Source organism: Erythrolamprus reginae, chromosome 12 (assembly GCF_031021105.1).
Source record: "Erythrolamprus reginae isolate rEryReg1 chromosome 12, rEryReg1.hap1, whole genome shotgun sequence".
NCBI classification, from domain to species: Eukaryota; Metazoa; Chordata; class Lepidosauria; order Squamata; family Dipsadidae; genus Erythrolamprus; species Erythrolamprus reginae.
The window spans coordinates 12,594,533-12,660,164 of NC_091961.1; the positions used below are offsets into that span (position 1 = coordinate 12,594,533).

At 41.7% G+C, this 65,632-nt stretch overlaps 1 protein-coding gene across 1 annotated transcript; it reads right to left on the reverse strand.

The window, feature by feature from the left end:
• Positions 1-9,678: 9,678 nt before the first annotated feature.
• On the reverse strand, positions 9,679-35,140 carry LOC139174743 (uncharacterized). Its single transcript, XM_070765278.1, has 3 exons — positions 34,937-35,140; positions 13,340-15,003; positions 9,679-11,432 (listed from the first exon to the last, which is right to left on the reverse strand). Exons 2-3 carry the CDS (start codon positions 14,991-14,993, stop codon positions 11,389-11,391), a joined length of 1,698 nt encoding a protein of 565 aa, XP_070621379.1. The 5' UTR covers positions 14,994-15,003; positions 34,937-35,140; the 3' UTR covers positions 9,679-11,388.
• Positions 35,141-65,632: the final 30,492 nt, after the last annotated feature.

The following is a 65,632-nucleotide window of genomic DNA, read 5'->3' on the forward strand; positions in this document are numbered from 1 at the left end:
AATATCAACTGTATATAGAAGACAAAAGAAAGAGAAGAAAAAAAAAGTTTTTTGGAAGAAAAGACTTTAGGAGGAGGGAAGAAAAAAAGAAAAGGGGAAAAAGTGAAGTAAAAAGAATTGTTCAAAAAGAAAAAGAAGGAGGGTGGTATTTTAGTTCAACTATTTAGAATAGAGCAGGAACCCAAGGTTTTAACAATGCATATAGTTCAAACCAAACTTCTTCTAGTAATAAAAATGTAAGGAAGAAAGTCAAAGAAAAATCAGGGAAAAAACCAGATAATTATTCAAAGACACAATAACAGTATTGTATACTTTAGTTCTTCTTATAAATCCTGTAATTTTGCTAGGAAGTAGAAATGAAGATCCAAATCTCAAAGGGTAAAGTTATATTTGATTTCAATTCAAAATTCAAGGAGTAAAGCAATTCCAAAGCTTGCTTGTGTTCAAGATGGAGTCAGTTTATTTTCCAAATTCAAGACAGGAGCAAAGAACAAAGAAAGAGATCCCAAGATGGAGTCAAGTTAATTTTCGTGCAGCAGGCAGATGTTAAACCAAAGAGTTCTCAGCAAATAATCCAAAAGGTGTCAGCAATAATCCAAAAGGTGTCAGCAAATAGTCCAAAAGGCTCAGCAAGTATTCCAAATAGGTTAATCCAACAATAAGTAATCCAAGAAAAAAGTGATTTCAATCTCTTCTAGGTTCCATTTAATTCATGATTATTAAGTTATTCATGTTGTGAAAATAGGCAGCAAGAAAGAAAAAAAAAGGCAGCAAGACTGTGTTCCTCCGCTTCAGAAATTAAGTCCAGAAGATTATGATTTTAAAAGTCTATCAAGAACAGATTCTGTTCATCACTAGAAATTTTCTTTAGCAGTTAAAATTTTCTAAATAGTCATATCAAATTTAAACTATTTTGTTAAAGCATAAAGTCAGAAAATTATTTTGTAGATTCCCAAGCTCACGTTCAAAATGGAAAAGTAAAAGTGAAGAAAAAAAAAATTAGGTCCGGCTGTTATTTGCGGATGGGTTTAAACAAGAAAAAACTTTCACTTTCGCCCTGGAAAAAAAAACTTTTACTTAAAAGTTTTACGATCTTCTGACTTAAAAACGAAACAGAATGGAGATTTTTACGTTAAGTCCTTTCTCTGCTATATTCTTTTTCTATGTAGATGTAGATATTTTTACTTTCGCTTCTTTGCTTTTATTCTTCCCGCTGAGTGAGGGGAGAAAGCGCTGGCCGGTCCTCTTAAGCAAAGAGGAGCGGTTCTCCCGTCTCCGAAGCTGCGGGGCGAACCGCTGCCTCTGGAGTCCTGGCGATGGGTCCTCGGGCAGAGGAGAGCCCCCTGTTCATGGATCGGGCCATCCGGGCCCGATCCGATCGCAATTGCGACCTTCGGAGGGGGTAGAAGAGATTCGCCTGGCAGAGCCCTGCCAGACACGTCTCGCCGCGATCTCCACCAAACCGGGTTGAAATTAAGTGGATGTGTTAAGTGACATCCATTTGCCATAAATCATAAAATTGTAAAAAATTCTACTTGAAGGTTTAACACTTAGAATGAAAAATATTGGAATAAAGTCGAAAATATTTTTTTTAAAATTGACAAAACTCTAAAATTTTTCTTATTAGGAATAGCATATAAAAATATGAAAATATGAAACATATGAAAATAATGAAAATATAAAAATTATGAAAATATGAAAAATGTGGAAATATGGAAACTATGAAAATATACAAAATATGAAAATATGAAAAATGTCAAACATATTTAATCTTACATGTAATATCAGCAGAGAGATTTACTTCTGTAAAACAATGGAGAAGTAAAAATATGCCAACTTGATAGAAAAATAATGCTAGGTTTTTCTCATGTGAGATTTGCTTTTTGCTGTTTCTCTTGAAATCCTGTGGAAACTGCATTCATTTCTGAATTAAAATTAGTTTGGGAGCTAAATCCTACCGGCAAGTTAGTAGCAGGCAAAGTTGGCTGAAAGTGTGGGGAAGGAAAAAGAGATACATTTTCCTCGGGAAGCAAAGAGATGAGTTGAGAGGATGCCTTGAATTTTTTTCTCTCCATGCTTTCTATAGCTTTCTTGCATTTTTGCAATAGCAATAAAAGATGCATAGATATGCTTCCATGTGTGTAAAGGTCTATTCATATTCTGACCCAAACTTTTAGATCCAAAGTACCAGACTTTGGAAACCAAACACATTGATAGGTAATTTCTGCCACCAACTCTTCTAATTCACATAAACTTACTTCTGCCTCATTTCCCTTTGTGATGAGAAAAGCATTTTCCAATATTTTGTACAGCTATTTTGCAAGATCCTTCTGCTCAGCTGACAACCCCAACCCCATAGCCATGTGGGAGCAATATTTTGTTGAGGGTACACCTGAAGACTATTCCAGCCGAATGAGGGGGGGGGGCAGGGATCACGTTGGGGTCACCAGATGTTGTCATTAAGTGAGGAAGGAGGCAAGAATCATCTTCTGGGGAAGGCAATCCTGTCCTGGACAAGGCCTTGCATCCCCTTTTATTGTCCTCAGTCATCAGGTTACATCTCATTGGATATTAGAGAATACAGGATCTTATTGGATAGTTTAAAGCATGGTTTGCCTCATCTTTGCCTCGTGGACAGTGAACGATCAATTGGTGTTGTAGCTTAAAGCATTGCCTACATGCTTTATGGAGGTCTCCTCCAGAGCGGTTTGCAACTGAGAAGGAAGCAGGGGGGATGTATGGAATGTCACGTAGACAAGAATTATACAGGCCAGAGAGCTTAATAAAGAATGTCACAAATATCTTGCAGGATTATTTCATTGCTACTCTGAAGAAGTTTTTTTTCTAGCTCTAAAATTTTATAGGCTTGTTTTTATTGAATTAAATGTATAAAAAGATGTAATCATATAAAGAGGCAATGAGGTAAAGATGATAATTAATTTAATTTTTAATTGGTTTTGACTACAAAAAATTGTAATGTCAAAGGGAATGAATTTTGGGTTGGAGTTAAAATGCTTTAATGAAAGGCGAATTACTTTGCATATAATACATATATGACATTGCATATAATGTTCAATTGAGACATTTTTGGATTTATAAAATTATTTTTGGGTAAAATTTTAAATATAAATTTTGAAAAAGGGAAAGAATGGAAAAATGAAATTGAAAATGGCTTATGATTTTTAAGGGATGATTAATATTAATGAAGTGTATAATTTTACTGTTTTAATTATTAGGACAGGGGCGGTCTAGAGGTAGCGCTGGGGGGAAATTAAAGAGGATATTAACTGGAATGAAAGGCACTGTTAATAAGATCTTATTATGAATATTAAATAGGGAAGAACTAAGGATTATGAATTAATAATGGAATTAATCGAGGATGAGTAATGAACTGAATTATGATACATAAATATACAGAAACTGGAGTATGATACTGAATGTATTGAATTAGAACTACAAGAATTATGAAAACTGAAGTTAAGGAAGATTTTCTTTGATTATGCTTCTTTTAAAAAAAGAGAAACTATCTCAGTGGTAACCATTGAAAATAGAACTTATGGAATAATAGAAGATACAAACTTTAATTTAAAAAGATGTACTATGAGGATATTATTATTTTATGTAAGATTATAACTTAACTTGGACTAAGGAAGAATAATGTCTTTTTTATCCATTGGGTTCAATATATTTAGAGTAGGGCATGATGATTCTGCTGGGTATGCAGCGGTAAAATTAGAGTAGGGCATGAAGATTCAGCTGGGTATGCAACAACTTTCCTAGAAGTTGATTCCAATGGTTTAACAGCCTTTTTTTCTTTTTTCTTTTTTTGTTGTTCTCTTTTTTCTAAGGAATAGGGCATGTGGATTACACTGGGTTTACAGTGATATATTTAGAATAGGGCATGATGATTCCACTGGGTATGCAGCAATATATTTAGAAATAGGGCATGAGGATTCTGCTGGATACCAAAGCAATAAAATTAGAGTAGGGTAAGATGATGTCACAGATTATAGACAATGCAGAAGGTTAGGAAGAATCTATTTGTTGCAAGATCTAGGTCTTTTGGCTTAGAGTGGGTTGGAGGATTTTAGTGCTGCATGGCTGAACCTTAAGGTTTTGTATGTTTTGATCATGTTATGTTGATTTATTTGTGTTGTTGTTAAGAAGAAGAGGAAAGATCCCTTTTCTTTTTCTTTCTTCCCTTTTGTGTTTGGTCATCTTTTTTCTTCTTTTTCTCACTATTTGGGTTTTCTCTATTTTTTCACAGTTTCCCTTTTTAAAATTCTTTTTTGTTTAGGGTGTGCTATTCTGTCTGCACAATACTCCCCAACCCCTGTGCATGCGTATAGGACTTCCCCTGCTCCCCATTTTGGGCTTAGCACACTTCCCAAAACCAAAAACGGGCCATGAGGGGGGAGGCTGTCTCATCCCCCACCGTGACACCAATCTTACATCATTCGTGGGTCACTTACAGTTGTGTTATCTTTAACAGAGATCTGGTCCAAACTGGGAGGAACCCACCCCTGTTAAAAGGGAGAAAAGAAGTTTGGGGAAAAAGAAGTTGTTGGTACAAAAGTAAAAGAAAGAGAAAGAAGCTAAGAAAATGGGAGTGGAAGAGAAACATTTACAAGATTGAAATAGTAGAAAGATTAAAAGAGAATGGATGATTGATAGTGGAATATCACAGAACTTTTTCTTCAAGAATACTAATTGTGTATAGGTTAGAGAAAGATGAAGGGAAAAGATGGAGTGGAGGGAAGTAGGAAGGGGAGAGAAGGAGTAAAAAGGCAGAAGGAGCAGATGGAGATAGAGGGAGGGGAGTGTAAAGAAATGATGAAAAACAGACTGATGAACAGGAGTAAAAAATAGGATATTCATTTTGACTGATTGGATAAAAATGCATAATTGTATATACCATATATACTTGAGTATAAGTCGAGATTTTCTGCACAAAAATGTGCCAAAAAATCCAACCTCGACTTATACTAGAGTCACTGACTTTCACTGACCTGAAAACTGCCCTGCAGCATTTTCCAAAGCTCCACAGTTCCGATGTGAAAGGCAGGAAGGAAAGAAACCTCATGGCTGGCAACACGAGGTTTTTTTTTCTTTCTGCTCTTGGCAATACCCCTCAGCTGCCTGATTAGCAGCAGGCTGAACCAATCACAGATCCTCCTCTATACAGAAAGGAGGCACTGAGAGAGCTATCTGATTGGCAGCAGGCTGTAACAATCACAGCTCCTCCTCTACAGGAAGCACTGGGGGAAGGGGCGGGAGGGTTGAAGAGACTTTCAGAACGAAGGAACCATGGCTTTCTCTTCTGATCAAGCCAGCAATAATATTTTAAAAGTAAATAAAATGTACAAGTAAAATGTAAGTTACCCATTTAAATTTGATTAACAGGATAGGTTATTTTGTGAGAAATTGTTGCTTCAAGTGGGGATAATTCTGTGTAATTAAACTTTTTCTTCCAACTATACTTATACCCAAGAGGATTGTTAATGCTGACTTGTTTAAAACAATACAAAGGTTAGGATAATATTATCAATAGTATGAATTTTGTCATTAATCATTTGTTCTACATAATTAATATGAATAGATTTACCTTTTTTAAGAGTATGGCTTCTCCTTATGCAAGATAAATATCATGTAGAAGAAAGATTTTACAATTAATGATTGAGTAACCCCAAATTGTTATTTACTGATCTATTGAGATAGTAATGATTTTAACTTATGAAAGATGTTTTAAATGGGAAATCTGAATATTTATTATATGGAAGTCTGATTTAAGCAATTGTTTTGAAAGAATATATGAAATCCCAATTATTAAGAAAATTATAATGATATTGTAATGAAGATTAAGATAACAGGTTTTAAGATTAAGATAACATTACTAAAGATATTTTAAGAGGGTTTTGGAATTTAGAAAAAGAAAGATTTTGGAAGGGGAGGAAGAAAGATGCAAGAAATAAAAAACATTTTGGAAGGAAAAAAGTTACATAATAATAATAATAACAACAGGGTAGGAAGGGACCTTGGAGGTCTTCTAGTCCCACCCCTTGCCTAGGCAGGAAACCCTACACTACTTCAGACAAATGGGTATCCAACATCTTCTTAGAAACTTCCAGTGTTGGAGCATTCACAACTTCTGGTGGCAGGCTGTTCCACAGATTCATTGTTCCAACTGTCAGGAATTCTCTCCTTAGTTCTAAGTTGCTTCTCTCCTTGTTTAGTTTCCACACATTGCTTCTTGTTCTGCCCTGTTCTGTTTTAGAAAAAGAAAGCAAATAGATTTTTAAACTGCATTTTGGGGGGTAGCTAATTATTTTGATAGGATTTACAATAATTAGTATAACATTTGACCAATAGTACTTTTATTTCTGTAGAAAATTGATTGTGGGTCTTTCACCTTCTCAAATAATTTAGAATGGTCTTGGATAATGTGCTATTTTTACTACGCATGCACTTGATCTGGACATCACACTAAACCAGAAGAGTCTTTAAAATGAATAAACATGATTCATGGCTTAGTTTAGCTTACTCGCTTATTTACTGATTTGTTTATTTATTTTTTAAATAAATATACATTGCTGATCTCCATCCAGCCTCCAACTTTTATTTATTTCATTTATTCAATTTTTTGCTAATCAATATGTCTATGGTGTATATCAGCCTTTCCCAACCGGTGTGCCGCAGCACACTAGTGTGCCGCGAGACATGGCCAGGTGTGCCGCGAGAAGCTCCACCTGGGCGGGGCGCTACCGGCGCCCCTGCCTGAGTGTCGTCCTGTGGATGGTCTTGGGCTTCACAGTCGCTTCCTGGTTCCCTTTCCTCCCACCGCCTGTGTCTCCCGCCATCGCCTCCCACCAAGCCGGCGGCCGTTGCCGTGGGTTCCTCGAGTGGGAGCTGCCGCTTCCCTCCGTCCAGCCCAGCCACGCTGCCGTAGAAAGCACAGAGGTTATTGCCACCGCTTCTGCCTCCACTCAGGGAGCCACCGTGGTCACCGCGCCTTTTCCTCTCGCTCAGCTGAACCACGATGGCTCCCTGAGTGGAGGCAGAGGCGGCGGCAATAACTTCTGCACTTTCTACGGCAGCGTGGCTGGGCTGCCTGGAAGGAAGCGGCAGCTCCGGCCCGAGGAATGAGGCGCTGGCGGTAGACACAGGCGGTGGGAGGAGAGGGAACCAGGAAGCAACCGTAAAGCCCAAGACCAGCCACAGGATGACCTTCAGCCAGGGGCGCCGGGACTGCGCGCAGCCATGGTGGGAGTACGTGAGGATTCCATCCCACGAGGAGACACCCACCGAGCTGCAGGTCCCGCTGCCGTTGCCTTCTTTCCCTCCGCCTCTTTCTCTTCATGCAGCCTGAGCCCGCCTTTGCGAGTCCGCCCTGGCTTTCGCTTCGCCCCATGATTTCCCCGCAATTTCATCCAGGCCACCTCTTGCCTCCTTTTGAACTGTGGGAAAATCTGCGGGCGAAGCAAAAGCCAGGACGGGAGAGAAGCGCGGGGGTGGGGAAGGAGGAGAGCCCATCAACGCTTCCCCTCCGCCAAGCTGCCTGCTTGTCCTCGCGCCTCGTTGCTACCTCCTGCCTTTTTCCAGGGGCCTTTGGATGGTACCCAGGGAAGGGGGGGGGATTGGGGGTGGGTGCAGCGGCTTCTCGTCCTCCTCATCCGGCTGCTAATGCCCGGCTGGCCCCTCTTGCAGTCCATTCACCGAGCGCTTTTGTCCCAGGCTACAGGACAGGCGGGGCAGGCGTTCTTCTCACAGCTGAGGCAGGATTTGGAATGTCGGGTGTGTGTGCGTGCGGGCTCCGCATCCCCCTGCCACCCGGAACATTTAAAATAAGAAAAACCTTTGCCGGCCTCCGCAGAGAAGAAAGGAAGAGAGAGAAAGAGAGACAGAGAAAGAGAGGCAGAGAGAGAGAGAGAAAGAAAAAGAGGCATAGCAAGAGAGACAGAGAGAGAGAAAGAGAGAGAGACAGAGAAAGAGAGAGAGAGAAAGAAAGAGCTAGCAAGAGAGAGAGAAAGAGAGACAGAGAAAGAGAGACAGAGAGAGAAAGATAGCAAGAGAGATAGAGAAAGAGAGAGAGAGAGACAGAGAAAGAGAAAGAAAGAGCTAGCAAGAGAGAGAGAAAGAGAGACAGAGAAAGAGAGACAGAGAGAGAGAAAGAGATAGCGAGAGAGACAGAGACAGAGAAAGAGATAGCAAGAGAGACAGAGAAAGAGAGAGAAAGAAAGAGAGAGAGACAGAGAAAGAGAAAGAAAGAGCTAGCAAGAGAGAGAGAAAGAGAAACAGAGAAAGAGAGACAGAGAGAGAGAAAGAGATAGCAAGAGAGGCAGAGAGAGCAAGGGAGAGAGAAAGACATATAGGTAGGGAAGGAAGGAGAGAGAAAGAGAGCAAAAAAGAGAGGAAGAAAGAAAGAGGGATGGAGAGAGAGAGAGAAGGAAAGGAAGAGAGAGAAAGAGTGAGGGAGAAATAGAGCGAAATGGAGGAAGATTTTTTTTGTCAAAACTTTTCTTTAGCCGCCCCTCCCCCCTCCTCCCCCCCCCTTCAGTGTTCCCCAGAATTTTGAAAATATGAATAATGTGCCACGGCTCAAAAAAGGTTGGGAAACACTGGTGTATATAACAAATGTTCTCTCTCACACACACACAGAAACACACACACACACACACCATAGAAGACCAGGCATTCTAATAATTTTAAGATACTACCGTGTTTCCCCGATAGTAAGGCAGTGTCTTACTATCTTTTTACCCCCAAAAACCACACTGTGTCTTACTTTGGGGGTATGTCTTATATTGTCCCGGGCACCGGGGCCGGCTTGTCTTCGGGCTTCGGCCCGGGCGAGGCCTCTTCGGGCACCGGAGCCGGCGGCGACTTCCTGACGCGCTACCGGCTGGTGTCGGAGGCGTCGGAGCAGTTCGCGGCGCTGGCGAGGGAGCTTCGCGCCCAGGAGAGTCTCCCAAACCCGGCGCGGATAAGAAGGACTCCTCGGCCGGCGGAGGAAGCACGGCGGCGGCAGGCTCCGGAGGGAGCTCGGGCGGTGGCGAGAAGACGGGATTCTGGGTGCCGAGCGCCACCTGTCCGCCGTTCACGCCAAGGACAGGCAGCCCCAGTTCCAGCGCCTCGGCCTGCTCGCCCGACCGCCTTTGCCTCTTGCCCGGGAGTAGCGGGGGCGAGGCGGAGAAGAAAGAAGCGGAGGATAGCTGGCGAGGCGCCGGCTAGAGGGCTGGACCCCGCCGCTTTGCCGCCGCTCTCGCCGCTGGCTTTGCTGGGGTGGAGCGCCACGCCCGGCGGCAGGAACTGCGGGGGGTAGCCGGCGTACTTTTGGGGTATGGCATACATTAGCCGACCCCCCTGGAACCCCCCATATGTCTTACAATCGGGGTGGTGGTATTACTATCGGGGAAACTCGGTATGAAGCTTGCAGATGGGATGCTAGTCATGGTAATCCAAAATTAAACTAATGCAAGTTATTTAGCATGATGTGAAAAGCCAATTCAGTCTCAGCAACTTATTTAATCATATTTACATAGTCAGAATATGTAAGAGTTTGAAAGGATGTTTTTAGATCAATTAATCCAACTTGCTCCTTACAGTGGATTTGCAAACTTTGCAAACTTTATATAGCAGTGGATTTGGAAACAAGGACCAAATACAATACCAACACACGTATTTTGGAGTTATACATAACAGAGTTTTATTTGGCAATTTAGCTAAAAGGATGTGAAGAGTGCATGGAGATTACAGGTCAAACAGCAGTTAACAAATAAATAAATTTTGTGTTGGAACATTAGATAATCAACATACTACAAGGAAATAAATCTGAGCACTATATATATGAACAATCAAAATAGCTTAAACTCCTATCTTCTTGTTTGCAATACTCATGGTCAGATAGACTTCCCAGCTGTTCTTGTATAGTTCTTTCCACCGCACAAAGAAGGAAAATTATTTGGGTCCCGTCTCCAGTGGCTCTTCTAATATAAACATGTGCAAATTCTTGCAATTTTGCCTTCCTCTTTTTAAAGTTCATTCCTTTTATATCTTTATTTTGTCTTATATTTCTAGTTAAAACTTCCGAAGTCAAAACAAATAATAATAGTGATAATGGGATACAAATTAATGCAACATATTAAACTATATAGTGAGGTTGCGGAATTAAAAATTAATAAAGACGTAACAAAAGTTTTAGTAAAAAATATGACAGAAAAACAAAAAAGGGAATTAGCTGGAAGACTGGACATACACATTACCAACTGATTAAAAATATATAACTATGTTAATGATATATTTTAAGGTATATGCAATGATATTTATATATGTGTGTGGAAATTGTGGAGAAAAAATAAAAAAACCTTTACAAAAAAAGAAGGAAAATTAAACAGAAACACAAATGCTGTATTATATCCAAATTACAGTATTTTTCGGAGTATAAGAAGAATCTATTTCTCCCCTAAATGAAGCTAAACATTTGAGTGCATCTTACACTGTAAATGTAGCTTTTTGAAAGCATTTTCCGAAGGTTTTTTCCCCCTCAGCCCTAACAAGGTGCTAACAATCTTCACAGCTTGCAGGATTTTTTCATTGCTGCTCCCTCCAAAGAAGATTTTTTTCCCAACCCAAAGCAAGGGATAAAATAATGTGCTGAAGCTGACAAGAGTAAGGATGCTAGCCAGAGGAATACCTGGTAGGTAGATTTTTTTCACCCTATTTTCCTTTCCCAAATCTAAGGTGCATCTTATACTCCGAAAAATATGGTAGCTTCAGGATTTCTCAGTTCTTAACTAAGATGCTAAAGCTCTCTTGAAATTATCTTTCTGACCTTTTACAGGTGAATTAAGGGAAGATCCAAATTAGAAATAACAGAAGGATTTTGTTGACTCATTAGTCTTTCTAGCTTAACCACAGCTACTGAAAGAAGAAGTAAAGCAAGGATGTTGAAGAAGGGCTTATCAACACATTACTATGAAGCAGAGGTGGGTTCCTGCCAATACGGATTAGTTCTATAGAACTGGTTGTGAGAATTTCCCACCACTCGCCAAACCAGCGATAGATGGCTAGGTACCCCGCCCCCTGAATCCGCTCCCTCACAGGTGGTGCCATCTTGTTTTTCAGTTCTGCGCAAAGCAGAAGCTCTTTTGGGGGGTTTCTGGCACTCTGGATGCATGTGGAGAAAGCGTGCACATCACACATGGTGGGTACACATGGTGCGCAACATACGTGTACCATATGGTGCATGAGGAAGTGAACTGGCAGCGAGGTAAGCCAGAACTCACCTCTGCTATGAAGGATTGATTTTAAAAAATCTTCAACTTCACATTTTATTTAAAGAAGGCAGTTTTTCATGCTGGGAATCCATCTTCAGAAGTTCAGCCAAGATAATTATACAGCTTTTTCTTTTCTCGAAGAAACTTCTTTTGAGAATCCTAGGGCAGGAAGGAAAATGGAATAAACCCAACTGCCTCCTTTGTTTCAGGAGAAGAAGCACATTAATCCTGATCTCAACTGCCTATTCTAGCATTGAGGAGCCCAAATTTATTTATTTACATATTTATGCATTTCTTGGATTGACAATGCATTTTAATTAAATGGCTCTTGAATTTGGAATAATTGCATTCTGAGCCAAGTCTCTGTCCATTTCTGATTGCATGGCGGAAAAGAATACTAAAGATAGAATTAGAACTTAAACTCAGAGGTGCTTTTTTTCTAAAAGGCAACTGAACATTCTTGGTTTCTTTCTTTGAAAACATTTTGCTTTTCATCCAAGAAGCTTCTTGGGTTAGAATTAAATATTTTCAAAGGAAAGAAAAACAGTTGCCCAGTTGCCTTTTGAGGGAAGAAAAGCAACTTGGGACAACCATAAGGACAACCTTTGGTTGTCCCAAGGTGCTTTCTTCCCCCAAAAGGAGTGTTTGATTGGAACCTTATCTTCAGATCTTGATGTATTCATTTTAAATAATCTCAAAAGTCTCCTTCCTTCCTTACTTCCCTTCCTCCTTCTCAAAAACAACTTCTACTATCATGTGAACTGCCAAAATATTTCCTGAAATCTGAGCAGAGTCCACTAAAGGATTGAGGCTACAGGAATAGGGGGATTTTTTATTTTTTTTAATTTTTTTTTATTAATAGAGTTGAAAGGGACCGTTAGGTCATCGAGTCCAACCCCCTGCCTGAGCAGGAAACCCTACAGCACCCCAGCCAAATGGCCAAATCCTTCTTATACTTGACAAATTCAAATCCTTCTTATACTTGACAAATTCAAAAAAGGAATCACTTTAGACTGATTCATGATGGCAAGTGGAATTCATTCAGAAATAGAAACATAGAAGTCTGACGGCAGAAAAAGACCCCATGGTCCATCTAGTCTGCCCTTATACTATTTTCTGTATTTTATCTTAGGATGGATATATGTTTATCCCAGGCATGTTTAAATTCAGTTACTGTGGATTTATCTACCACGTCTGCTGGAAGTTTGTTCCAAGGATCCACTACTCTTTCAGTAAAATAATATTTTCTCATGTTGCTTTTGATCTTTCCCCCAACTAACCTCAGATTGTGTCCCCTTGTTCTTGTGTTCACTTTCCTATTAAAAACACTTTCCTCCTGGACCTTATTTAACCCTTTAATATATTTAAATGTTTCGATCATGTCCCCCCTTTTCCTTCTGTCCTCCAGACTATACAGATTGAGTTCATTAAGTCTTTCCTGATACGTTTTATACTTAAGACCTTCCACCATTCTTGTAGCCCGTCTTTGGACCCGTTCAATTTTGTCAATATCTTTTTGTAGGTGAGGTCTCCAGAACTGAACACAGTATTCCAAATGTGGTCTCACCAGCATTCTATATAGCAGGATCATAATCTCCCTCTTCCTGCTTGTTATACCTCTAGCTATGCAGCCAAGCATCCTACTTGCTTTCCCTACTGCCTGACTGCACTGTTCACCCGTTTTGAGACTGTCAGAAATCACTACGCCTAAATCCTTTTCTTTTGAAGTATTTGCTAACACAGAATAGCCTATGTATTGCATTTCTTTGCATCTGATGCAGTCTCCAGACAACATAAACCATGACTAAATTCTTGCTGTATAGAGAATTATTCCAGACTTGAGATAAGTTAATAGCAACCATGGAAGAGACTTAGGAATCATAGCCCTTAAAAGATCAGGAAAGGAGTGATTAAGGTAATGACTGAAATGGCAAAAGGATGAATGAGAAACAAAGCATTCTCAAAAGAGAAATGAAAATCAGACACAGCATTGTTTTGGGGATTGTGCCCCCTGGCTCTTCCAAGACTATTAGCCAAAGCTACTCCTTCTCCATATTTGAACTCACTTTTAATCTCCAGTATTGTAGCTCCCTCTGGTTTATTATTATAGTAGCTGCCTGCAGTTGTGAGAACGGTCAAGCGGGGGTACATCTCCATGCATTTTTCATTTGCCACCTGTGTCACCACTTTTGCTTCCAATTCATCTTCAGTTTGGTTTCCAGTGGGCTTGACATATTCCCCTACGGTGACATTTACACACTCATTCAGGAAAACATCTCTTGAAATTGGCTGGCTAGAATTTGGGTGGTAAACATGGGTGGCAAAACGGTGACGGTTTTCATTCCACCAACGTTCTTCCTCACTGTCATTAAAACGAAAAAACATCTTGACTATGGGGCTGCCTAAGATGTAGCTCTCGGAGTCTTCCACTGGAGCATTTGTAACAGTTTCCCCCACATATTTCACTTCATCACCCTTTGGCTTTGAGTCCGCTGGGTTGCCGTCATGAGGTCTGGAATTGCCTCCTTGTGAAGAACTGAACAAAGTATGAAAGCCTTGATTAGCTTCTGCAAACTCATTTGCAGCTTCAATCATATCCTTCAACTTGAGCAGTGGAGGAGGTGCTGCGTTTTGGAGGTTGTCCCAAAATGATGGAAGATTTCCTGGTTTTGCAAGGATGAATGGATATCCTTGACGGTTGTCCCCTGGAGTAGGTGGAGGAGGTACTGCGTTTCGGACGTTGTCCAAAAATGATGTAAAATTTTCTAGATTTCCGAAGAGGAATGGATATGATGGGTTTTGAGGGCTGTCCCGTGGAGGAGGTGCTGCGTTTCGGAGGTTGTCCCAAAATGATGAACGATCTCCTGGTTTTCCGAAGATGAATGGATATTCTCGACGGTTGTCCCCTGGAGTAGGTGGAGGAGGTACTGCGTTTCGGACGTTGTCCAAAAATGATGTAAAATTTTCTAGATTTCCGAAGAGGAATGGATATGATGGGTTTTGAGGGCTGTCCCATGGAGGAGGTGCTGCGTTTCGGAGGTTGTCCCAAAATGTTGAACGATCTCCTGGTTTTCCGAAGATGAATGGATATCCTTGACGGTTGTCCCCTGGAGTAGGTGGAGGAGGTACTGCGTTTCGGACGTTGTCCAAAAATGATGTAAAATTTTCTAGATTTCCGAAGAGGAATGGATATGATGGGTTTTGAGGGCTGTCCCGTGGAGGAGGTGCTGCGTTTCGGAGGTTGTCCCAAAATGATGAACGATCTCCTGGTTTTCCGAAGATGAATGGATATCCTTGACGGTTGTCCCCTGGAGTAGGTGGAGGAGGTACTGCGTTTCGGACGTTGTCCAAAAATGATGTAAAATTTTCTAGATTTCCGAAGAGGAATGGATATGATGGGTTTTGAGGGCTGTCCCGTGGAGGAGGTGCTGCGTTTCGGAGTTTGTCCCAAAATGATGAAAGATCTCCTGGTTTTCCAAAGATGAATGGATATCCTTGACGGTTGTCCCGTGGAGAAGGTGGAGGAGGTACTGCGTTTCGGGGCTTGAATGAATATGAGTAAGCAGGCTTATTCACACGAAGATTCCCTGTCTTAAAAGCTCTATTTCGGAATAAGCGTCCTAGATTTCGAAAGGGGAAGCGTACTCTGGAGGCAATTTTCTCAGTCTGGAGCAAAATGAGGAGAATCACAATTGAACCGGTCAACAGGAATTTTCCCATGATGACAATTCTGCAAGATAAAATGGGGAAGACATCACGTTTGAGAGAAGTATGACACAAATGACACAAACTTATCAAGGAGAGCAGTCCCAATGGTGCTTTGTTCCTGGTTCTAAAAAAATTTAAATTAGTTCACCCTCATTTGGTGGCGGGACTGAATGAATGTTGTTGGGTGGCAGGAGCACATTTCACTGTGCAATGTTTTGTGTTCTGTGTATTCTTTTATATCATAAAAAAAAAATCAATTACAGGTAAATATTTTTTTTTTTAATAGTTTGAGAGACATGCAAGTATGACACAAATGAGACAAATTTATCAAAGAGAGCAGTCCCAACGGTGCTTTTTCAAGAGGCGACTGAACTTTCTGGGTTTTCTTTGAAGACATTTCACTTCTCATCCAAGACGTTTCTTCAACTATGACTGGATGGTGGGGTATGGAGGGATTTATACTTGTTGCAGACAGCTGGTCACTTCTTTTAGCAAGTCATTAAGGCCAGCTGGAGGCTTATCTGTGTCATCAGGATCTCTTGAGGTGTACAAATTGGTGTGGAGCCTTGTTAAAATTTGTTGTTGTACAAGTTCTAAGAAGGTTGTGTAGATTGGAGATAAAATCTGGTAGATTGGAGACAGATGATGTCATATCTCCCCCCCTCCCGCGCTGTTGAGAAAGGGCTGTTCAAGTTTGACATAAATGGATTCTTTTTCAAACCAGTAATCCTCTCTGTCCAAAATATGGACTTTGTTGTTTTCAAGAGAATGTATTTTAAATACAGATGGACATGAAAAAGCACCTTTGGGACAACCATGACCTGGATGACTGAGAATCTGTATAGACATCAAGGAGAGCAGTGTTTTCCCCAAAGTTATTCCTTATTCATGTATAATGAGCAGTCAAGAGAAACTGTAAATCCTCTTGTCTCCTTAATCAATTAGAAGGAATTTACTAAAATCCCATGACAATTACATACTTCTGGAATCACATGAAATTTGCAAAAAAAGATTAAATAGTTACACAACTGGGGCAAAAAATAAAAGTTCAGGTAAACCTAATTCTTAAATATTTTATCCTTGTAGGAGGGGGGCTCGCACCCTACCGCACAATCCTTACATTTACTTCAATGTAACACATATGCTTTTCCCCATAGCCCAAGATTCAATGGAAACGTAAGAGTTCAAACTGCAAACCCAGCTTGACAAGGATAAATCACTTCTGAAAATCTTGCCAAGGAAAATAGGGAGATTTACTCTAAGCTGTCACCAGGTTCCTTTTCAAACTAAGACTTCCCATTATCCTTCATAACACTTTAAACTAGTCTGCAAATTTAATACAGAACATTTGACCATAATGGAGAAGGCTATATCAGATGGTGGACAAACATGGTCTTTATTTCCCATCATGACTGGGTGGGTGTGGCCAACTCAATGTCACTCCCATGGAGGGGCACCTCACCTGGCCTCTCTTCACCTCTACCCCTCCTAGCCACTCCTTGCCTCATCTTGCACCTTATGGTGAGTGAGGAAGTCACCTTTCCCTTGATTTTAGCCAAAAAGATGAGTGTATATTTGTGTATATTTTTATGTAAGTAAGCTTATATTATTCATTTGTAAATTTCTCTCTGAACTCCTGGAAGGCCCAACCAACGATACAGAAGGAAAGGGGAAAGGAAAAGTGGAGGAAAGCGTTAATGTTATGGTTAGAACATCTCATTCGAAGATCAGAATGATAAATCAAGTGCAACAGATTTGGAAAAAAATATTATTTTGCTTAATCTTTAATGTGTTGTGATAAACAGTTTTAGATGTTTTTTTCTTTGTTTGTTTTCTTTTAAACCTCTCATCTCTGTGTTTCACTCCCATGATTACTTCATTAGAAATATAAACTGATGGAAGAAGGAATGTTACACTTTACGTTGCACAACTGGATGAATAATTTCTTCTTTTAAAGTGCACAGTCATTTTTTTAAAAAAGTAACACATTTATTTTGCATCTTTTGGCCAGGATGCCTTTACCCGGAAAACATGTGGTCAAGTGTGTCGCAAGCAATAAATAATTAAGATCATTCTGATGACATGGCACAACATACAGACAGAAGGAATATCAGTCCAGAAAGTCAGACCTGCTCTAGAAAAAACCCAGCTATTTAGCTATACATTTTTATAAATGGAATTGTAACAAAGTTCTGGCATCGTGTTCTGAAATTTTATACTGTTTGACTGTTAACCTGATTTTTGAAATCATATCTTCTAATATTAAACTTCAATAACTGAACTGGAAAATGAAAAGTGTCACCCAAAAAATGAAGAGTGTAAGACTATATAATTGTCTCTCAAAAGACAATTTTAGAGAATCCTTAAATAGTCTGACATGTGACTTTCTAGAATCTATAGAATATTTTGCTTAAAATATATCTCCCACTCCTCAAATAAATATGGATTCCAATGACAATTAAAGATTTTTTTTCATAACCTGTTCATAGCCTCTACTATACCAACATTTGCCTATACCAATACTTGAGGGGTTGCCACAGAGAGGAGGGGAGTCAAGCTAATTTCAAAGCACCTGAAGGCCAGACAAGGAATAATGGATGGAAATTGATCAATGAGAGATTCAACCTAGAAACAAGGATAAATTTTCTCTGACAGTGAGAATAATCAACCAATGGAACTGAAGTTGCCATTGGAAGTTGAGGGAGCTTGATCACTTGAAAATTTCAAGAATAGAATAGAATAGGATAGGATAGGATAGAATTTTATTGGTCAAGTGTGATTGGACACACAAGGAATTTGTCTTGGTGCATATGCTCTCAGCGGACATAAAAGAAAAAGATACATTTGTCAAGAATCATGTGGTACAACACTCAATGATTGTCATAGGTGTCAAATAAGCAATGAAGAAACAATCAATATTAATAAAAAAGAAGAGATTAGACTGCCATTGGTCAGAAATGTTGTAGGGTCTTCTGCTAGAACGGGGGGGGGGATTGGACTAAGCTACAACGTCCCTTCCAACTCTGTTAATCTGTTAAAAAGTAATTGTTTGTTTTGTCAAGTACACATTGGAGGTATGTAAAGATATAATAATATTCATATACATGGTACTAGTAAAAAATAAAACAAACATTAGGACAGGGGACGAAAGGCATTTGTTTATTTAATACAATTTATGCTGCTTTCAAGGAAGTTGTTATGTATAGTCTAACAAGAGAAGAAGAGAAGTCATAACAGGCTTCCATTATTTGAGAGACTATTACAGGGTGGGTCAACCTATTCTCCAAAGCACTTGAGGACAGTACAAGAAATGATGGGTGGGAAATTATTAAAGTGAAATCCAAACTATCACTGGAGGTCTTCAAGGAGAGACTAGACAGAAATTTGTTTGGAATGCTATAGGATCTCCTGCCACAAGCAGAGGTTAGATTAGAAGGCTTCTAAGACCCTTTCCAACCATGTTTGTTTGTTTGTTTGTTTGTTGTTTGTTGATTGATTGATTGTTAGAGTTGAAGGGGACCATGAAGGCCATCGAGTTCAACCCCCTGCCCAAGCAGGAACCCTATAGCACACCAGTCAAGTGGCAGTTCAATCTTCTCTTTAAAATGTCCACAGTGTTGGAGTTCACAACGTCCGCTGGTAGGTTGTTCCATTGGTTGATCGCTCTGACCATCAGGAAGTTCCTCCTTATCTCCATGTTGAATCTGTCCTTGGTCAGCTTCCAGCCATTCTTCCTCGTCCGGCCCTCTGGTGCCCTGGAGAATAAAGTGATCCCCTCCTCTCTGTGACATCCCCTCGTATACTTGTAGACTGTTATCTTGTCCGCTCTGGCCCTCCTTTATTATATGTTCCTGTTATTATATGTTCTATGAGTTCTTTGTTATCGAATCCAAATTTGGGTGAGCACTAAGAGCACTCTCTTCCCCTCATCCTTCTTAGCATCCAGAGATTTCTTTAAATCTTCAGTGGAATAAATGGAATAGAAACACATAGTGAGGTTTGTTGCTGACTAAGAGTTCCAAATTTGATTTCCTAAAAATTATTTCCCAGCACACAGCAAGGAGGACAAAAAAAGTATGTGCTTTCTCATGAATTTTTTTCATGAGTGTCAGACCATGGCATGGATGAATGAATCAATTAATTGACCATGAAGCATAGTCACCCATAGGTGTGGCTAGTACATGGGAGAGAAGATATCTCAAAATGGTCAAGGCTTTACCATCTTGTATCATACATGGTTGTCAGAAACAGAATAATTTGGTAATATAGAACAATTAGCAAATAATGCAAGAAGGTGCTACCAACTTGCTCCAATTTCATCATCTGAGAATTAATGTTAGGTAGAGAAAAAAACCTTCAGTGGATGTGGTCCAAGCTATAGATCTATTGATAAAGGCAGGCATCCCTTTCATGCCTAATACCGTTGCTGATCATATCTCTGTGCCAAATCATGCAAACTACCGTAAGTGCCAACTTTTATTTCAGAACATTGTAGGGTTAAATTAGAAGATCTCCAAGATTCTTCCCAAGCCTGTTATTCTATGTTCCATAAACCAAAAAAACCCCCAAAACATTTTCTCCCCTTTGAAACATATATGAATGGGGAGAGGTTGCTCAATCCTTCCCCAACATCTTGGCAAGACGTTTTCTAAACACACATACACACAATTTTTTAAACAATATATACACACAAATCATGTCTGCATCCCATCCAGAACTACTTTTCATGTTGTGATTTTTTTTTCTTTGCTTTTTTGCTCTATCAAAAAAAACAAAGTGCAGGCAACCGTGCTGGGCCATCAGGAACATCCTCCTTCCCATCTATCAATCAAAACAGTCTCTGCTTCTCTGGACACGGGAATTCCCAAATATAGCAGCTGCTAGTGAAGAAAATATACCAGATCAAAGACACCCAGAAAGCCTTTTTAACAGAAGTGCCTGTTTTGACTGCGTTTAATTGCAGAGCACCTTGGGTAGAAGTTTCAGAAGCTTTCAGTGCCTCTTGTTTTTCCTCTATTGCTGTATTGCGTTATGTAAGGAGAACACAATGTCCTCCAAGTGGAAAAATACCCTCCAGAATTCATCTCTATCCCAAGCAGTTTATCACCTTAAGAGAGATGTATAACATGAATGGAAACGTGCTCCTTCCCAGCAAAGACTGCAGAGGTGTTTTACCTAAATAAGAAACCCGTGGCTTCTCTAATGGGGCTGGCATGTGTGCATTTATGCACTGAATTGTCATGAATTAATGAAAAGTTACCCTCGTGTCAACAAATTGAGGAGAGGCTGTTTGAAGACTCTTTCTTCTCAAATAGGCTGGTTGTGTTCTTTTTTTATCTCTACAACTCTCCGGATGCTGTGAGTAACAGTAATTTGGGAATCTATACAATTTGAGAACCAATCCTGTGTTCTAGTAAATAGATTTTTTTAAATGACACATTCCATGGGACTGTTCCTAGAAAGGAAGGAAACTTTTAGCAATCTTGGGCACATAGCCAAGACTTGCAGCCTTGCTTCTGAGCTTGACACAGTAAGTAGAAATGACTGAGAGTTTTCCATTCACCACAAGACCTTTGACTGTATTTCTAAGCTCTGGCTTTAAGTTTCAAGAAAAGGAGGATTGGTCCTATCTGATACACTTCTCATTGGTAGGTAGAGTTATCATCCAGCATGGGTTGACTTCATCTGAGGACTGGGTCTGATAATTTGAATTGAGGGCCTCTAGCTTGCCTGGATCTCAAGTTATGACCAAGTTGAAGACACTGACATGACGCGACCATCATCAAGTGGAAACCAACAGACTCCATGTGGCCGACATCCTCTCATCAAGTCAAAAAGAAATGTTAAACACAAACTATGTACAAAGAGACCACTTCACTGAATTGGCATGGGGTGGAGATATATAACTGGGTATCATCAGCATACTGATAATCCCTCACCCATGTTGTCATATGATCTCACCCAATGGTTTCATGTAAATGTTAAATAGTAGGGGGGGAGAAGACAAACCCCTGTGGCACCCCACAAAGGAGAGGCCGAGGGGTGGATGAGTGCCCTCTGGTTATTCAATTAACCTATTTGCTCTGTATAGATAGCCCTTGACTTACAACTCTTTGTTTAATGGCTGAATTTGCAATGGCTTACAAATGGTCATTACATTTAAAACCATTGCAGCATAGTCACATGATCAAAATCTGGATACTTGGCAACCAGCATGTACCCTCCCAATTAGTTTCCAACAAGCAAAATTAATGAGGAAAGCCAGATTTGTTTAAGGACTGTTTGATTCACTTCAGAAGTCCAGTGATTCACTTTACAAGAAAGAGATGAGAAGCGGTGGGAGAATTTTGGGGGCATTTGTACTATGTGATCCTATCTTTGCCACCATCTAGGGGCACTTCTAATTTGTGTTGGTTGTGTTTGGGTTGCTGAGGAACCTGTTGGCAAAATGCCATTTTACAAATTATCATATTGTTTTTGACGTTGGAAGCATTCCCAGAAAACATTATGTTTCATATCCAAATCTAAATTCTCTCAGCAATGGAAAATAAAAACAAGTTGCCCAAGCCCTTCTGGAAAATGTGTGATGAATTAGGCTTAAAAGATGTTTGGAGGGAGAAACATAAAACAGCGCAACAATACACATGCTATTCTAACTCACACCATAGTTGGTCAAGAATAGATATGGCCCAGGACACAGCATCAGTAAACAATGAAGTAGAAGAAATTGAGATTGAACCTAATAATCCATAATCCCATAACACTAACATGAAGAAAAAAGAAAAAAGAAATTAAATGGATTATAGACAGAAAATTTTTAAAAGAAAAACAATATAAACAAATGCTAGAAAAAGAATATATTTTTCCAAATAAACAAAACAGAAGAGGCAACACCACAAATAATTTGGGATACAAGCAAAGCATACATTCGAGGTTTGACCATCTCATATGTAGCAAAAAGAAATAATAAAAAAAGAGCCCCGCAGGAACAATTAAAACATTAAAACAAATAGAAACCAATCGCCAAATTGACCCAGAAAGCAAATATCTTAAAGAAAAGAGACAACATATTAGACATAAGATTACTTTAATTGAGCAAGAGTAAATTGCAGATCAAATAAAATTAGCTAAGCAAAAAAAAATTGAGCAAGCAAATAAACCCAGTCGCTGATTGGCAGACAAATTGAGGAAACAACGAGAAAGGAAAATTATAGAAAAGTAGAAGATAAATAGGGTATCATACAACACAGTAAAGAACAGGGGGGGGGAAAATAGAATGGGAATTCTTTAAGAAATTATACATGCATGAAGAGGTAAAAGAGGGTAAAATAAGAGATTTTATAAAATCTGTAAATATGAAGCCACTCACAGAAGAACAACAAATAAAGAGACTGATAATCACTGAATTACAAGCAACAATAAAAGAAGGTCCGGTATACCGGTTGAATTCTATAAGCAAGAAATAAATATAATGGAAACAAATGTACTAGAAATATTTAATGGAATAGTTCATGAGGCAAAATTGCCACCGTCATGGTCTAAGGCTCTAATAACATTGATCCCCAAGACAGATAAAGATAAGGAAAAAATCCAAAACTATAGACCAATATCTCTTTTGAATACTGACTACAAAATATTTATCACAATATTTGCAACAAGGATAAAAAAAAATTAGATCAAATAATACCCCAAAGACAGTCAGAAATAACTTGAGAACAATACACTCGAATACTATGAAAACAACCTGGGAAAGCAGATGGCATTGGTTTTTCTTGATGCAGAAAAAGTGTTTGACAATGTGAACTGGAGATTTATTAAGATACAATTAGAAGAAATGAAATTCAGCCCCAAATTTGTAAAATTAATTAATTCTATATATTACAAACAAAATGCAAGAATATTAATCAAACAGACTTAGAACAAACAGACAGATTTTAAATTGAAAAAGGGGTAAGGCAGGGATGCCCCTTATAGGCCCTCCTATTCATTTTAACATTAGAGACACTATTTATAAAAGTTCGAGAAGATAAAGAAATTAAAGGAATGCAAATTAGGAAAGAAAGTTACAAATTACAGGCTTTTGCTGATGATGTGGTTTTTATAACAAGAACCCACGAAAACCATCCCAAAATTAATACGTCAAATAGAAGAATATGGAAAAGATCCGGGGTGACGCAACAGGTAGAGTGCTGTACTGCAGGCCACTGAAGCTGACTGTAGATGTGAAGGTCAGCGGTTCAAATCTCATCACCGGCTCAAGGTTGACTCAGCCTTCCATCCTTATGAGGTGGGTAAAATGAGGACCCAGATTGTGGGGGCAATATGCTGGCTCTGTTAAAAAGTGCTATTGCTAACATGTTGTAAGCCGCGCTGTGTCTAAGGAGAAGGGCGGCATAAAAATTGAATAAAATAAATAAATAAATAAATAAATGGAAAGGTGGCAGGATCAAAAATCAATAAAAACAAAACAAAGATTATAACTAAAAACTGCACTAGAAATTTAATAGATGAATTGGAACAAATATCTGATATGAAAACAGTAAGGAAAGTAAAACATTGGATATCCATATTGGAAATATGGATATCAGCAAAATGCACTACATTAAAAGAAGATAATTATAATAAGTTAATAGATCAAATAAGAAAAGAGCTACAGAGTTGGAAGAAACTACAACTATCGTATTTTTTGGTGTATAAGATGAACCTTTTTACCTCACAAAATTGCTTTAAAATTGGGTGCGTCTTATAGATCGAATGTTGCCAAGGTCGCCGGGCAGCCCTTGGCGGGAGGCTGGCACCTCACCTCCATGGACGGGCAGAGTGCCGGGTGTAGCACCAGCAGCAAAGCCTCTCTTTCCAGATGGCTGCCGGGGGCCTCTGGCTGGCAGGGATAAGGTAGATGCGCCACCCAAGTTAGCCAGTCCTGGCGGAGGCAGCAGTGACCGCAGTAGCAGCCACTGTTGAGGCAGCTACAGCGGGTTTCATTTGAGGAGCAGCAGCACCACGAATGTCACATCCATGCCCCAGGCCCCTGCCACCAAATCGCAAGGCTGAGGAGGTCGGCGAAAAGGCCCTGAACGGGCAGAACCGTCATCCGCACCGGCACCTTGTTCTTGGGTGGCGGGCTCGGCTTGGGCGAGTGGCTGTGGCAGGGGTGGGGCAGGGGCCGGCTCTCCCCGGTTGAGACAGCTTCACTTTGGAAACTAATAAAATAAAACTAATAAAACAAAGTACATAAATAAAATATTGAGAAATCTCAATATTCCCAAGCTATGGTGATAAGCCCCAGGGATTTATAAACAATGTAGAGAGATAATTGCTAAAATATTTTGAAAGTTTGAGAACCTCTGCAATGTATAGATTGGATTGTAAACAAAATACTGTAAATGGTAAATTGATTTCCTGCCTAACCCTAATCTAATGAAATCATTACATTTATCCTATGAAAATTTGCTCAAATTCATTTCTCATTTTAGGGGGCATCAGTAGCTCAAAACATGAGAACTCCTGTAATAAATACTGTGCTTCCCTGAAAATAAGACCCTGTCTCATATTTTTCTGAAACCTGAAATAAGAGCTTAACCTTATTGCCATGCACTCAAAAGCCCAATCGGTCTTATTATCAGAGGACGTCTTATTTTGAGAAAAACAGGGTAATTGAAACTGGTTCCTATTCTGAGGTCCCTATAAAATGGGACTTTAAAGAGTTGCAGAAATGCCACACTATGAAGCCTTCAAAACATCTTAGTTGTCTTCTGTTTTTTTGTATTTGAAAGTACAAAAGGTGACACTGCCTCTGAACATCAGCGTGTCCTTGGTGTGGCTGAAATATCATAAGCAGCTGCAACACTTGAATGCTTGTGAGAAGAGTTGTGAGTTAATGAATGCATGGGGAAATCGTGGTGTAAAATGTTTCTGCCGAACTGCAGCTATTTTTCACAAGACCAACTTGCCTTATATAGCATTATGTTTGGGCATGAAGAAGTTGAAAATTACAAACATTAACATCTTGAAGACAACAGGTTCTTCACCTTGCTGTACAGCAGGCTCTTACGCAGTTCTCAAATAGTTTTAATGCAGATAGTCCTCAACTTACAACCATTTGTATAGTGATTGTTTGAAGTTACAATGACTGAAAGAAATGACTTATGACCATTTTTGTTACTAATGATCATTGTCGCATCCCCATGAACATGTGATCAAAACTCAGATATGTGACAACTGACTCATATTTATGATGGTTGCAATGCCCCAGGGCCATGTCAATCTTCTGACAAGCAATGGGGAAGCCAAATTCAATTAACAACCATGTTGCTAACTTGGTTGTTGCTGCAGTGATCCACTTAACAACTATGGCAAGAAAAGTTATAAAATGGCCAGAATTCATTTTAAAAACTGTCTTGTTTAGCTTGAATAGCCCATGTGCCTCCTTTTCCAGGTCCCATGTTGCAATCTATAATACTGTACTCCAAACTCTCCAGACAGCATAGAAGGTTGTAAATCTGGAAGGAATTGGATTGAGATAACCATTACAGTGGTACCTCTACTTAGGAACGCCTCCACTTAAGAACTTTTCAAGATAAGAACCGGGTGTTCAAGATTTTTTTTGCCTCTTCTTAAGAACCATTTTCTACTTAAGAACCTGAGCCCAGAAAAATTTCCCAGGAAGCGGCACGAAGGCCTGGCCAGTTTCTTGCCATTCCCCCTTTAATCCCAGCTATCTCGGACTTTTCTGGGCTGCCAGAAGAGCCTTTCGGTGGCGCTTAAGGAGGCTTTGGAGCTGGGGGAAGGCAAAAACACTCTCCACCATCCCTCCAGAGACTTCCTGGAAGCCAAAAACGCACTCCCAGAGCCTCTGTGCAAGCCAAAAACGCACTCCCAGGGCCTCTGTGCAAGCTTAAAATCAGTTGGCCAGCACACACATGCACACTGGAACTGAGTTAGGGCAATGGTTCACGTGCCAGCAGATATGGTTCCTCGTGCCACCTATGGCACCGATGCCATAGGTTCGCCATTGTGGGAATAGGCAATTGCACAATAACAGTTGCTTATACTCTTGTGCAGTTCCAGTGAAGAATGGTGGTATTGAATTAGACTGGCAATCTTCCAGGACTTCCATTACATTATCAAGTTTAATTTCTGTTAACTGGAAGTTTTTATGCAGATGTTGCAGATGTTGAAGTAGTGTAAGGTCTCCTGCCTAAGCAGGGGGTTGGACTAGAAGACCTCTAAGGTCCCTTCCAACTCTGTTGTTGTTGTTGTTGTTGTTGTTGTTGTTGTTGTTGTTGTTGTTGCAACATAATTATTATGCAGTATGTGATAGGAAGCAATAGAAACTGAAAGGCGTTAGAGGCTGTGTGGTCTACAGCCTGTATCATGGTGGTTTTACAGTGCTTCTCCTCCTATCTCTCCAGTTGTTCGCAGTTGGCGTTAGTGAGCGGGCAGAGGTCCACCCCTTGGCCTCTCCTTTGTGGGGTGCCGCAGGGGTCTGTCTTCTCTTCACTATTATTTAACATTTACATGAAGCCACTTGGTGAGATCATCCGATGGCATGGGGTGAAGTATGATACCCAGTTATACATCTCCATCCCATCCCAATTCAGTGAAGCAGTGGATGTGATGTGCCGGTGCCTGGAAGCTGTAAGGGTCTGGATGGGGGCCAATAGGCTCAAGCTCAACCCATACAAGGCCGAGTGGATGGGGGCATTTCCTCCTAAGGACTATTAGATCTGTCCATCCACTGTTCTGGGGAGAGAAACATTGACCCCCTCAGATAGGGTTCGCAACTTTGGTGTTCTTCTGGACCCACAGCTGAGCCTTGATCACCACCTCTTCGCTGTAGCCATGGGAACATTTCCCCATGTTCGACTGAGTTTACCAGTTGCAGCCCTATCTGGACCGGGAGGCTCTACACACAATCACTCAGTCACTCATCACCTCCTGTCTTGATTATTGCAATGCACTCTATGTGGGACTACCCTTGAAGAGTATTCAGAGACTCCAAATTGTCCAGAATGCAGCTGCGCGAGCTGTCATGGATGTACCTTGGTACACCCATATAAAACCTACACTCCGTGAGCTGCACTGGCTTCCTATTAGTCTCCTGGCATAATTTAAGGTGTTGGTTATTATCTATAAAGCTCTACATGGTTCAAGGCCAGACTATTTACGGGATCATCTCTTGCCGCATAACTCCCACAGACCAAAAAGAGCACACAGAGTTGACCTCATCAAGGTCCCATTGACTAAGCAATGCAGGTTGGCTGGGCCAGGCAGGAGGGCCTTCTCTATTGCTGTCCCTGCTCTATGGCTCACTTGCCCGCCTTAACACCGCTTACCTCCTAGTTCATACATGCATAGTTGGCCAATATGCTGGGCGACATCAACTCTGTCCTGATCGTCATAGTATTGGGCTGATGCCAAATGAGCAGGGATTAGAAAGTGGCTGGGTGTATGCTGGAACTTCCTGGGGTTTGGGAATCGGTTATGCTGGAAGGCATCAATGGCTTGACAGGGGGCACGGCAGGGAGACTGGGGAACAGTGAGCTGGTAGACAGGGGCCCAAGGCAGTGAAGGAACTGCCAGAGAGACTTGGGCCTGGTCCGGCAGCACTGGATCTACACAGGGAAATCTCTGGCAAAGCTGGTCAATGTGTTGGCACCAGAGGTGACCATCAGTGAGCTGGACACTATAAGAACAGAGTCGAGTTAGGTGGGTCACCTGTTGCAGTAGCCATTTGGACTGGATTAGACAATTTGGACTAGTTTGGATTGGATTAGACTTTAATACAAAAAGACTATATGGATTTAGGATTTCAATTGAATATTTGTGAACTAGATTGAAATTTTGAAAGACTATAAACTCTGTGAAATGACAGTGATTGGAAAACAAGAATTTGAAGAAAATAACTTAAGTGCCACATCAATTCAATTTACAGAGATTTATTCCCTAAAGAGAGCTGCTTCAATTATATTGAGAATTGATAATATCATTTGTTACCTAAAAGAAAATATTATAAAAGGCTATAGAAGCCGATTAATGCTAACAGCAAGAGACTGACTATATCTTCTGAGTTTGTGAATTGTAATTTTGATCATATGGAGGCATGTGCTTATGAGGAGCTGGTTGGATTCTTTAAATGCTTTTGTGAAAACTTAAAAACATGTTTTATGGAAATTGGAGATGGAAAGGAAATAGAAAAAAGCTGGATTACAGTGAGCATTTAGAAATAATAACAGTAAGAAATGAAAATGAAGAGGATGAAGAAAAATAAGAGAAAAAAGAGGAGAAGAGAACTGAAAAGAAAAAAACAGATGGATGATTACACTGGGATCTACAGAGACAAAAAGGAAAAATACATTGTAAATGAAGGACAGGTTGATTGCTCTATTGGGACATATTGATTACACTGGGATTTACAGTGACAAAAAGAAGCAAAAAGAGAACATTGGTATTAGAAGAAACAATTTAAAAACAAAGTGGGAGCAGGGAGAAAAGATTAAGAGGAATTGAAAGTAGACCTACACAAATAATATACAGTACTTAAAAGGCAGGGGGGGTTCCAGCTACCTTTGCAATGTTTCACATGCATTCGTTTATGCAATGTCACTTTCCCGCATGCTCAGAAGATGGATTCAGCCTGAAACACAGCTGAGGAGTTGACCAGCTGTGCTTCAGGCAAAGGAATAAAGAGCAGTATTAATCTGGGGGCAGGCGGGAAGACTTTTTTCCAAGCAGAGAACGAACAGAAACCATCCAAACACAGGAAAATTCACGGAAAATTCAGGGAAAAAATGGTGGCGCACCCGGACCAGCACTAACAGAACTGGATCTGCGACACCAATCTTATGTCACCAGTGAGTCACTAACAGTTTGGGAAATCTGGTTCAAACCGGGAGGAACCCACCCCTGTTAAAAGGGAGAAAAGGAGTTTGGGGGGAAAGTTGTTGGTACAAAAGAAAGAGAAAGAAGAAGCTATGAAAACAGGAGGGCAAGAGAAACATTTACAAGATTGAAATAGTTGAAAGATTAAAAGAGAATGGATGATTGATGGTGGAATGTCACAAAAAAATTTCTTCTTTTAGAATTATCATATTACATTAAATTGTGATAAGAATATTAATTGTGTATAAGTTTGATATAAATAATCAATATAATTATTTAGGTAAAGGGTTCTTTTATAGGTTAATAATTATGAATTAGATTGACATGATAGGTTGTATTAAACTAAATTTTGAATTAATTGAATTAAATATTCGTACTGACAGAGAGAAAACAAAAAACAAAGAAGAATGAAAGTGGATCAGTTGTTGGAAGAACACATAGTTTGAATAATTCTTATTTTTATATATGATTTGTTTGATATAAAAATTGGATAATTCATGAACTTGACATAATATAGATTTAGATGATTATTGACGCTGTTGGAATGATATAAGGTTTTAATCATAGAATGAAATGAATGAAAGAAAAAGAATTAGAAATTCAGGGCATTTAGAAACCATAGAATTTTAAAAAATGAATGATGAGTAAAAATATTAAGTGAGGAGAGGGACCGATACAGCTTAAAATGAAGAGGCATAAAAGATAATGAATCTTTTTGGAGGTTAAGCTATAGCGGTTAATTCAGGGAAAAAATGAAAATTGGTGGTAGACCCAGTAGACAAAACTAGGTTTGGAAGCAGCTGCTTTAGAATAATAGCATATATCAAGAGTAAAGAATTACATGTTTAGAAATTATATAAAATAATTATTTTAGAAGAAGCACCAAAGTTTAAAACTGTATGGAATATATATTCTGTTAAATATGAGATGAATCAGGGAAAGGTAGAGAGGGAGAAAGAGGAAGTAGAAAGGTGAAGTGAAAAGATGGAGTGGAGGGAAGTAGGAAGGGGAGAAAAGGAGTAAGAAGGTAGAAAGAGGAGATGGAGATAGAGGGAGGGGAGTAGAAAGAAATGAAGAAAAACAGACTGATGAACAAGAGTTAAAAAATAGGTGCAAAATACTGTAGGATATTGATTTTTGACTGATTGGATAAAATGTGTAATTGTATAGAATTGAAATGAATGATCTGGGCAGCTGGACTTCAGTTTTAGAAAAAGAAAGCAAATAGATTTTTAAACTGCATTTTGGGGATAGATAATTATTTTGATAGGATTTACAATAATTAATGAAACATTTGACCAATAGTACTCTTGTTTCCGAGGTAAATGGATTGTGGGTCTTTCATCTTCTCAAATAACTTAGAATGGTCTTGGATAATGTGCTATTTTCATTATGTATACACTTGATCTGGACATCACACTAAACCAGAAGAGTCTTTAAAATGAATAAATATGATTCATGGCTTAGTTTCACTTACTTGCTTATATACTGATTTGTTTATTTATTTATTAAATATATATACATTGCTGATCTCCATCAAGCCCCTCAACCAAGTCCTATCAACTTTAGCTAATCAATATGTCCATGGTATACATATAAAGCTCTCTCTCTCTCTCTCTCTCTCTCTCTCTCTCTTTCTCTCTTTCCCCCCCTCTCTCTCTTAAACACATACACACACACACACACACACACACCATAGAAGACCAGGCATTCTTATAATTTTAAGACACTATGAAGCTTGCAGATGGGATGCTAGCCATGGTAATCCAAAATTAAACCAATGCAAGTTATTTAGCATGATGTGAAAACCCAATTCAGTCTCAGCAACGTATTTAATCATATTTACATAGTCAGAAAATGTAAGAGTTTGAAAGGATGTTTTTAGATCAATTAATCCAACTTGCCCCTTACAGTGAATTTGCAAACTTTATATAGCAGTGGATTTGCAAACAAGGACCAAATACAATACCAACAATTTAGCCGAAAGGATGTGAAGAGTGCATAGAGATTACAAGTCAAACAGCAGTAAACAAATAACCTTCAAATAAATTTTGTGTTGGAACATTAGATAATCAACATACTACGAGGAAATAAATCTGAGCATGTGGTGCATGTTAGATTATAATGAATAATCAAAACAGCTTAAAATTCTATCTTCTTGTTCACAATACTCATGGTCAGATAGACTTCCCAGCTGTTCTTGTATAGCTCTTTTCACCACACAAAGAAGGAAAATTATTTGGGTCCTGTCTCCAATGGCTCTTCTAATATAAACACCAAGTCATCTGCAAATGCTTTCAATTTTGTATTCCCCTTTCTAAATTTTCATTCCTATTATATCTTTATTCAGGTAAAAATATTTTTTTTATTTTCACGTGAAAGGATCTCCCTTTGCTTGCAGCGCCGCTGCAGCGTCCTTTCACATAAAAATTAAAAAAAACATTTTTACGAAAAAAGATGCCGCAGCGGCGCCACAAGCAAAGGGAGGTCTTTTCAGGTAATTTTTTTTAAAAAAATTTACGTGAAAGGACCTCCCTTTGCTTGCGGCACTGCAAGCAAAAGGAGCTGGGGAATCCCACGAAGAGATTCCAGGGGCGGAGTTTTGACGTCACATATACCGGCAGGTTGCTAAGCACACCAAGGTGATCACTTCCTGGATTCCATCCTCCCTCCATTATTCTAGTACCGCCCCTGGAATCAAGGAAGTGATTACCTTGGCATGCGTAGCAACCTGCCGGTATAAGTGACATCAAAGCTAAACTGCCTAGTTTAACAAGAGAAGAAGAGAAATCATAGCAGACTTCCATTATTTGAGAGACACAGGGTGGGTCAACCTATTCTCCAAAGCACTTGAGGACAGGACAAGAAATTATGGATGGAAAATTATTCAACAGAAATCCAAACCATCACTGGAGATTTTCGAGGAGATACTGGACAGCAATTTGTTTGGAATGGTATAGGACAGTGAGGGCGAACCTATGGGCATGTGTGCCACAGGTGGCACATGGAGCCATATCTGCTGGCACATGACCCAGTGCCCTAGCTCAGTGCCAATGTGCATGTGCAAACTGGCCAGCTGATTTTTGGCTCACATGGAGGCTCTGAGAGGGTTTTCGGTTTCCAGAAGGTCTCCAGGGGGATGGGGGAAGGCATTTTTGGCCTCCCCACACTCCAGGGAAGCCGCTGGAGCCTGGGGAGGATGAAAAATGGGCTTATCAGGCCCACCAGCAGTTGAGAAATGGGCTGTTTCTGGCCACCAGAGGGCCTCTGGGGGCGAGAGGCTGTTTTCACCCTCCCCAGACATTGAATTATGGTGTGGGCATTCACACATGCGAAGTAGCATGCATGCATGTGTTTTCGTCACCCGAGGAAAAAAAGATTCACCATCACTGTATAGGATCTCCTGCCACAAGCAGTGGGTTGGACTAGAAGACCTCTAAGAGCCCTTCCAACCATATTTATTGCATCCGTGTTCCTCCTGGCTGGTTTTGGCCCACAGGGAGGTAACATGGGCCTGGGTCCACAAGATTGCCAAAGCTTCTCTGAGGGAGGGGTCCTTTCTGGCTCCCTGCAAGGAGGCAGTTGTGCACCACTTCCTCGAGAAGACATCCCTGGGCCCACCTGTTTTGAAAAACCATCGTCCAGTCTCCAACCTTCCCTTGATTGGGAAGGTTGTTGAGAAGGTGGTGTCTCTCCAGCTCCAATGATCCTTGGATGAAGCCAATTATCTAGGCCCTCAACAATCAGGATTAAGGCCCGGCTACAGCACCAAAACTGCTTTGGTTGCGCTGACAGATGATCTCTGGTGGGCCCAGGATAGAGGTTTAACTCTATCCTGGTGCTTCTTGACCTCTCAGAGGCTTTTGATACCATCAACCATGTATCCTTCTGTGCCGGCTAGAGGGATTGGGAGTAGGAGGCACTGTTTTACGGTGGTTCTCCTCCTACCTCTCTGGTCAGTTGCAGTCGGTGTTAGCAGGTAGCCAGAGATCAACTCCTAGGTCCCTCCCTTGTGGGGTTACTCAGGAGTCGGTTCTCTCACCCCTGCTGTTTAATGTCTACATGAAAGTACTGGGTGAGATCATTTAAGGGCACAGGGTGGGTTACCATCAGTATGCTGATGACACTCTGCTATACATCTCCACCCCGTGTCCACTCAGTGAAGCAGTGGAGGTAATGTGCTGGTATCTGGAGACTGTTAGGGTCTGGATGGGCGTTAATAGGCTCAGACCCAATCCCGACAAGATGGAGTGGGCGTGGGTTTGGCCTCCAAGGGACAATTCCAACTGCCCATCCATCATCTGGGGGGGAGTCTTTACCCCCCTCAGAGAGGGTCCACAACTTTGCTGTTCTCCTCGATTCACAGCTGAGTTTAGAAGACCGTCTCTCAGCTGTGGTGAGGGGGGCGTTCGCATGGGTATGCCTTGTGCGCCAGTTGCGGCCCTATCTGGACAGGTAGTCACTTCTCACAGTCTTGTCACCTAGAGGTACAATGCTCTCTACATGGGGCTACCTTTGAAGTGTGTTCAGAGACTAAGAGCTGTGCAAAACGCAGCCGCACAAGCTATAATGGGGCTACCAAGATCTGCCCTCATTTCAACATCAATCTGTGAGTTGCACTGGCTGCCAAAGGAGGACAAAAAGGGTATGTGCTCTCCCATGAAATCTTTTCATGAGTACCAAGCCATGGGTTTAAAACACTGGTGAAATCCATTTTTTTTAACTAGTGGTTCTGTGGGCGTGACTTGGTGGGTGTGGTGTGCCTTGGTAGGCATGGCTTAATGGATGTTGCAGGGGGAAGGATACTGCAAAATCCCCATTCCCTCCCCATTCCTGGGGGAAGGATATTGCAAAATCTCCATTCCAACCTCATTCCTGGGGCCAGCCAGAGGTGGTATTTGGCGGTTCTCCAAACTACTCAAAATTTACATTACAAGTTCCAATTTTTATCATCTCAGAATTAATGCATAAAACAATTAGACAGAAAATAAAAATTCTTCAGTGGATGTGATCCAAACTATAGATCTATTGATAAAAACAGGCATCTGTTTCATGCCTAATACCGTTGCTGATCATATCTCTGTGCCAAATTTATTATATTTTTATTTATTTATTTGTCAAACAATTATAGGGTGATAATTTGTACATATAAAACATTAGATAGGTAATGATAAAAAGTAGACAATAGGACAGGGACGGTAGGCACAATGGTGTGCTTTTGCACGCCAAATCATGCAAGCTAAGTGCCAACTTTCATTTCAGAATGATGTAGGGTTAGGCTAGAAGATCTCCAAGTTTCTTTCCAAGCCAGTTATTCTATATTCCATAAACCAAATCAAAACATTGTTTCCTTCTTGAAACATATATGAATGGGGAGAGGTTGCTCCCTCCTTCCCCAACACTTAGAAGCATCTTGGCAGGCCGGTTTGTAAACACACATACACTCAAATCTTTCTTAAAAAATACATACACACGAATCTTAAGAACATGTCTGCATCCCACCCAGAACTACTTTTGATGTTGTGATTCTTTTCTTCCTCCATTTGCTTTTCATTTAAGAGGAGTTTTGCTCTATCAAAAAGACAAAGTGCAGGCAACCGTACTGGGCCAGCAGGAACATCCTCCTTCCCCTCTATCTATCAAAACAGTCTCTGCTTCTCTGGACACGGGAATTCCCAAATATAGCAGCTGCTAGTCAAGAAAATATGCCAGATCAAAGACACCCACCAAGCCTTTTCAACAGATTGCACTTAATTGCAAAGCACCTTGGAAAGAAGTTTCAGATGCTTTCACTGCATCTCGCTTTTCCTCTATTGCTCTATTGAATTTTGTAAAGAGAATACAGTTTCCTCCAAGTGAAAAGAATTCATCTGGATCCCATGAAATCATCTTCGCTCTGCCAGGCAGTTTATCATCTTAAGAGAGTTGTATAACATGAATGGAAATGTGCTCCTTCCCAGCAAAGAAGGCAGAGGTGTTTTACTTAAATAGGGAACCCGTGGCTTCTCTAATGGGGCTGCTGTGTCTGCATTTATCCATTTAATTGTCATGAATCAATGAAAGAAACTTACCCTTGTGTCAACAAATTGAGGGTAGCCTGTTCGAAGACTCTTGCTTCTCAAAGAGACTGCTTGTGTTCTTTTTAATCTCCACAAATCTCTGGATGCTATAATAGTAGTTGAAACATGTTCAGTGCATTTTATAGTCTGTTGTTTATACCAGAATCTACACAATTTGAGAACCGCCGCTGAATCAACCCTGTGTTCTAATAAATGAATGAAAAAATGACACATTCTATGGGGCTGTTCCCAGAAAGGGCAGGAAACCTTTTGACATTCCTGGGCAGGTAGCCAAGACTTGTAGCCTTGCTTCTGAGTTCTGAGGGATTCAGAGACTGTTGTAGGCTTCTGTACCATCTGAGGGGAATCTAGACAGGAACCGAGGCAGCTGGACATTCTCCGAGGTTGTGAATAGATCAACTGCAGGGAGACCAAAGATCTTGACTATGTCTCTGAAGATAGAAGGGTACAGTCTCCACTCAATTGGATCAATGATAATGCAGTTGAGGCAACCCGCCTGAATGTTGGCAACCCCAGAGATGTGGTCTGCTGAGAGGGAGAGTAGGTTCTGCTCCGCCCGGAGGCCCAGGCTTATTGCCTCCTGCATCAGAGTGCCTGACTATATGTGCCTGGGCCATCATATTGTCCATTAGAACCATAACATGTCAGCCGGCTAGCTGCAGGAGAAAATGTTGTATAGCTAAAATCTCACCTCTTCTTTCCTCTTCTTTCTCTTCTTTTTATTTTTTCCCTCCTTTTCCCTTCTTTCTCTTTCCTCTTCCTTTTTCTTTCCTTCTCTTCCTTTCTCTTTAGTTTTTTTTCCTTTTATATATATGTGTGTACTTTGACTTATAACTGTATACTCAAATTCATATACATTTGTATCAATACTTGCATAGTCCTTTTGCTTTATGTATCCCCTCCCCTATTTATCTTCAATAAAGATTATATTTTCTTAAAATATTTTTGAAAAAAATAAAATAAAATAAAGTCTAGCTAAAGCTAGTGTCTGTTTTGGAGTGAACAGCATATAAATGCAATAAATTATTATTATTATTATTATTATTATTATTATTATTATTATTATTTATTAGATTTGTATGCCACCCCTCTCCGAAGATTTGTCCACAGCATACAATATAAAACAGTGAATACAGAGACAAATCTAATTAATTAAAAACTACGTAAGCAACTTGTCTTGAAGCTGTCAAGTTTGAAGACCCCTGAGTTAGGGGTTAGGAGTGCAACGGTCTTCAAACCTGCCATGTTTAAGACTTGTGGACTTCAATTCCCATTTCTGAGCTTCCATAACTGGTGGAGGAATTCCAAGAGTTGAAGTCAACAAGTCTTGAAGCTGTCAAGTTTGAAGTTTGTAAAAAGTGTACATGGTTTTAAAAAGTATACATAATTGTAAAAAGTATTCTGCTACACTGATATTTTAATAAACAATATAATACTACACCATTTGGTTCAGAATATTTTTTTTCTTGTTTTCCTCCTCTAAAATCTAGCTGTGTTTTATACACCGGAAAATACAGTAAGTCATGGGTCATATGTATGTCCTTCTCTACCACCAGTGGATTATAAATCCAGAAAGCATAAAGCCACGTGACCATGTATTTCTCCACCTTGGACGTTTTTGTGCTATCTTCCTGTTTGTCCTCGCCCTTGTCTTTTTTACGCTGTTCCCTATGGACAGGGCCGCCGATAGGGTGGTACTACTGGGAGTGGCGTCACGGGCCCGGTCAAATTGAACAATGAGGGGGGGGCGGTTTTTCCCGCCGGCCTCCTGGCGTCTACAGTAATTTGTGCCCAGTGAGCAACTCCTCGCACATGCGCAGTACCGGCCCTCTCTTGTCGGCCGCCTGCCTCACCAATGAAAAAGGCGGGCCCTCTGGCCCTCGCGAGGCAGGACTCGAAGCCCCGACGGAGCCTTTGGCAGCGCGGTCCTCCAGTCCCAGAATAAAGCATGCGGCGAAGGTAGGAGCCCCTTCGGGGTGGCGGTTGCATTTGTGTTAGTTGCACTTGTGTTAAATTTTGTTTCTTTCCTAAGCAGCCTTCTGTGTAAAAAAATCCATTTGGGAACGAGTCGTTCCCAAATGGATTTTTTTACACAGAAGGCTGCTTAGGAAAGAAACAAAATTTAACACAAGCGCAAGTTGTAGGCTTCGCACGCGTGCGCCAGCATCCCCCAAAAGGCCCCCCCCATGCACCCTTTTCCAAGGGCATGCATGAAGCCGCGGCCGCCCCCGCCCCCTCTCGCCTCTAGCCCCCTCACGCCCCCGTGGCTACTCGCCGCTGCTCTCGCCCGCCCGCCCGCTCCGCCTCTCTTTCTTCTCTGCAGGCATTCTCACAGTGGGGGCCGCCTACCGGCGAAGGCGATTTTCAATGTCGGGCGTGCGGGCTGACGCGCGCTCTCTCCATCTCCCTGCCAGCCTGCCTGGAACATTCAAAGTAAGAGCGAAGGTTTTTCTTACTTTGAATTTTCCGGGTTGGGCTGGCAGCAGGCGGATGGGGAGAGCGTGCGTCAGCCCGCGCGCCCAACGTTGAAAATTACTTTCGCCAGCCTCCGGAGAACGAGAGAGAGTGAGAGCGATGACAGAACAAGATAAAGAGAAAGTGAGAGAGAGAGAGAGAGAGAGAGAGAGAAATAGGGGGAGAGAAAGAGATAGCAAGAGAAAGGGAACGAGAGAGAGAAAGAGTGTGAGAGAGAAAGCAAGAGAGAGAGAGAAAGAAAACAAGAGAGGGAAAGTGAGAAAAAGAGAGAGAGAGAAAGAGGGGGAGAGATAGAAAGAGAGAGAAAGAAAAGAGAGAGATGAGAGAGGAAGGAAGAGTGAGAGAGAGGAAGAAAGAAGAGAGAGAAAGAGAGAGAGAGAAAGAGAGAGAGAAAGAGAGAGAGAAAGAGAGAGAGATGAGAGAGGAAGGAAGAGAGTGAGAGAGAGGAAGAAAGCAAGATAGAGAAAGAGAGAGAGAAAGAAAGAGAGAGGGGGGAAGAAAGCAAGAGAGAGAAAGAGAGAGAGAGAGAGAAGGAAAGAAAGAAAGAGATGAGAGAGGAAGGAAGAGAGGAAGAGAGAGGAAGAAAGCAAGATAGGTAGAGAAAGAAAGAAAGAGATGAGAGAGGAAGAAAGAGAGTGAGAAAGAGAAAGAAAGAAAGAGATGACAGAGGAAGGAAGAGGGTGAAAGAGAGGAAGAAAGAGAGAGAGAAGAGTGGAAGGAAGAGAGAGAGAAATGATAGAAAAAAGGGGAGAAAAAAAGAGAAATGAGAAAATGATTGAGGCAGAGAATGACAGAAAAGAGAGAGAAACAGAGAGAGAAGTGATTCTTGATTTAAAACATATGGTAAAAGCACTTAAATAATAACAGAGAAAAAAACCCAGCCCTCACCTGTTTTTATTAATAGTTTTGCTGGTTGTTTTAGTTTTAATAGTAATGGATTTTGGTTTTTTTAAATTATTATTGACAAAATTGAACGGGTCCAAAGACGGGCTACAAGAATGGTGGAAGGTCTTAAGCATAAAACGTATCAGGAAAGACTTCATGAACTCAATCTGTATAGTCTGGAGGACAGAAGGAAAAGGGGGGACATGATCGAAACATTTAAATATGTTAAAGGGTTAAATAAGGTCCAGGAGAGAAGTGTTTTTAAGAGGAAAGTGAACACAAGGACAAGGGGACACAATCTGAAGTTAGTTGGGGGAAAGATCAAAAGCAACCTGAGAAAACATTATTTCACTGAAATAGTAGTAGATGCTTGGAACAAACTTCCAGCAGACGTGGTTGGTAAATCCACAGTAACTGAATTTAAACATGCCTGGGATAAACATATATCCATCCTAAGATAAAATACAGGAAATAGTATAAGGGCAGACTAGATGGACCATGAGGTCTTTTTCTGCCATCAGTCTTCTATGTTTCTATGTTTCTATTAATTTCTTTTAATAAAAAAGAAGGGATTTATTTATTTATTTATTATTTATTTCTATGCCGCCCAGTCCCAAGTTTTTCCTTATTTCCAGATTGCATTTTTTCTTGGTGAGGTTCCGCCCATTGCTTCTTGTACTACCTTCAGGTGGCATGGAGAATAAATAGATGCCATCTGCTCTGTGGCAGCCCTTTAAGGATTGGGAAACTACTATTATATTCCCCCTCAGTTTTCTATTTATTGAGATAAACATACTTATTCTCTTAGCCCTTGTTCATAGGATTTAGCCTCTAGGCCAGGGGTGTCAAACTCAATTTCATTGAGGGCCACATCAGGGCTGTGTTTGACCTCAGCGGGCCGGGGGAGGGCTTGCCCAGGGTGTGTGGCCATGGTGGGCATGGCATGGGATTTGGGGGGCAGTGGTTTTAAAATGGCCGGGGGGGGGCAGACACTTAGGCTGTATGGGGCCCCAAAATTCCTGATGGTGGCCCTGCCTATGCAGTAGAGAGAAAATGTCCATATATTCTCCTTTCCATATTTTCTCTCTCAGAGCCAGGACTAAGTGATTACTTACTTACTTACTTACTTACTTACTTACTTACTTACTTACTTACTTACTTACTTACTTATTTGAGTTTAAAGGGACCTTTCAGGTCATCAAGTCCAACCCCCTGCTTAAGCAGGAAATCCTACAGCACTCCAGCCAAATGACAGACCAATTTCCTCTTGAAAATGTCCAAAAATGTCTGCTGGCAGGCTGTTTCACTGGTTGATTGCTCTGACCATCAGGAAGTTCCTCCTTATTTCTAGGTTGAATCTCTCCTTGGTAAGTACTGTACTGTGTTTCCCTGAAAATAAGATCCTGTCTTATATTTTTCTGAATCCTGAAATAAGAGCTTGGCCTTATTGCCATGCACTCAAAAGCCCAATCGGTCTTATTTTGGGATAAACATGGTAATTGAAAGCTGATTTCTATTCTGAAGCCCCTATAAAATGCAGCTTTAAAGAACTGCAGAAATGCCACACTATGAAGCCTACAAAATATCTTAATTAGTTGTCTTTGCTTTTTTCTATTCCAAAATACAAAAGGTGACGCTGCCTCTGAACAGCAGCATGTTCAGACAGGGTGTGGCTGAGATATCATAAGCAGCTGCAACACTTTAATGCTTGTGAGAAGAGTTGTGAGTTAATGAGTGCATGAGGGAAAGCAAGTGTTTCTGCCTAAATGCAGCTACTTTTCACAAGATCAACTTGCCCTATATACCAATATGGTTGGACATGAGGAAATTAGAAATTATAATCATTAGCATCTTGAAGACCATAGGTTCCTCATCTTGATATTTTAATGCAGGTAGTCCCCAACTTACAACCATTTGTTTAGTGACCATTTGAAGTTAAAATAATACTGAAAGAAATGATTTATGACCATTTTTCTTACTTAAGATCATTTCAGCATTCCTATGAACATGTGATCAAAACTCAAATACTTGACAACTCACTCATATTTGTGATGGTTGCAGTGCACTGGTATCATGTGATCACCTTTTGCAATCTTCTGACAAGCAATGGGGAAGTCAAACCATGTTGCTAACTTAACAACTGCAGTGATCCACTTAACAACTGTGGCAAAAAAAATGTAAAATGGCCATAACTCATTTTAATAACTGTCTTGTTTAGCAACATTTGTGGTCATAACCCGAGGACTACCCATATGCCTCCTTCTGGTCCCATGATACAACCTGTAATATTGTATTCCAAACTCTCAGACAGCAGATACCTTTGTAAATCTGGAAGGAATTAGGAGATAACCATTTTTGTCATTTACTGACAGTCTTCTCTTTCTATTCATTCCTCTCTCTTAATTAGCTTTTGTGCTACTTATTTATTCAAAACTAGCTGATTACCGGTGTGGTCCAGGTATTTATTTATCCCAAAGTTGTATTAAACAGGAAAAGGAATGAATTATACCCATAGTGTCAAATCAAAGCAATTTTATTTACAGGGTTTTAAAATATAAGGACCTTGTTCAAATCCTAGCTACGGAACCTGTGGACAGCTGGGGGTTTTAGAAGCGCCATTCCCCTGCCTCCGCCACCACCCGTTTTACCATTTCTCCAAACTAGGGCTGGGACTAGAACATAAAGCCCTGAGCTGGCTCATGCTGCGCCTCCTCCACCCCTGCTGAAATAGACTGGGTCTCCTCTCTGGCCTCTATAGCTGTTTCACCTCAGTTGGGGAGGTCACATCCTTCGTGTGATGATCCTGAGAACACAGGCCAAAGCTGTGAGATGGAACGATCCACTTAGGCCGTGGCCTGCTCGGTCAAAGGCCTTTGTACTGGCCTAATAAGGCTCCTGTTGCTTTATAGGCCTACTGTATGAGGGAAACCTAGGCCTGAAATGGTATGAAGGACGATCCTGGAAACACAGGCCGAAGCTGTTCCCTATGAGATTGGGTCACCATGGTGAGGTGGGAATGAGTGCTCCACTTAGACCATGTCACATTCAATCAAAGGCCTCTGTACTGGCCTAATCAGATTCCCTTCATAGTCTCTTCAAAAAACGCTGATAGGCTCAGTGTACAGAACATGACCGGTGTTCTGAAAGGTCACTCCTAGGGGTTCTAGGTGTGTCTTACCACCATAGTATTTTTCACCAGATAGTAAGTCACACATGTACCATGTTTGGTTGCAATTGCTCCCACCGCACCCATTTTTGTGCCTAGCAGGCCTCCCTACTGTTATAGTCATTATGTTGGCCTTGTATGCAGCTTTATTCCTCTTTAGCATTCATCGCCATTGTTTTGTGATGCATTTCCTGCCACTCTAGGATTTACCTCTATTTGCTCCTGTGAGGCATTTCCTGTTCCTGTTGTATGTACATATACAGTGATCTCTCGATTAGCGCGGGGGTTACGTTCCAAGACCTCCCGCGCTAATCGATTTCCGCGTTATAGTGGTGCGGAAGTAAAAAACACCATCTGCACATGCGCGCCATTTTTTTTATGGCCGCACATGCGCAGATGGTGGAGTTTGCGTGTGGGCGGCGGGGAAGACCAAGGGAAGGTTCCTTCAGCCGCCCAACAGCTGATCTGCTCCGCAGCGCGGAAGCAGCGAGGAGCCGAAGATGGGGTTTCCCCGTTGCCCAGGCAAAGGGGAAACCCCATCTTCGGCTCCTCACTGCTGCCGCGCTGCGGAGCGGATCAGGTGTTGGGCGGCTGAAGGAACCTTCCCTTGGTCTTCCCGCCGCCCAGGCAAAGGGGAAACCCCAAGATCGCTTGCCGCTTGCCGCTTGCCGTATTGCAGCTTGGAGCCTTGCTTCGCCTCCTTCGCTGCAATACGGCAAGCGGCAAGCGATCTTGGGGTTTCCCCTTTGCCTGGGCGGCGCTGGGGCCATGCGGAGCCGCTCATCTAGGGGGGCGTGGACCGGCAAGGTGCCCTCCGCTCTCTCTCTTTCTCTCCCTGTTACCGGTGTGGTATAAGAGAGAGAAAGAAAGAGAAAGGAGGGCGACTTGCCAGTCCACGCCCCCCTGGATGAGCGGCCCCGCATGGCCCCAGCGCCGGACTCCGCCGTTGCCTCCGCCCTTGTTCGGCTCTGCAGCTGAGAGGCCACGTCCACCCCCTCCTCGGTGTCCCCGGCACCCAGCGTCCCCACGCCGCCTCCACCTCCCGGTAATGCGCCCGACCTCTGCCTCTCTCTTTCTCTCTCATATACCACTCCGGCAACAGGGAGAGAAAGAGAGAGAGAACTAGCGCGGACTTATTTTTTAATTAATATTTTTTGAAAAACCGCGTTGCAGCGTTTCGCGCTAATCGAGACCGTGCTAATCGAGGGATCACTTATACTGTATATTCTCAATGTCTTGTGTAGCGTTAACTGCATTTGTATTAAAACTATTTGAAGCACCTGTAGCCTCCTGGGACCAAAACCGCCCACCTCTGCACTCCCCCTGCCCCCCATGCATGCGTCTCCCATGCATGCACTCACTCTCCATCCCAAAAATCAGCTGGCTGGTGGGAGGTACAAGCAAGCACAGGCACAAGAGAGCTGAGCTGGGCAGCAGCTCACGTGCCCGCAGAAAGGGCTCTGCATGCCAGCTGTGGCATGCATGCCCTAGACTCACCAGCACAAATTTAGTCTAACCCCCACCCAAGCAGGAGACTCCACACCATGTCTGTCAAATGATAGTCCAATCTTCTCTTGAAAGCCTCCAGTGATGAAGTTTCCACTACTTCCGAAGGCAACTTCTGTTCCATGGGTTGATTGTTCTCAGTCAAAACAATTCTCCTTATTTTTAGGTTGAATCTCTCCTTGTTCAGTTTCCATCCATTATTCCTTGTTTGGCCTCCAGGTGCCTTGGAAAATAGCTTGACCCCCTCCTCTCTGTGGCAGCCCATCAAATATTAGAACACTGCTATCATATTTCCCTTGGTCCTTCACTCCATGCCCAGTTCCTGCAACTATTCATTGTATAGTTTAGCCTTCAATCACCTAAAGATCTTGGTTGCTCTTCTCTGCACTTTTTCTAGTGTCTCAACATCTTTTTTATAGTGTGGTTACCAAAACTGGATGCAGTATTCATCCAGACTAGAATCATCATCTTCTGTTTTCTAGCCTGATACCTTAAACAGTCCACTAAACTGGCTCTCTGAACTCAGCTCTCCCATATTGCTTAGATGGATTGTCAAAATAACTAGCATTAACAATATCTTGTTCATATTCGGCATTTGTAATCTTTGCTTCATTTGTCTCCCCCAGTCCATTGTCTCTTTTCTTCTTTGACGTCAGACTGCAAATAAATCAGGGGTGTGGTTGCTTTCACTAATTCTGCAATCTGCCATATATGTCAACAGTGGTACAAGATCCCTTCAATACTAAACCTGCATATTCAAGTTCAGAAATAAAACTGGGCTTCCACCCAATATGGTACACATTTCTCCACCCTACAAATATTCACAGTAGATATATTTGCTGATACCTTCAAAAGAAGAAAAGGTTTAATTAATTACTACCACTCCCAAAGAAAATTAACAAGTCCCTGCAAACTCCTGATTCCATAGAAATTGCCTTGCAAGAACCTTATTCCGGGCAAAGGATATTAAATTACTGAAGTATAATTCTGAGTATTCTAATGTAATATGTAAAGCCCACAGGTATAATTTTATTATGATGATTCATTGCATAATCAACCAGATGTTCAGGCTGGATTTGGCATTTTTATTCACCTATTGAATCCTTCTCAAGAAACTAAGATAAGCAGATGTAAATATTTAACGGTATTAAGATATTATCACAGAATATAAAATGTTCCAAGTAAAGTTGCCTTTTGCAATTGACTAATAGTGAATCTGTCTACTATCTGTCACCAATGGTGTTCAAGTGGTGCTGCAGTTGTTTTGGAATTTTATTATTTACTTACTTACTTATTTATTTAATAGGCTGCCCAAGTCCTTCCGGATTCTGGACGGCGTAAAAGAATTAAAAACAATATAAGAGCAGTTAAAACCCCATAAAAATAGAATCAGACATATCTTTTTGGCCGGATCTAGTTGATACCATATTGCTCAACGGCCCCAGACTTGCCTGCATAGCCAGGTTTCCTGAAAGACCAGTAGGGTGAGGGCGGTGCAGACTTCCAGGGAAAACTGTTTCCAGACAGCCGGTGCTGCCATATAGAAGACCCTCCCACGTGGCCCTGCCAACTGACACTGTCTAGCCAATGGGATCCAGGGAAGGCCAACCCTGTGGGCCCTAATTGGTCGTTGGGAGGTATGTGGCAGAAGGCAGTCCCTTAAATAGTTTTGCCCTAAGCCACGCAGGGCTTTATAGGTAATAACCACACCTTAAATTGCATGTGGAGACCAACTGGAAGCCAGTGCAGCTTGTGGAATATTGATGTGATGTGGGTATATCTAGGCACAGCCACAATAGCTTGTGTGGCTGCATCCTGGACTAATTATAGTCTCCAAATGCTTTTCAAGGGTAGCCCCATGTAGACCATGTTGCAATAATCGAGCCATGAGGTGATAAGGGCGTGAGTGACTGTGAGAAGAGACTCTTAATCCAAATAGGGTCGTAATTGGTACACCAGGTGAACCTGTGCAAAGATTCCCCTAGCTACAGCCGAGAAATGTTGTTCCAATCTCAGCTGAGAATCTAGGAGCACCCCTAAATTGTGGACCCATTCGGAGGGGTATTTCCCCCCCAGAACCAAGGATGGACAGATGAAATAGTCCTTTAGAAGAAATGCCCACAGTCATTCAATCTTGTCAAAGTTAAATTTGAGCTTGTTAATTCCCATCCAGACCCTCACAGCCACCTGGCACCGGCTCATCACATCCACCACCGAATTGATATGGGGTGGAAATGTAAAACTGGGTGTCATCAGCATACCTCACCCTGTGCCATTGGATGATCTCACCCAGAAGTTTCATGTAGATATTAAATACTAGAGGGAGAGAAACGAACCCTGTGGCACCCCACAAAGTGTGGGCCTAGGGGTCAACCTCTGTCCCCCCATCAACACTGACTGTGACCAACCGGAGAGATAGGAGAACCACTGCAGCATGGTGCCTCCTACCCCCAACTCCCACAGTCATTACAGAAGGATACCATGCTCAATGGTATCAAAAGCCACTGAGAGGTCAAGGAGCAACAAGATAGAGGAATGACCCCCTATCCCAGGCTCACCAGAGATCATCCATCAGTGTGACCGAAGCAGTTTCAGTACTGAAGTCGGGTGTGAAACCAGACTGATCAGGGTCAATCTTTGGCTTTATCCAAGGATTGTAGAAGCTGGAGCAACACCACATTCTCAACAACCCTTCCTATAAAGGGTAGGTTGGAGACTGGACGATAGTTTTTTAAATCAGCTGGATCCAGGGAAGGCTTCTTGAGAAGGGGCCTCACAACCGCTTCCTTTAGCAGTTGCGAGAAGAGCCCTCATTCAAGGAGGAATTGATCAATGCCTGGAACCAGCCTCGTGCTTACTGGTCAAAACCAGCCAGGAAGAGCACAGATCTAATAGGCAAGTGGAGGAGCTCATCACTCCCATGGCCTTATCCACTTCATCAAGTGACACAGGATCAAAGTCATCCCACACAATAGGACTAAGACTTGCCCCTACCATCTCAGTCAAAATTACCCAATCGGAGTCCAGGTCCATCCGAATCTGAGTGATTTTGTCCACAAGAAACTGAACAAATTCCTCCCATGGCCTTATCCCCTTCATCAGGTGACACAGGATCAAACTCATCCCACACAATAGGACTAAGACTTACCCCTGTCATCTCAGTTGAAATTGCCCAATTGGAGTCCAGGTCCATCTGAATCTGTCTACAAGAAACTGAACAAATTCCTCAGCTCTACCCTGTAAGGGCTCATCTGCTCCATCCACAATAAGAAGGGAGCAGGCCACCCTAAAATGGGTGGCTGGGTATGATTCTGCAGATGCAACAATTCGGAAAAATGCGAACATTTTGCCACCCATATTACCACTAGATAAGTCCTAGTAGAGGCTCTTAACAGTGTCTGGTCAGATTCAAATTTACTAGACCTCCAGTGCCGCTCTAGATCTCCTTTGGTGTTTCATCTCCCGGAATTCCACCAACATGGAGAGGTCGCAAAGCCACAATCCAGTCCAATGTCCCCAATGAGGCCCTATTCCGGGTCATCACCAGGGACTCCACCGGATTGTGGGTGAGAGAGTCAGATATTTTCCCATTAGGCGTCTGGAGCGGAACCATTTAATCGGTTCCGCTTCCCTGCGATGAGGGATTGGTATCTTAAAGTCCAGCCTTAGCAGGAAATGATCTAACCATGACAAGGGAAAAGCATTTATACCCCTTAATATTAGATCATGACTCCAATGCCCTGAGAAAAACACCAAGGCAAGTGTGTGTCCCCTTTGTGAGTCGGCCCATGTACTACTTGGGCCAGGTCCATGGTTGTCGTGGAAGCCATGAACTCCTGCAGCCCCTCAGAGGATTCGCCGAGTGATGGCAGTCTGGACCATAAGTCTGGGGAACTCCACCCCCAGCCCGACTATCGCCTCCAGCAACGCAGGCAAGCAATGGTGGGCAACAGCTTGTGTGGTCAGCTGCTACGTCCCGGTGGGAAATTCTGGGATAGGTGCACAGCTGTGTGTCCATGACATGCCCCCATATGAGATTTGGCTTCTGCACCTGCATTAGCAGCAGGTCCACCTGAACCCCTAAATCCAACCTAAAAAGTAGAGACTCACACCCAACAATCTTGGGTGCAGAGATCCTGCGAGGGCTGAGACAATGACCGCCACTCCTCCACCCCTTCCCTGGCGTCACGGATGATACAGCACCTGACACCCATCTGGGCATATCTCTGAGAGGAGAGGGGCGGCATATAAATCCAATAAAACTTAAACTTAAACCTCCTTGTGGCCCAGCCAGGTCTCGCTTATACATGCCAGGTCCAATCCCTTATCCAAGAGTAAATCCCAGACCAGGGGGTCCTTGTTGATGATTGACCTGGCATTAAGCAGCAGCAGTGTGAAGCCAGGGCCCTGACTTCCCCCATTACCAGCTAAACTGGGCGAGCCTGATGAACCAGGATCAGAGGGGATGGAACAAGTAATTGCTCTAAGATAGCGAGTCCTGGTTCCCCAGAACATTATTATGGGTCATTGCACAGTTCAGACTGGATTAGGCATTTTTGTCCACCTATTGAGTCTTTTCCAAGGATCTGAGAGGCAGATGTGAATGTTTGATAGTGTTAAGATAGCATTACAGTGATCCCCCGTTTATTGCGTCCCCAACCATTGCGAACAGGGTACTTCGCTATTTTTCAACCCGGAAGTCAAAAATACCATCTACGCATGCGTGCCGGGCACGCATGCGTAGATGGCAGCGGCTTCCCTGGGTCTTCCCCCTCTTGCTGGCGTCAGCGAGGAGTTTCCCCACCGCCCATGCAAACTCCTCGCTGCCGCCCGCCCTTCGCCCGCCCACGCCGTTCATTCTCGCCGCTTTTGAGCTGAGTCCGGGAGCGAATTCGCTCCCGGACTCAGCTCAAAAGCGCCGATAGCAAGCGGCAAGGAACGGCTTGTCTCGGCGCTTTCGAGCTGAGTCCGGTCAGCTCGAAAGCGCCGAGACAAGCCGTTCCTTGCCGCTTGGTATCGCCGGTTTTGAGCTGAGTCCGGAAGCGAATTCGCTTCCGGACTCAGCTCAAAACCGCCGATAGCAAGCGGCAAGGAACGGCTTGTCTCGGCGCTTTCGAGCTGAGTCCGGTCAGCTCGAAAGCGCCGAGACAAGCCGTTCCTTGCCGCTTGGTATCGCCGGTTTTGAGCTGAGTCCGGAAGCGAATTCGCTTCCGGACTCAGCTCAAAAGCGCCGAGAGCCAGCGCCCCCCGGACTCCCAACCCGGGTTTGGGGGGCTGCTAGGAAGCCCTCCATGCCGGCGGCAAACAGCCGCCCCGCCCCCAATCTTCGGCTCCTCGCTAGCGCTGTGGGAGTAAAAACGCCATCTGCACATGCGCAGATGGTGTTTTTACTTCCGCAGCGCTACTTCGCGAAAACCCGCTCGTTGCGGGGGGTCCTGGAATGGAACCCTCGCAACGAGCGGGGGTCTACTGTATAGGATATAAGCCCTTGATGGTAAACCAATGGCACACATGCCACAGGTGGCACGCAGAGCCATATCTGCCAGCACGTGAGCTGTTGCCCTAGTTCAGCTCCAGCCAGCTGATTTTCAGCTCACATAGAGGCTCTGGGAGGGTGTTTTTGACCTCCGGGAGGGCAGGGGAGGCTTTTTTCGCCATCCCCAGGTTCCAGGGAAGCCTACTGGGCCCACTGACCTACTGGGTCCACTGGAAGTTGGAAAACAGGGGAGCAGTGGATGTGCACACATGCACATGGGGATTGGGCATCTGGGGGGCATTGAATTATGGGTGTGGGCATGTTCATGCGATAGCACATGCATGCTTGCTTTCAGCACCCAAGGGGAAAAAAGTTCACCATCACTGATATAAACTATTCTAAATAAAGCCACCTTTTACAATTTATTTATTTATTTATTTTATTTATTTATTAGATTTGTATGCCGCCCCTCTCCGTAGACTCAGGGCGGCTCACAACACAATAAAACAGTTCATAACAAATCTAATAATTTAAAATTTTAAATATTTTAAAAAACCCATTATTAAGCAGACAAACGTACAAACAAACCATACATAAATTGTATAGGCCCGGGGGAGATATCTCAGTTCCCCCATGCCTGATGACAAAGGTGAGTTTTGAGGAGTTCACGAAAGGCAAGGAGGATGGAGGCAGTTTTAATCTCTGGGGGGAGCTGGTTCCAGAGAGTCGGGGCCACCACAGAGAAGGCTCTTCCCCTGGGGCCTGCCAAACGACATTGTTTAGTTGATGGGACCCGGAGAAGGCCAACTCTGTGGGACCTAATTGGTCGCTGGGATTTGTGCGGCAGAAGGCGGTCTCGGAGATATTCTGGTCCGATGCCTTGAAGGGCTTTATAGGTCATAACCAACACCATTGACTGATGGTGAATTTACTTGTTAATTTTATTTGCCATGTATCTCGCTTTTGAGCTATTCTAGATAAAAATCAAGAAATGAAAAGAAAAATGTAACAGTAGCAACACAGTGAAACAATAAAACAACAAGATAATGAAAATATCTTAATATGTGATTAAAAGATGGGCAGGGAAAGCAGGTAATGCAGGGGAGCCGGAGTGGAGATTTTTGTCAATCTAGTAGCCACTTCCAGTTCGATTTGATTTGATTGGAGTCTGTTTCCTACCTGTCTACTTCTAAAGTGAGCATCCTCAAATTCAGTTTTCTTCCCTAAAAGTGGGTGTGGCATGTTGGCGTAAACAAGAGACAGTTGTTTATTACTGCAAATTTGCCATTAAGTCTCTGGACCACATTGTACTAATAAGATTAGGAAATGAAAGGGTTTTGAGTGCTGAGAAAAAAGCAGAAGACATTTGCCTGTGGTCCCCGTTTCTAAGAATGCAGAAATGTTGACTCATCTAACAAACACCCGTTGAGTGTTTGAGAAATGAGAGTGCATCTGATTCCATTTCCTTATTCTGTCTTTTAGTATGAAATTAATCATTCTTTTTCAAAGCATCCACGCCTCGCATATATGAAGATGTGCTTCCTTTCTACAGCCAGTACAAAGTTTCTCTTTTTTCTTCTCCTCCATCCAATCTGAGGAATAGAACACAAATTACAGTTATAGACATGATTTCAAGTTGACCATGCAGCATTCTCAATTTCATCCCAGCAAAGCCACAACAGTAATAATCATAGAAATAAATTGTTGGGCAACTGCATTAGATGATCTATAATCACAAAATAATCCTGAAGACACCGATAAACCTCCAAGTGCTTCAATGACCCTCTAAAAGGATGCAAATTATCAGCTGTCTGCAAGAAATATAAACCCTTCCATTCCCCACTATCCTATCAGAGCCGAAGAAGCTTCTTGGATGAGAAGTGAAACATCTTCACAAAGAAAAAAAACAGAAGGTCCACTTGTCTCCTGAAAAATGACCTGGATCCAGGGTGTAGTGTACTTGCCTAGCAATATGGACCCTGTCATATTATTGGTTACCTCTGGGAGGCGGGAGAAACATGAGTCTCCTATTGGCCGCATAAGTGTTGGTGCCGGGTATATAAATATCCTGTCAGTTACCTTGTTCTGTGGTTGTTGTAAACTGCATTCCGACTAATAAACATCTGCCGTTATCCACTCCGGCTCCGTCTTAATATTGGCGACGAAGGTGGGATTTTTGGGATTCATAATAGATAGGAAGGGAATCCATCCCACTCCCGAGAAGACCAGGGCCATTTGGGAAGCTCCCGCCTCCCAGAGGTAACCAATAATATGACAGGGTCCATATTGCTAGGCAAGTACACTACACAGGGGTGGATTCTAAAAGATTTTACTACCACTCTGCAGGCATGGCTTAATTTTGTGGGAGTGGCTTGACGGTAATGTGACCAGGTGAGAGTGGCTTGACTGTCATGTGACTGGGTGGGAGTGGCTTTGCGGTCATGTGACTGGATGGAGGTGGCTTGGTGATCATGTGATGAAGTAGGCACATGACTGTATGGGCGTGGCCAACTTGATGGCACTCACGTCGAGGGTTAGGGTGCCTGGCCTCTCCTTGCTTCAAAGGCCTCAACAAGATATAATTTCCCTATCTAATTACTGTTACTGAACATCCAAAATATACTATTTAATCCTATGTATATATGCCATATGTGTGCATACATATTACACATATATACTGCATTGGCATCCTTCAGTCTCAAAAGACCATGGTATCATGCTTAGGATTCCTGAGAGCCTGAAGCCTGGGTAGGTTGTGTGTGTGTGTGTGTGTGTGATTTTTTGTCAAGTCACCCTGGTATATGGGAGGAGCATACAGCTTCCTTTTTGCCTCTCGGTCCCACCAGGGGCCATATATCAAAGCAGATATGCTTTTTAGAGCTGACAACTATAATCCATAAGTGATAATGAAAAGGAAGGGAGACTACTATATATCTATTTCATATGTGCATATATATACACATACAGTATATATCTATTATATATACTGTATGTGTATGCACATACACACATACACACATACAAACACACCTCTCTTCTAAAATATACACATTCAACCTCACTTACTACATTTGGAAAAAACACACCCAGAGTCCACTTTCTGCACGCACAGGGCTGGAAGCTCAGATTCTGTACATGCTCAGAAGAAAAATAAAATAAAATATAAAAAATATTTTTAAAAAAAATGAAAAAAAGAAAAGAAAGCAAGCTGAAAACAACATGCCGACCACGTGCACAGTGCTGGAAACTTGGTTTCTGCACATGCTCAGAAGAAAATAAAAATAAAAATTGGGGAAAAAGAGATGGTAGCGCCTGTGGACTGATACCGACCAATCTGGTTTGGTAATGTCATCAAGATGTCACCATCGAGTTGTTACCGGTTTGGATGAATCGGTTCAAACCGGGAGAATCCAACCCCTGACTGGATGACTGAGAATCTCTACAGACTAACAGATTTTTATTTTTTATTTTTTGTTAGAGTTGAAAGGGACCATGCAGGTCATCAAGTCCAACCCCCTTCCTAAGTAGGAACCCTATAGCACCGCAGTCCAATCTCCTCTTAAAAATGTCAAGAGTATTTGAGTTCACAACGTCCGCGGGTAAGTTGTTCCACTGGTTGATAGTTCTGACCGTCAGGAAGTTCTTCCTTATTTCCAGGTTGAATCTCTCCTTGGTGAGCTTCCAGCCGTTGTTTCTCGTCCAGCCCTCTGGTGCCCTGGAGAATAAAGTGATCCCCTCCTCTCTGTGGCAACCCCTCGTATACCTGTAGACTGCTATCATGGCCCTCCTTTTCTCTAGGCCAGTGATTTTCAACCTTTTTTGAGCCGCGGCACATTTTTTACATTTACAAAACCATGGGGCACATGGGGGGGCGGCCTAAAAAAAGTTTGGACAAAAAAATTATCTCCCTCCCTTTCGCTCTATTTCTCCCTCTTTCTCTCCCTCTTTTTTTTCCTCCATCCCTCTTTCTCTCTTCCTTCTTTCCTCTTTTTTGCTCTCTTTCTCTCTCCCTACTTCCCTCTGTCTTTCTCTCCCACCTTCCCTCCCTTTCTTTCTCTCTTTTGCTCTCTCTCTTGCTTGCTTTCTTTCTCTCTCTTTCTCTCTCTCTTGCTTTCTTTCTCTCTCTTGCTCTCTCTCTTGCTTTCTTTCTCTCGTTCTCTTTCTCTCTTGCTTTCTTTCTCTTGCTTGCTTTCTCTCTTGTTTTCTTTCTCTCTCTTGCTCTTTCTTTCTTTTTCTTTCTTCCTCTTGTTTTCTTTCTCTCTCTGAGCTTCGCGGCACACCTGACCATGTCTCGCGGCACACTAGTGTGCCTCGGCACACTGGTTGAAAAACACTGCTCTAGGCTATCCATGCCCAGTTCCCGCAAATAATCTAGTTAAAGTTTGTGGCCCCCTATATATTTATTCAGATGTCTAATGTTAAGCAGGTATTAGAGTACATTCAGTGTCAAATTCAATGGAGCATTGTTCAGTGTCAAATAACATATGCCTTAACTTGGAAAACAAAATAGATAAGAGCAGCCTTATCTGCTTTGAAACAGATTACTGTTCCGCTAAATGGATTTGGAAATCTGATATTTTGATGAGCAATTTCCACTCTTCTGAGGAAAAACAGATGGCTCAGAAGCTTCTAGCTAAACCTACCCTTTCAATATTAGAGTCTGAGGATAAAGTTGAATACTGTACCTTTTGGAAAGATTAATTTTAGTGCAACAAATGTCTACCTGGCCTGATTCTGGAAGCATTAAGGTAGTTTAAATGATGCACTGCATCTTGCATGGGGAAAAGAAATTCAACAACTATCAATACATGGATTTGTGTTTGTTTTTATTATTATTATTATTATTATTATTATTATTATTATTATTATTATTAATTAGATTTGTATGCCCCCTCTCTCCGTAGACTCAGGGCGGCTCACAACAGTGATAAAAAACAATACATGGTAAGAAATCTAACACTTAAAATCTAAAATAACAGTTTTACATTAAAAAGTCTAAAAAAAAAACCCCAATAGATAAAATACGTACACACAGTCATATCATGCACAAAACTACATTCCTTCCTTCTGTTAGCACTTTTTAAATTCAGATTTACTTTTTAGATCACCAGAGAGTATCATACTCCTACTGTGCCTCCAAGTCTTCAGCTGCTATTTACCCACGGAATCATATATGTAAGGGATGTATCGCTTCTTTGCAAATATCCTTTCCAGGAACATAAGAAAAAACAATTGATTGGCATCAAAATATCTATCTCTTTTCTTCTCTACCATTTTATTAGGAGAAAAACAATGGCTTTAGTTTTATTCCATTTTATTTACTGAGGAAAAAGTTTCCATAGCAAAAGACATATGCTTGCTAAAGTTTCAAGGTTAATGAAAGAGTGAGCGAGTGTTCCAACTTTTTTGTCAACATGGTCAGTTTCTATAGCTGTTACAATAAAAGATCCCGATCTATAAAGCATTGGTTTCTTTTTTTGGTCTAGCTTGTTGGGTTGACACCAATCATACTGTATCAATCTGACTTTGCTAGAATTTTATTCAGAGCATGTACACTTCATATAAAAGATCTTGAGACACTCCCGAGTAATCATACACTCCTAGTTTTAAAACCAGTGTTAAGGGATATAATTTAGTCTATCTTCTATTTTTGCAATTATCACTAAAAGCACAGCTTCTGCCTGAAGTCTGTGATGGGACGGTGGGGTTTTCTTTCCACTGTATCGACACATCCCTCTAGAAACTAACAAATCCATCGCGAATGGTTACCGCAGAGTTTAGGGATGGCAGATCCTCCGGGACTTGGCTTTTAAAGTACCCCTCCTGCCATTATAAATTTCAAGGGAGATCAATCCTCGAGCATACAGAGACTTGCCTTTCCAAAGAACACACCTCCAGAGAAGTCCACCAGGAATAATTCCTACTGAGGGGTAAGTTTCTCCCAAGAGTATTCAGTCTCTATAGTGCTTAAACAGTAGTAGGTTGGACTAAAATTCTTCTTATTCCCAGACAGTATGAATAAAGCTACCCATTCTGGCTAGCTTGGGAGTTTTTGCTGAAAGATTTATTAGACTATATGGTTGCCTAGCCAGAAACAAACAAATAAAATTATTTGGAGAATCAACCAATACAAACACTCCCTCCCAGGGTGCCAATCGCCTTTTCAAAGCAATCAAGCTTCTCATTTACTATCTGAAGCTTCCCAAAGAAAAGAAATAACTGTTTCTGCTATAAAAATAATGCATTTACAAACATACCTCCATGGTGAGTTTCCAAAGGTGGTTGCAGAGAGCTTTCTTCTAACTCTTTCAGAGGAAAAGGTAATGCAGAATCTGTTAGAACTGGAGATAGTTGAGAGTTCAGCACAGGGAATCTATTAGTGGACGGAAATTTTTCCATAAGTATCTTCAGTTCTTTGCTTATTAGATAAGCATCCATTTTTAGCTGTTTTGCTCCGGTGTGCCAGCTAGCTTGTTCCAGGAAAAGACATGATCTATTTTTAAGACTCCATTATTCAGATTATAATGTTTTTTTTACTTTTGAGATAACTTTTAAGCCAACAATTCAAGGGATAAAGTGTGAAAAAAAGTAATTAATGTCCAGCTGAAAAAGATAAACGTATATGAAATAGTGAAACTGGGGTAGCTTTTCATGGCTGATATCTGTTGGACAGTGCTGAACCTAAGGGTTTCATGACTGTGATTTACACAACAGGTTTCCGCATAGGTTGCTGGCAATTGTGCTTGGTATCTTCAGATGCAGCCACAAGGTATCAAATTTCATCAAGAGCTTAATCTTAATCTAATTTTAGCAAAATGCTGAGGACCCTCTTGAAAACACATTTTTACAATGTCTAATACTTACTAAGTTTTGGAAAAAGAGGATATATAAATATGTTTGTGTGCTCTCTACATGGAGCTACCTTTGAAAAGTGTTCGGAAACTTCAGATTGTGCAGAATGCAGCTGTGAGAGCAGTCATGGGCTTCCCCAAATATGCCCATGTTACACCAATACTCCGCAGTCTGCATTGGTTGCTGATCAGTTTCCGGTCACAATTCAGAGTGTTGGTTATGACCTATAAAGCCCTTCATGACACCGGACCAGAATATCTCCGGGACCGCCTTCTGCTGCACGAATCCCAGCGACCAGTTAGGTCCCACAGAGTGGGCCTTCTCCGGGTCCCGTCAACTAAACAATGTCGTTTGGCGGGACCCAGGGGAAGAGCCTTCTCTGTGGCAGCCCCGGCCCTTTGGAACCAACTCCCCCCAGAGATTAGAATTGCCCCCACCCTCCTTGCCTTTCGTAAACTTCTTAAAACCCACCTATGCCATCAGGCATGGGGGAACTGAGATATTCTTTCCCCCTAGGCCTTTACAATTTACACATGGTATGTTTGTATGTATGTTTGGTTTTTATAATAAGGTTTTTTTTAGCTATTTCAGTATTGGATTGGATTGTTACATGCTATTTTTATCATTGTTGTTAGCCGCCCCGAGTCTACAGAGAGGGGCGGCATACAAATCCAATAAATAAAATAAATAATAAATAAATAAAATAAAAGCTAAAATTTTCAAAGGATATTACCTAGTAGACGAAATTTGACAAGTTGATACTGTAAATGGATTCTCAAGATTTAACTCAGCTGCCTTGTCTTAATACTAAAACAGGACACTGTTACATTTCAGACTATACTTGTACAGATGCTGTTAAAATTGATGTGGTTTTCTGGAAGTATAGTTATTCTATGCTTTTTAAAAGAAGATATAATAATGCTGAGCCTCTTCAGATCAAGCATTTATTTTAAAAAGCAACTTCACTTTGTTGGGTTGTCTAGAACAATAATAAAGCAGTCATTAAAAAATAAGTCTAATAATTTGAACATTCTACGGAGATTTATAGTTATTGACTTACTTCTTTGCATCCAATTTCAGCAGTCAAATTAGCACAAGAAAATAAAAATCTGCCTCTGCCTCTCCCTCCCAGCAATTTGCCTCCTTGCAGCTTTAGTTTCACTTTCAGTTTAGCACATGGCTGGCCCGCCTGCAGCCTCGATCATGCAGCCTCAAATCAGCTGAGGGTCGAAAAGTTGATAATCACTTGCTTGGCTTAACAGGCTCTGTTCAGTTTGCTGCAAGAAGGTAAACTGCTGGAAGGCAGGGGCTAAAGGGTAGAGGTGGCTGGGTAGGGGGTACATTCAGTGTATAAGACACAGCCAAGTTTTCACTCTGTTTTTGATGGTAAAAAGGTGCATCTCATACTCTGAAAAATATGGTAACTGTATTAGAAATAAATATGTATACGCTTGGATAATATTTACATTTGATAAGTATATATAGATTTGTAGCTTTTTGCTGTTTTGACATCTTATGCTTTGATTTTTTTCTTCTTGCATTTTTTCATTATTTTTTTTTCTAGAGTAGATCATAATTACATCTGTGTTCATTCCTTTTGTTTTTCTGTTATTTTAGAACAAAAAAATAAATACAAAAGGAACGGTTAGCATGCTTTTTGTAAGCATGCAGGATTTCTGTCTATGGGTGACAGAATTAAAAAAATATCTGTTGAAAATAATCACAAGATATCTTTCTTGGGTTTTGGAGCTGATACACACAGAGAGACTAGGTTTTTTTATGGCTAAGATGTAAAGGGGTTTTAATTTGATCTTGACTGGGTAGTGCAAAAGAATCTATTTGGATGTGAATCTTAAGTGAAAACGGAGTTTGTGTTGGGTCTTGTCTTGCATGGCAAAGGAAGGTTCTTTTTCCTTGGCAGGTAGAACAAGTGATACCTCGTCTTACAAACGCCTCATCATACAAACATCTTGAGATACAAACTCGGGGTTTAAGATTTTTTTGCCTCTTCTTACAAACTATTTTCACCTTATAAACCCACCACCGCCGCTGAGATGCCCCGCCTCTGGACTTCCATTGCCAGCAAAGCACCCGTTTTTGCACTGCTGGGATTCCCCTGAGGCTCCCTTCCATGGGAAAACCCACCTCCGGACCTCCGTGTTTTTGTGGGGAATCCCAGCAGGGGAATCCCAGCAGCGCAAAAATGGGTGCTTCACTGGCAACGGAAGTCCAGAGGTGGGGTTTCCCAGCGAGGGGAGCATCAGTGAAATTGCAGCATCACAAAAACACAGAGGTCCGGAGGTAGGGTTTTGACGACTTTTGTGTTTTTGCGATGCTGCGATTTCACTGATGCTCCCTTCGCTGGGAAACCCTACCTCCGGACTTCCGTTGCCAGCAAAGCGCTCGTTTTTGCAATGCTGGGAAACACAGAAGTCCAGAGGTGGGGTTTCCCATGGAGGAGAGCCTCCGGGGAATCCCAGCAGTGGAAAAACGGGCGCTTCAGCTGGCAAAAGGGGTGAATTTTGGGCTTGCACGCATTAATCGCTTTTCCATTGATTCCTATGGGAAACATTGTTTTGTCTTACAAACTTTTCACCTTAAGAACCTCGTCCCGGAACCAATTAAGTTTGTAAGACAAGGTATCACTGTACTTGGTGAATTCTTATAATTGTAGTGGTTTCCAAACTTTTTCAGTACCGCTATTTATGCAATATGTGAGAACGTATCCTTTTTTTTCTCTCTTTTCAAAGACTTCACAATGGGGAAAAATCTGTTGGTCGCTGTCCTCCTTGCGGGTCTCTGCCTCAATGTTGGTCTCTGCATGAGGAGGAGCTCATACAGAAGGCGACTGTGGAAGAAGCTCCTAAACGTCAACAAAAATCCCACCACCCGGGAAAATCTTTGCTATGGCAGTGCAATGATTGACAACATTACCCTGGAGGCCAATGACACCATTCTTTATAGGGATAATGCCAAAGAGTTTCCCAATGGAGTTTTCTACCCCAACTGTTCTTTGCCCCTTCAGCTCAATGAAAGCAGGGAAACTCAAATAGAGGAATGTGTGGACTTCATCATCACTTCCAGCAACTTGAGTCTGTCCGATGGGAAGAATGCAAGCGATCCCAGCAAGAGGGTGATGTGGCACGTGATCAATCACTTGTGTGCCAATGAATCCTGCAGCCTGCCATGCCCAGGATCTTCGAATGTTAGCAGTTCCCATTGCTTCAGTCAAATTCTAATGATGAGCCTTGTGGCTTACTCTGTTCTTAGCTCACAGTAGAATATGGGGGGAAAGACTGGTGGAAACCAAACAGGAAATTTGCAAACAGCAAAGCTTCCTTCCCCATTCTTGAATTTCTAGGGAAACAATTAATCAATTTTATGCAAGCATTTCCAATTTTCATTCAACCATCAACTTCTGCATTCTGTTTCCCACAAAGGAGAAAGAAGTGTGTGCTACAAATGCACAGGAATGTAAATGAGTAAATGATATAGAGAACTGTGATTTAACTAAGGTAAAAAAAAAAATCAAAAATCAAGGTTATCTTTAACCAGCCTTTGAGCTTCGACAATCAGGGTCACCCTGGAATAACATTTATTTATTTATTTTATTTATTTATTGGATTTGTATGCCGCCCCTCTCCACAGACTCGAGGCGGCTAACAACAATGATAAAAACAGCATGTAGAAATCCAATTAATAAAACAACTAAAAATCCTTATAATAAAACCAAACATACACACACAAACATACCATGCATAACTTGTAATGGCCTAGGGGGAAGGAATATCTTAACTCCCCCATGCCTGGCGGCATAAATGAATCTTGAGTAGTTTACGAAAGACAGGGAGGGTGGGGGCAGTTCTAATCTCTGGGGGGAGTTGGTTCCAGAGGGCTGGGGCCACCACAGAGAAGGCTCTTCCCCTGGGGCCCACCAAACGACATTGTTTAGTCGACGGGACCCGGAGAAGGCCAACTCTGTGGGACCTTATCGGTCGCTGGGATTCTTGCGGTAGGCACCTCTGTAATTATTAATCATGCTTTATTATATTACAAATTTATGCTGATACATATTTGGATAATCCCACACTATCTCACTTATGTCTCTTATTTGATTAATAGATATGTGCAGTTCTATTATCATAACTATATCTCACAGCATCGTGTAAAAACTATAGCCAACTTATAGATGTCTCTAGTTAGTCTACAATTAATATTTGCCATATTTATTTAAGTATAACACAATATAATAAATATAGTTATTTATTAAAATAATAATGGGAGTGAGGAAGGGAATGACTTTATATTATCAAGTTTCATTATGAACTGATCATTGAGCACTTAAAGATTTTCTTCTTCGGTGGTAAGAAAATGTATATCAGGGAAGAAGACAGGAAAGTGCCATCATTTGCATCATACCAATTGCACACATGATGAGTATTACATCTTCATTTAATATATATATATATACATGCCAGTCTCAAACACATGACTCTAGGTGTCTTGAAAATAAAATACTGGTAGTAAAGTTAAAAAAAAACATAAGGCCATAAGTAGCAAATGTAAACTATAGGTGAGCAGCTACATTCATAACTCATGTGAAGTTATTTTATGCATGGTTTATTAAATGCCACACTAATTTATAAATTATAATATGTTATGTTGTGGTTGGCTCTGGCCCAGCTCCTGCCCCAAGGAATGTGGAGGTGGATGCAGAGGAAACATCAACATGTCATAGGCCTGTTTTATTGCCGATAGAGTCAGGTAGTGAAGTTTCCTCGGAAGAAGAAGAAGGTGGGGGTGACTTGGAAGAAGGGAGTTTGGCAGACAGCCCAGGAGGAGATCAATCATCCTTGTCATCCCTGGATTCTGAACAAGAACTTATGACACATCCACGCATGCGTAGAGTGATGCATAGGAGAGATCAACTGAAGGATTATTACAGGAGATAAGTGAGGCCACCTGTGGTTAGGTGGGGCTGCTGTAATTAGTGCTACAGATAAATGAGCAGCCTGCTGGTTTAGCCTCATGGCAGTTTATCTGATTCATAGTTTTGTCAAGATTGTGGTTTTTGCTGTTCAAGATTGCGTGTGCACTTTCTGGACTTAGAATTGGACTCAATTTCCCAGTTATTGGTTGAGAAATTGGATTGCATTTAACCTGTGCCTTGTTTGTACCAGAAAATCTCTTTGACCTTTAAAAAGGGAGCTGTTTCTGTTTTTCTGCTGTTAAAGACTTTTGGGTTTTTCTTCTATCGTGTGGTGTGTGTCTTTCTGGACTAATTACCCTGTAATTACGGGTGGTTGGGACACGCCGGCAGAACAATATTATATAGTATGACTGAGTTTGTACAAAATAAGGCAGGACAGTTTTTGCTCAAAGCAGACCATAATTCTTAATTTGTAGACCACAGCTCTTGATTCACTTGGTCAGGTTATGATCAATCATCTTGGGATTAGTTTGTTTTTGTCTCACGGTTTTATGCAAATCCAATCGATTGTGTTGCAATCAATAAATAATAATTATGGAAAAGTCTGACTTTGCTCAATGTATCACATCAGTTTACAATAAATGTCAGCAACCATCAGGGATAGAGAAGTCCTCATGGACTATGATTTGGCCGTGTAAAAGAAACATCCATTTTAAATCCTCTCCTACAAATTGTCTATAAGTGGATCTGTTATTTCCAGATGATATTTGCTGTGAGCCTTTTTGTGTCAGTAATGGAAAGTATGATTCTTCATTTTCCATCCATAGTAATAGTATGACCCTATTGACAAATGTACACATTATTCTTGTCTTTCTGATCACAGTCTCCATTGGCTAGAACTTTCCTTCCTATTAACTGAGCCATTATCGCTTAAGTAATCAGTGGAATATAATCCATTAGATACACCACAAAGAAGACACGAGCAAGCTCTTTGTTTGGCATGGGCCCCACTTCTCATCTGCCATCTTTATCTATTGTACAGGAAAAGTAGTGGTCTGGATACTGAAATATAAATATACATCGCAAATATGTACAAGAAAACAGGCTGCATAGTCTGGATGGGTGTCAACAGACTCAAACTCAACCCAGATAAGACGGAGTGGCTGTAGGTTCTGCCTCCCAGGGACAATTCCATCTATCCATCCATAACCCTGAGTGGGATTGATTATTGACCCCCTCAGAGAGGGTCTGCAACTTGGGCGTCCTCCTCGATCCACAGCTCACATTAGAGAACCATCTTTCAGCTGTGGCGAGGGGGACCTTTGCCCAGTTGCAGCCCTATCCGGACCGGGACTCACTGATCACAGTCACTTATGCCCTCATCACCTCGAGGTTCGACTACTGTAATGCTCTCTACATGGGGCTACCTTTGTAAAGTGTTCGGAAACTTCAGATCGTGCAGAATGCAGCTGCGAGAGCAATTATGGGCTTCCCCAAATATGCCCATGTTACACCAACACTCCACAGTTTGCATTGGTTGCCGATCCGTTTCCGGTCACAATTCAAAGTGTTGGTTATGACCTATAAAGCCCTTCATGGCATCGGGCCAGAATATCTCCAGGACTGCCTTCTGCCGTACGAATCCCAGCGACCGATTAGGTCCCACAAAGTTGGCCAAACATAATTCGCCGCTACATCATACAGTCCTAGATGCTTGGGAAGCGCCCAACTGGTGATGAAATACGAAATCCAGCATAGTGATCTCGTTTGCTGTGTTGTATTGAAATAATAATAATAATAATAATAGTAATAATAATAATAATAATAATAATAATAATAATAATAATAATTGTTTGCCGCCCCTCTCCGCAGACTCAGAGACATATCCTGTTCCTTCAACCGTTCTTCATATGTTTTAGCCTCCTGTCCCCTAATCATCTTTGTTGCTTTTCTCTGCACTCCTTCTAGAACCTCGACATCTTTTTTATATCATGGCGACTAAAATTGGGTGCACTATTCCCAGAAGGCCAAAGGGCAGGGGTCGGCAGGTGGGTGGGGGAGGGAGGGAGAGTTGGCAGAGGGGTAATACCAATGGGTGGGCCAATGGGTGGAGGGCCTTCTGAGCAACTCTGCGGTGAAGGAGAGGGGACAGAAAAGATCGGCTTCTCTCTGCTGCAGCATTCGAAGTGGCTGCTTCTCTTTTCCTAAATGCTGCAGGGGGGAGGGGGGCATAAAGGGACAGGAAGCCACAGTTGCTGCCTTCTGAGCAGCTCCGCTGTGAAGGGTGGGGAGAGGGGAGAAAAGATCGACTTCCCTGCTGCAGCTTTCAAAGTGGCTGCTTTTTTCCCTTCTCTGTCTCATACACACAGCTGTTCATGGGTGCCAAAAAGTTGGGTCATATTTTCCAATGACCATAAACCATTTACTGGTATCTGAGTGGAATGGGGATTCTGTGGCTCTGCAGATATGACTGAATTAAAATGCCCAACATGCCATCAACTAGCTGAGGCAGGAGGGAGTTGAAGTTCAGCAACTTCTCTTGGGACAGTGACTTCCCAGCCCATATATACCTGCTCGGTAGGCTGCAGCATAGGCCCAAATTTACTTGTAGGACATTCTCTAAAATTGGCAATGAAAAGGGTTTTGTTCCACTGGCAGCCTTTTTATCAGTTTGCATCAGAAAATGACATGGGAAGGAAATCCCTTTTCATCAACTGTTCTCTGTTAAACTCATCCTCTAGCCCTGTGATGGTGAAACTATGACACGCAGTTTTAAAAACTTGCCTCTTCACAATCTTGGTGTGTCTTATAGGGTACACAATAGGGTAGATTGCCCTATTGGCATGCGGAGATAAATACGTGGTTTTGGGTTGCAGTTTAGGCACTTGGTCTCAAAAAGGTTCGCCATCACTGCCCTATACCTTTTCAGACAAATAATTATCCAACATCTTTAAAACTCTCAGTGTTGAACATTCACAACTTCTGGAGGCAAGCTGCTCCACTGATTAACTATTCTAACTGTTAGGAAATTTCACATCACATCACATTCATTTCGAAATCATGGAAATAAGATTAAACAAGTTTGATGAAAATAAATTGGAGAAGCTGATGGTACGATGGAATAAGGTGAAAGATTATATGTTGAGTAGAATTTGTGACGAAAATGTGAAAAATAAACTCCACTCTTTGAATAGTAAACAAATGCAAATTAGAGCTAAGGGGAAAAAAACATAATTTAGTAAATATTTGAACCCCCCGCAATTGGTGGTGGTGGTGATGGTTATTGTCAGTCGGATGATGGGCACACGCACTGTGCACTGTTTTATGTTTGTTTTATGTAACCTTATGTGCAAAACCAATAAAATGTATTTTTTTTTAAAAGGAAATTTCTCTTTAGTTCTATGTTGCTTCTCTCCTTGGTTACTTTCTGTTGTGGTTCAGCCTGAGGCTGCTCAGGGACTGGCTGTGTCTCTGCTGGCTCCATGCCCGGAGGAGGATGACAGCGAAGAGGAGGGGGCTGAGCAGTCGGACGGGGGAGAGGAAAGTCAGGAATGGGACGAAGGAGAACAGCATGAGAGCCCCGGGGGGGGGGCCCTCTCCCCAGCCAGTAGCTTGGAGTCATTAGGTGATGAAGCACAAGCCGTCATTGACATGCGACAGAGATGTTCAGATCAAAGAAAGGAGCAATTAAAGTAGTATTATCAGCACTGAATTAGGAACAGCTGGGCTTGGGTGTGGTCCTCCTTAGCAGGGTTTAAAAGGCAGGCAAGCCCTTGAAGCCATGTGGAGTGTTATCAGTTGGAGTTACGGTGACCTGCTTTGTTCTCAGCGTCTCTGTTCCTGGCTTGTGGCCCAGCAGTTTGGAAGACCCGTGGGAGGTGTAGGTCTGCTATCTACAGTCTCGTCGTGGCAGCAAGAATCCTGTATTGCTGCATGGACTTTTGCCTTCGTGGATATATTTGAAGTTCCAGCGTTTTCCTGTTTGTAAGGACATTTTCTGTTACCTGTGTTTTTCTTGAATTTTATAAACTGCCTTTGCCTTTTACCGGTGTGTCTGGCTTCTCTTTTTGGGTTGGTCTTGGCTTCCGGAGTGACCCAGACAGAACAGTTTCCACCCATTGCTGCCTGCTCTACCCTCAGGTGCTTTGGAGAATAGGTTGACTCCTTCTTCTTTATTGGCAATTCCTGAGAGAAACTAGTCATATCATGCTCCAGCAACCATTCTTCATATGTTTTAGCCTCCAGTCCCTCAATCTTCTCTGTACTCTTTCTAGAATCTCAACATCTTTTTTATATCATGACGACCAAAACTGGGTGCACTATTCCCATGATATTTATTTACTAAATGCAGCATCTGGGGAAAAATCATACGGGGGGATTTAATTAAATCATCAATAACAACATTTCTTAAAACAATTCTGGAGAAAGTTGACAAAGATGTGAAAGCCATGTCACAATACTATTCGCAGAAGAATGGGCGAAATGAGTGAAGATGTTGAAACACCACTTGCGAAAAAGCTGAAATCAAGAAAATTCTCAGTACAAATGGACGAATCAATTCTGAGAGACAATGAGGCTGTACTGCTAACCATAGTTCCCTCTAAGCTGAGCAGTGAGCAATGGCTCACTTAAAAATCATCATCAACTCAGAGTTTTTCAAACCTGCCCAGAAGCCGAGAGGGAAAGAGTGAGAGGGAAAGAGTGCCACCCAGTCCCAAAGGGACTGCCACTCAGACACTATACTTTTCCGCCCACCCCAAAAAAAAATTAGAGGGAACACTGCTGCTAACCTATGCAAGATATAATGATAAAGGTGAATTGGAAAAAAATTCAAAAAGAAACATATAAAAATTCCAATGTGGATATCACCAATAGAAGTAGTGACACATCTAAATTTAATTGCTCGACAAAATAATTAGGGATAATAGAAACATAGAAACATAGAAGACTGACGGCAGACCTCATGGTCCATCTAGTCTGCCCTTATACTATTTCCTGTATTTTATCTTACAATGGATATATGTTTATCCCAGGCATGTTTCAATTCAGTTACTGTGGATTTACCAACCACGTCTGCTGGAAATTTGTTCCAAGCATCTACTACTCTTTCAGTAAAATATTTTCTCATGTTGCTTTTGATCTTTCCCCCAACTAACTTCAGATTGTGTCCCCTTGTTCTTGTGTTCACTTTCCTATTAAAAACACTTCCCTCCTGGACCTTATTTAACCCTTTAACATATTTAAGTGTTTCGATCATGTCCCCCCTTTTCCTTCTGTCCTCCAGACTATACAGATTGAGTTCATGAAGTCTTTCCTGATACGTTTTATGCTTAAGACCTTCCACCATTCTTGTAGTCCGTCTTTGGACCCGTTCAATTTTTTCAATATCTTTTTGTA

Bases quoted from the DNA above. Each gene is read 5' to 3' on its own strand.
- LOC139174743 (XM_070765278.1), bottom strand. From the start codon at position 14,993: ATGGGAAAATTCCTGTTGACCGGTTCAATTGTGATTCTCCTCATTTTG. The intron at 11,433-13,339 runs GTGAGTTCAAAT...TTCCTGCCCTAG, and splicing joins TACAATACTGGAGATTAAAA to GATTCTCAAAAGAAGTTTCT.